This window comes from Prosopis cineraria, unplaced genomic scaffold (genome assembly GCF_029017545.1).
Source record: "Prosopis cineraria cultivar Desert tree isolate PC_DT_omini unplaced genomic scaffold, ASM2901754v1 PC8, whole genome shotgun sequence".
Lineage (NCBI taxonomy): Eukaryota > Viridiplantae > Streptophyta > Magnoliopsida > Fabales > Fabaceae > Prosopis > Prosopis cineraria.
Genome location: NW_026555339.1, coordinates 17,619,956 through 17,682,683, shown reverse-complemented (window position 1 = coordinate 17,682,683; position 62,728 = coordinate 17,619,956). Strand labels below are relative to the sequence as shown.

The window sequence follows — 62,728 nt, the reverse complement described above, 5'->3', positions numbered from 1 at the left end:
ATAACTGTCCAAAATATATTTTTTCCTTATTACCTCAAACCTTTGAAAGGTCAAAGGTTTACTCCTCAATTAACTAGCCTCCAAGCTTGAATTTCTACTCCAAAAGGTGACTAAGAGCTAAAGTTACAAACAACCAATTTGAATTCCATCAACATAGCAAACTCAACAATTAAACCCTCAATTTCTACTTCTAAATTGCCCAACCTTCACCTTACAAGAGGTGGAGTCTAACTATTGGATTTAATAATTACCTTTAGCTCTCAATAACATTAATAAGCCATTAAATTCCCATTAATGGTATCACAAACTTTCAACCGCCCATAATAAATGGGATTTTCAAACATTTATGGTGTCCAACAATCCAAGACACCAAAACTCATCATACCTAAGTTTAAATACTCTAATCTACTCCCATTAACTCCATTTGAGTCAACAAATTTAGACCCATAACCTATATGAACCAAAATCTTACTTTCACTATCAAACCCTAACCATAAACTCATAAATATGGAAGAAAAGGGGAGATTCATGAGTATGATACTTATCTTGGGTGTTTGTAGCCTTCAAAATACTCTTAAAGTAGTCCCCAAGTAAACCCTAGTAGAGTATTAGCACACCTCTCCTTTCTCTCCTTTCTTTTTCTATCTCATTTCACATCTGATAAAGTACAAAAAATGGCCATGTACCGCAGCGAACACACAATGCACCACAGTGCATGACATAAAGAAGTCCTCCCTCGCTTAAAGATGGCTGTGTGCCACGGCGGACGATCTACGCACTGCAGCATGTGGCACAGCAACTTCAACTCTTCTTTTTCCTCTCCTTTTGATGCCGAGGTGGTCCACCTCGATACCAGACTCACAACTAGGGCTAAAATAGTATCAAACAAGATTATTAGACCTCTCTAGCCACACATCACTTCAATTTACTTAATTACCCTAATTAGATTTAATTAATGAGGGAATTAAAACTTGGGATGTTACAATATTATATTTTCAATTTTATAGTCTCATAATTTGATATCATTTTTAAACATGTCTTTAAAAATAAGAAAAGGGAAAATGATAATTTAAAACTCCATAAAAATATTAATGATAATTGTAGGCACTAAATTATTAAAATTTTAATAGCAAATCATGATCATTATTTGTAATTAAAAATGTAAATAATTAGTTGAAAAATTAATAACAGATACTTGGGATGTTTTATTTTACAAGAGTCAGTTATAAATTTTTTTGTATTTATCTTTATTGAAATATTTTATTTTAAAATAAATATAAAATAATTTATTTATGATGGGCACTTTTGAAAAAATGCCTTAAAATCTTAAAAATACTTTATATTTTTTTAAAAATTTAAACCCTTAAACAACGTCTTTAACAGAGAGAGTATTATAAAACAATATTTAAAACTATTATCTTCAAAAAAATATAAAATATTTTAAATATTTTAAGGTATAATTAATAATATTTTTAAAAATATTCTTAATTAAGAGACATAATTAATAATTTTTTTAATTGCAACATTGTATTAAATAAAAATAAATGTAAAAAGAATGTTTAGTTTTAGAGACAACTGGCACATTTACTTCAGCTAAAAAGGCACCTATATAGACTAGTGATAAATTAAAGTAGAAGCGGGGCAAAGCCATTAAGAGTGGTGGGTTTCTCCACTATTACTATTTCAATACAAGTCTAAATTGTTTAAATCAAATATGTACTTTTTAAAAATTATCAAATCTAAATCATTAACTTAAAATTATGTTTAGATGAGTGAATTTAGGTTAAAAAATTAAATTTAAAATCTTATATTTAAAATTTATATAGTATAAATTCTTTATCTGGATGATATAAAAAATTTTAAATTATAATATTAAAACTCAGATCTTAAGTAAAATTATTTGAATTTAAAGCAACTTGAACAATTTCAGGAGTTCAGTCAAGCCCAACTTTACCCAAATAATAAATTAAATTCAAATTCAAACTTAAATTCAAATCTCTATGCATTCAAACATAGCATATATTTAAAAAAGAATGACAAAGAGGTTTCAAAAGAATCAATTAATTCAAGTTAGATCTCAAATGTTAAATTTTAAAAATTTATAACTCAATCTCTAAATTTTACAACTTTGTTGTGATAAATTTATAACTTATATTTTAAATTTTAATAGAAAAAATAAATTTTTTCATTCTTCAATCATGTTAAAATTTAAAAAAATAAATTATAAATTCATTACAACGCAATTATAACATTAAAAGATTGAATTATAAATTTTTAAAGTTTGATATTTAAAATCTAATTTAAATTAATTAATTCTTTTAAAATTTCTTTATCATTCTCCCTAAATTTAATGATCTAGATATGCAGCAATTCCTATTTCGTGAAGAAAGAAAGCGAACTCCCATTAAGAGGAGCAAGTTGCTTCTAGGGCCGTGTGGGAGGAATGAATGTCCGCATACAATCACAGAGCACTCAATTCGTTGAGGCCTCTTTATGACCAATTAATTGTCGCCAACTGTCTCTTTGTTTTAGATCCAACCCATTTTTGTTCATTCAGCTTCAGCCTCATTCGGTTTCTCCCTGCAATTTATTTCGTCTACACAAAAATGAAAACGTGTTCATCAAAATAATACTCCATCCAAATCGTAATAGAAATCATCTTTCAAAAGTATCTTTTGATTCAAAAATAAAGTACCAGATAAATTTTATATTTTTCTCTCATGTATACCCTTATTTTTTTATTCATTATATTTAAATATTATACATGTGTTATTAGGAAAACTCAAACGTATAAATGAAAAGATGTAAACATTTTTTTTTTAAAAATAAGGTCATGTTTGATACGTAGTATTGGAAGGATGAGATTAGGATTGGGTTAAAGTAATAACACTTTTTACATGTTTGGTATGAGGCAGTCACTAATATTTAAGATTGTTCAAATCCATGTAAGTGGGAATATTGAAACCCACCACTCCCTAGTATTACTCAATTCCACCAAAGTTAATCCCAAAATTGATTATTTTCATATTAAAATGCCCCTATCCTCTCTTCCTCGTCTCTCTCTCTTTGCTTTCCACTCAGTCGAGCATCTTCACTGAGCCTCTTACCCTCTACCTTCCACTCTGTCAAGCATTGACCCCGACACCACCAGAAAAGTTAGAGAGATTGAATATGAGATCTAGAGGAGATTTCGATGGTCTCTCAATTGGAGATCAAGGATTTCATAATGCCACCTGAAAAGTCTTTGCCGTCCATTTTTGCATTTTTTTTGTTTTCTTCCTCTGATTTGTTTTCGCCCCACCCGCTAATTGCCATACTTTCACTCCTCTTATCAACTATTTTGAGATGTGGTTCCCATTGGTTCAAGTTTGAATTTGCTCACCTTTAGATCTGGTTCGAAATTGAGTTTGAGATATGGTTCTTAGATCTAGTTCAAGTTGTTATACATATGAGATTGAGAGTGCTTGGATTTGAACTCATGGTTGGACTTGTGAAAACAAAACACTTTCTTAGATCTGGTTCATGTTAAAGATGGAGTTCTAAATCTTTCGAGACTTCATATTTTCTTTTTCAATGATAAGAGTCATTTTTGTCTTTTGATAATTTTTTTATTGATTATAAAATAACATTATTGCAAGTATTCAAATATTACTCCAAACCAAATATATTTTTAAAAGCCTCAATCTCAACTCCAATCCCAATCTCAATGCCAATTTCAATCTTAATCCCAATCCCTTCAATTTGAGGCATATGTACCAAACAAGGACTTAGGTTTCAACTATTGGAGCACAATATAAAACACTTTCTAAAAGCATCCATTGGTCTAAAATATAAGATATTGGATAAATTCTATCTCTTTTACTTATACGCTTACTTTTTTATTCCTTATCTTTAAATGCTCCATATTTAAAGATCAAGCACATATTATTATGAACTCTTACAGTGGCATAAATAAAAATATGTGAACATTTTTGAAAAATTAAAGTTTCAACTAACATTTTTTCATAAATCATGAATTAGTTAATAATAACATATATTGTATTTTGGAGAGAGCAACATTTTTTTTTATAATCGATGAATTAGTTAACAATGATAAATATGTTCCGATTAGTTGGTAAAGGTCACTTGGTCAGTCATCTGGTTGAAAAATATTAAAAGAAATGAAGAAAATATTACAGTTGCAATATCTGACGAGGAAAGCAGGTATTAAGATCTTGTAAGTCATCATGAGCTAAACATAAATGAACAAAATTACATCAACAATGGTTTGTTAGTATCGAAGTCGATGAAGAAGAGCTTTGAGTGATGAAGGACGCTCCAATTGCAGCAACAGATCCAGTTGAGCGCTCGTCTGAGGCAATCATCAGCAAAATCCGGTAGATTTCCATTATTGTTCTTATTCTTTTTAATTTCCATGTCAGAGTTATCATAGAAAAAAAAACGTAATTTGTACAGTTAATCCATCCCTATTTTCCTGTTTCCGACATAACGCCTCGTTTAATATGATGAAAGAGTTTTTAATATAATCAGAATTAGAACTAAAGTTGGAATTGAAATCAGAATAAAAATGAGTTATAGATGTATGTTTGGTATGAAAATATAATCTAAATATAATTTTAATAAATATATGTGTTTAAAATATATAAAGGCTAAAATGCCCTTATAAAAAGTAAAATCAAAAACAAAAAAATCATTGCTAATGGCAATTCCATGGTCATGATATGAAGGAAATTGAATTATGGGTATTTTGGTAGAATTAAAATCTATTAAGAATTTGGATTCATTAATACCAAACTAATGAAAGTATGATTCCAATTTTAATTTCATTTCTCCTTGACCAAATTCAATGCATCAAACATGGCTTAAGAGCATATATGTCTGAGAGTAGATGATGATATATAAAAAAGAATGATTATTAATGGAATAGAATGAACAGAGTGGGATGAAATGGAATAGAACAGAATAAAATATTTCATTCTTTGAAAGTTTTATTAGAGGAATGAAAGAATGTATTCAATCATTGTTTAAAAATTATTATAAAATTAATAAATTTAACATAGATGTAATTATAATTTTCAGTTTTATGATGAGGGGGAGTGAAAGCATGAGAGTGAGTGAGAAGAACAATAATTTTTACAATAATATTATTTATATTATGTCATTGTACCCCGACCCTCCAAATTATATTTCATTTGGTTAATCCTCTGGGAACTTGGGATCTTCATACATCTATTAGGTAATGTAATTGATGATTAATTTCTGAAATTATTTTTTCCAGCTTGAACTGCGCCCTTATGTAATGTTTGATTCCTTTACTCCCAAATCATATTCATGGTTATGACAAGGAGTAGAAGCAAGTTTTTGACCTTCCTCAGGTTCCAACCACCTAGCAGTTGAGGAGACTGTATTGAGAGTGCTCCAAACCAAATTGATTTAATTTTTATCAATTTGATCCATAAGGTTTAGCTTCTGAATTTATTATCAATTATTAATTTAATTTCTCAAATTTAATTTTTATTTATTTGATTCTTTATGTTTTTAAATTATAATGTTATATTTTTTTAAAAAAATAAAACACAAATTAACTCTCGAATTAATTTAATTTGTAAAATATATTGATGGCTTGAGATGCATATACAGTTAAATGAGAATAAATTAATTTTTAAATTAGTTTAATTTTGTATCAATTTAGTTTCTTATGTTGTATTTTGTTCTTTTATTTTTAAAAATTTTGGAGTCAACTTGTTTTCCTTCCTAAATAATCATATTTCTTTTTTATTAATCTACATAGCAACCACCAATATTTTGGTATCCATGTGCGCGGTTTTAACAATGTTACTTCCTATTTAAATAATAAAAATCAAATTGATAATTAAATCAAATTTAAGGGACCAAATTAATTAAAATTAAAATTGAGGAACCAAATCAATACTTAAGATAAACTTAATGGTCTAAAAATGTTACACCCTAATATTAAGGGTATGATCGGCATGAAATATGAGGTAAACTCATATTCTATAAGCCTTGATTAACCAAGAATTAAGATAAAATATTGATATATATAAATTATATATAACAATAAAGTTTGTAAAATTTTGAATATTTTGTAAAAATTTTAGTAGAGTCACTCCTATAATTTAAACCTCTAAAATTTTTCACAGCAACAACAGAACTTACCAACTAGACTAGTAAGGATATTAGCTCCATTTCAGCAATTTACATAACAACTAAATAAGACTAGGACATGCATGTGGAGTAGTAAGCTATGATTACAAAATAAAATACATAGTTTTATCAAAACAATAATCACAATATGCTTCCTTTTTTCTAAAAAAGCAAAAAGGCCCCTAAATATTTGCTAGAGGCATAGGGTTAGTTACAATATTTAAGATCAAAAAACTTATCGGTGAGTAGCGTTCCAATCAAAATTACAATAAAGAAAAGAAGAAGATAATAATTAATAAATTTTACTCAAAATAACTTAATAAAATAATGAATCATATACTTAAGCTAGAAATAAATAATGATTTTTCTCAATAATATAGTCATAAAATTAAACAATGCTAATGGAATCACACAAATGTATTAAAAATGTTGACTACTCATAAAATAAAAAAATTTCAATAATAGAGCAGTTCAATAAAGTACCTTTCAAAAATTGTTAGAAAAATGATAAGTTTTAACTTAAATTTAGGAGGGCTTTATCAAAACAAATAACAAGCGTGAACACATAGTTCACGAGACTAAATAACCAATCAAGTGTGGACACACAATCAATGAGAGTAAATAACTAACAAGCATGGCTTAAAGCCACGAAATAATCAAGCACAATTAGAAGCCATGAAAAAAGCACAAGCGTAAAGCCCATGAACAAGTTTGAGTGCGATATTCGTGAATATCCATCCTTCCATTCAACGTGTGTTGGCTTGCATATAGGGCTAATACCTCCTATAAACATCCTACTAGTTAGGTGTACCATGACGCACCTAGGGCTAACGAGATTGCCATTAGTATTTGACATTTTGAACTCAGTCCTCCTCAAAGAAAATCAAGTATGTATGGAATAAGAAAACAATTTCAAAATTTTCTCTTTCAAACACCATTCAACCATCATTTTTTATTGTCCAAATTTATCATTATTTCCTCCATACATGAATCATTACATTAAAAATTTTATATTAACATAAAATTCAGTAATTAAACTACTTTAAAAAATATATGTTATTTATCATATATACGTTTCAACCATTACTTATCAACAACATAGATTACCAGTAAAATCAAGACATTTTTATTAATAAGATAATTATTAAAAAAAATAGGATTAACAATGATATTTGTACAATTTATAAAAGAATAATAGTAAAATTTAAATAAAGAATTTCATATATTTGAAAAGCTACCCACTTATCTAATAGTTTCTCAAAGTTCTAAAGCGTGCTTTTCTTAATCTTTCACTTTAACTTCAATGGTATTCTTAATTTTCTAACAAATAAATTATAATTCTAAAATCATTTATCAAGAAAGTTTTCGATCACTTATTGAACATTTGAATTCAATCCAACCAATATTAAAAATAATACTCTAACCAAGTATGTTTCAAATATATTTGAGTTAATTAAATCATTTGACAACTTTCTATTTATTCTTACACTCCCTTATAACCCATACTCATTTGTAAATCATAATAAACTATATCAATTATTCTTAAACTTCCTCCAAACTTAAAAAAAAAAGTGAAACAGGTTTCCTTTGCAATCCTTTCTCCCACTTTAGTATTTTAAAATTTTTAATTAATAACTTAAATCATAATTACATATACTTCTCTCAGCTATAATATAGAAGTTTTAACAACTCATAATTCATCAAATTGTTCTCTCAAATATTTTTACAAATACCTTCAAAGCATATATTTATCATTGACAAAAATTATAAGATGAACAATCAAAAAATTCCAACAACTCACCAGCTTTTACTTTTATTAACCAAATTTAGTTTAGTCACCACAACAGCACAGGATCTAATATTGACTTAAACTAAACCTTAATTCTTTTAAAATTTTATGACAGCAACAATAAAGAATTAGTGTGTCATAACTCAGCTAGAGGAGCGAAAGAATCACTTGGTGCTGCTATAGAAACTGAAAAGGAAGAGAAAAACCCAGCAACTTACACCCAAACGAAATTTAGTGGCAACATCTATGAACAAATACATGCTTTGCGTCTGAGAAGAAAAGGAGAAAATTTTTGGTCTCCTACACGAACCAGAAGCAGACCAAAATTTCAGCCAACAAATTAACATATAAATTTTCCAGAAATTTCGATAGCAAGAGAGAGGAACAGGGGCTGTCAACCAAAAATAAAATAAAAATAAGTTAGGCTTACCACTACACTCAACAGCTAGCAAAAGAGGAAGGGAAGATGAAGTTCATATACCCGCTGACCCAGAGGAAGGAAGAAGCATAAAACAGTGACAGAGGAAGAGAATTCAGCGACCCAAACACCCTATCGCAGCTGAATCTTAACAGAGAGAAGAGTAGCAGATAAACCAACAGTAGCGACGAGATACAGGTTGACGGAGAGCAAGGAAAAGGACTAGAAGAGCTGGAGAAGTGGACCAACGTTGAAGAGCCAGAGGAGTGCTATGGCAGTGAAGAGAAGGGAAGAATACGATGCTCTGTTTTCAGCCACAGCAATTCGAATAAAAAGCGACAGATTCTGAATAAAAAACTAATTTGGGACAATTACTTACAACGCCCATAATACCTTTCTTTTATCACCAAAAGACATGGGTACTTTGAAAATTTTTCATAATTAAAACAATACAAACCCAACCTTTTTCAATAGGGTTCGAACTCTAAACCTTCAAGCTATTAGTATAAATTTTATTAGGTTACTATTTCTCATTTGTCAAAAATAAAATAAATAAGTTAAATATTAATTAAGGAGAATTTATTTAATTTAAAATTTAAGATCACTATAAAAAATTGGGTTAAATATCATTTTTGTCTTTTAACTATTCACATAGGAGCTCTAATATCTTAAACCTTTTTGTGGTATAATTTTTACTTTAACTTTTGAAAATGTTACATTGTACATGCTGGAATTAAAAAAATAATCTTTAGTTGACTTCAAAATTGTAGAAAAAGGACCTCAAAAATTACATAAAATGACCTATAAAATTATACATAAATACTCTATAAGAAAATTAATATCAATTAAATTTTATAAATTGCATATAAGTAACAGGATACAATATTATTTTTTAATACTCATGTAAAAGGCTAAAATATGATTTTGACTAATCATTGTTCTAAGAACTTAATCGATATTAATTTCTTATTGGGTACTTATTTGCAATTTTAAGGGTCATTTTTTATAATTTGTAAGGTCATTTTTTTGTAATTTTTGAGATAATTAATTGTTAAAGTTAATTTTTTAAAATAACATGGTGCTCAATGCACTTTTTTCAAAAGTTGAAAAAAAAAATTACACTATATGAAAGTTAAAGATATTAATTATTCTTGAGTAAATAGTTGAGAGATAAAATTACTCTTTAACTGTCTAAAAATTTCATTTTCCCTAAAATAATACTATAATTCAACAGGAATTGACAATTCATGAGGAATTGGGATCCCAAAATCATTCAACAAGTGTTTTGTTTTTTTTGGGCTAATAAATCATCCAACAAAAATTGGGTCAAGCACACATTTGAAATCCAAACCATTTTAACATAATAAGCCCAACAAGCTACCAAACCAGCGACAAAGAAGACAAGAAATGATACTGAGAGGAAGTTCCTGTCTTTCCTTTTTTTTTCCCCCCCTTTTAGGTCTTGGCTTCCCATAAAATTTGAGATTTATATTGATATTGATATTTAACATTGAAATAAATATTAATTATTGTTAGTCCCACACGTTTGTGTATAATTTACAAAAAACGTCAAATTATTTAAGACCCATAATAATGTGACTTTTAAATATTTTAAATAATATATTTTAATAAGTTATTAATAGTGAATAATATACTTTTATGGTTATATCAACATAAAATAATTGCCTTTTGAATACGGTTTGGCCCAGTGAAATTGACAGTTAGCTCGGAGGGCATGATGTTCCTACTTATTTACAATATTGCCATCGTCCCCACAAAGCTCTCAAAAGCTGCCAACCCACGGTCTGCGCTTTCCACTTGGTCAGCACATATTCCTTCTCCCTCCCTCACCAAATAAAGTTGAGACTATAATCAAAGGCCTAGTGTTTATGATCTTTTGAAATAAACATGTTCATATCAGTCAATGGATGGCACTACTTTAACAACATATTTATCAAGTAATCGCTCATTCTCAATTTCTAATGCTTTGAAAAAGCTTGAAAACATTCACACTCCCTCAAATATCTTAAGATGAGATCTTACAATTTCTTTCACCATTGCCTAATCAAGCAATTGAAGCAACTGTCTTTTCCTTGCCTAAAGACTCATCATCGAGATTAGATGGTTTTCATGCTAGTTTTTTTCAAAAGAATTGGAAAATTGTGGGTTAAGATTGCTATGGTAAACTACACTTGGGATTTTGAGTTCATCCTTAGGACATTAAACAAAAGTCATATTACCTTGATTCCTAAAGGTGGATAGGTTAAAAGTTTCAAGGATCTTCAACTGATAAGTATGTGTAATATTGCATATAAGATTTTCTCCAGGACTCTATAATCATCTTCAAGGTATTCTCAAATCCATCATCCTTCCAAATTAGAGTGCTTTCTTGAAAGATAGACTCACATCTAATATTCTCAAATCCATCATCCTTCCAAATTAGAGTGCTTTCTTGAAAGATAGACTCACATCTAATAACATCCTTCTAGCCTCTGACCTCATGCATTAACTTCACCATGCTTACTTAAGAAAGACAAAATTGGGAGATGTCAAAATTGACTTCTCAAAGGGTTTTGATAGAGTCTCATGGCCTTTCATTTCTTGATTTTAATTAAAATGAACTTTTCTCAAAAAATGGATTAATCTAATTCATTAATGCATCTCCACAATTGAATACCACATTCTTTTCGATGTTAAACTCTCACGTTTAATTAAGTCTTCTAGAGGAATTAGACAAGGAGATTCATTATCTCCTTATCTTTTTACCAATGCTACAAATGTCTTATTATATTTGATTCAGAATAAAAAAACAAAGAGGTTTGTGGAAAGATATTAAGGCATGTCAATTTGTAAGGCCTATTTCTCATCTTCAGCATGCAAATGATTCCTTATTATTCTTCAAATGTACAAGGACAAACTTGGAATCCCCTAAGACTACTTTGGAGAAATTTTGTGTCATTTTTGGTCAAGAGATTAATCATGATAAATCTTCTCTTATCGTGATCCCTAATACTTGTCATATCCTTAAAGAAGAATAGGCAAATTATCTTGGTTTTCCTTTGGCTAACAATCATGGAAAATATCTTAGGACGTGGGTTAATTTGGGCATAGATAAATCTACTTTGTATAATTAAATCAAGGAAGCTATTGATAAAAGACTGACATCATGAAAGATTTCTACTCTATCACAAGCTTCTAGGCTCACGCTTATCAAATCTATTTTGTCCACCACTAATCTTTTCCAACTTTTTTGTGTTAAATTACCCATGCCTATTTGTAACAAGATGGCAAGAAAAGGATGCATTTAACAAACAAAGATATCTTCTTCTTACCCAAACATTAGGGTGATATGGGACTCAAACCCATTCATTTGGTCAATAAACGTCTTTTAACTAAGCAAATTTAGAGGCTGATTTGATCACATGGGATTCTCTTATGGTTTCTTCATTAAAAAAGAAAGTATGTGGATTTTAACTCGCATGATCTTATCAAGAATTCCTATACTACTTCATGGATCTAAAAGGTATTTTCAATTGTTATGACATCATCATTAGACAATTAAAGTGGAATATTGGTAATAGGAGGAATGTTAAGCTTATTAATGAATTTTTGGAAAGACCTTTTCCAATAAATTTGATTTTTTCCCATCTCAATATCTTTGATCTTATCTCTCCCACTAACTCCCCCTAGTTTCCACTATAACGAAATGTCAATGTCTTACAACAAATTTACCTCGCTCAGTCAAAGCTATTACTTATATCCGTATTTCGTTCTTGGGACAACATGATAAGTTGGTGTGGAAAGGGCGCACCTCTAGCTCTTACAGTTCTAGATTAGGTTTCAGGTCTCTTGCCACCAATTGGGAAAGTAACAATCTAGATAATTTCCCTTGGTCTTGCTTTTGAAAGCTTAAGCTTCCTTCAAAGTATCTTGTCTTTTGTTGGAAGCTTCTTCGTGATGCAATTTCCTCTAATGACATTATCCAAAGGCACCACTTGTCTATTAATAACAAGTGCACTTTTGGATTCCAAGACGAGGAATACATTCCTTATCTTTTTTGGGTTTCCCTTTTTCAAGGGCTCTTTGGTTTGGTGCTTTCTCCTTGAAATCTAATTTTTTGGATTGCTCATGTTATTTGCAATCTTAGAAGGATTTCATCAAACATCTTATTCTGGATAGGAAATTTGATCTTTTAGAGAGATTCATAATTTTAACCCATAGTATTTGGAGGCTCAGAAACTTAATCATTTGTGATGGTCACAAGCTTGATATTTGCAAAGCCATTCAAGATTATCATCATTTGTACTACTTTCTAAAGCCTATATGTATATGGGATGAAATTGATTTGCATGCATCAGGAACCAAACCTATCAATAACTCATCGGGATTGCAAAATCAGGTTGTGATGGTTATTAAAAGAAGCCTTCCAAATTTTCAAGGAGACGGATGGAGCTTTATTTACTCCAAGGAAAAACAGAGGTTATTCAATATGTTAGATTCTATAATTTATGAATGGAAATATTCATAAGTTCACCTTTTTTGCATTTCTTTTCTTTATAACATCTTTTTTTTATTGCATTATAAGGGGAATCGCATTACAAGCCTTAAAAGAGCCAAAAATTGCATTGTAAGTCCAATAGATTTTGTTATTGCACTATAGGCCTAAGGGCTCTTATTACAATTTTTTAGGACAAAAGTACAATTTTGCCCTTATATGATTTGAAAACTCAGATCATGCACAATATAATGTCCATTAATGCACAACATAATGTTCATCAATGCATAACATAATGTTCATACGTGTTTAATTGATTATTAGGTTTAATAAAATGTACAAGTGATGCGCACAATATACAACACAATGTTCATGAGTTTTCAACTAAATGTCCATGCGTGGACACACATGGACAATATTTTGTGCATCCATGGACATTGTATTGTACATTCATGGATATTGTAAAATCTCACCTGACTAAACACTGGTAAGACTATCTATCATGATAATCAAGAGTATGGCTCATAATAGATTATCAAATTGTGAATTAAGAAAAGTAAGGATCCTAAGTTTTCACAATTTGAAATGAATCAAAACCATTCATTAACTCTTAAATTAGAGTAAAAATAAGTTACGAAAGCATGAGATACCTCAAAGGAGTGAAAGAAGTTGAAAACAATTGAAAAATATCAAGTTTGCTTAAAAAACAAAGAAATGCGCTATGGCTTGTGTACATCACACTACGGTTGTTGCTCTTTGTGCCACGTGCCACAGCTCAGGCACTAATGCACCGTTGCGTGTTGCACGTTTTGATAGTAGATTTTGTTGTCATTTGATAGCAAAATTGAAAAAATTTTAAAGTGCCCTATATCTTTATCTGATATTCGAATGATGTGATCTAGGTATTTATGAAAAGCTTTTTTCATGAACTAGCTAATGGCATGGGTTTTACTCTTAAAACAAGTCACACCAGGAGGTTGGATACCCAAACCCATTTTTATCCCTTTTAACAACTTTTCAAAATAAAAGGGTGTCTAAAACCAAAAACAAGTTCCAAAAGCCTTTCTTAACACCCAAACCATACTTATTGGACCTAAAACTACTAGTACAATACATCATATGTATTCATTCACTAATATAACACAAACTCGCTCCTCAACTCCTTACATACTAAAAATAGAGGGAGAGGTAATTTCAATTGCATCGCATCAAATATCAATTCCACTATGTTTAAAACAACAATTCTACACTTGCACTAGTATCTTGGCCATATCAACATATATAACTTATCATACACAATTTCTTAAGACCCAAAATACAATTTGAATAATTAAAACACCCATACAGTGTAAGTGTGAACAAAATGCAACCTAGAACTAGTAATAATATTCTATTACACAAAATAAGCATATACTAGAGGCATACAAGAAGGAATACACAGATTCTTAATCCTCACGAGCTTTGTTCCTCTCAATACTAAAGCTAAAGCTAGTAAAATGTTAAAGAAGACGGGTGAGTGTAGCCACTCAATAACCAAGATAAAACCCACCCTATGTAGTTATATATCAATTGTTATTAAACACAAGTATATGAAACAAAGTTCTTAAAACATGCTTACCACATACCATAACTTATTATTCTAATTAACACATTTTCATCACACACATGCTAGGTACATTGTCACAAGACACTCAGACATATGACCATGACTCGATATATCAATATGACTTGCCACAACTCAAACATATGTCACGTCATAGATTTACATAGGCCATGATCAACCAATCGTATACCCTCTTGTTTTCTTCCAACTGAAACAGTGGGCTATATCACTAAATAGGGTTCCATCTGTGTGATTGGACTACCCAAGCTCATTAATTATGAGGTTTAACCCTGCCAAAGATTACATGACTCACTCTCAGGCCATAATTTCCCCCATTCTCGAATCTTTGCGGTGTTGTATGTCCTAAGCCAATCTCCTCGATAAACTGGTGGAGATAACTAGGTTCTAGTCCCTCGACAAACTATAAGACAGTCTCTTAACAAATTGTGGGCCAATGCTATACTCTCGTGCACTGGAGGGTAGTCGAAATACCATATGAATTTTCTCGACTCCCAATCCTTAGGCAAACTCCTACCTACTGATCATGTCATGTACAATGCTCACACATTTTCACATTCTCATTTATTCATTATTATAATTCAACACATTGGGCTCATGATCATGCGCTACCCAAGTGAGCATCAATACTCATTTCACATTAACATGTAAATCTATCCATACACATTTATCCCATCATGCCCATCACATTTCCTCATCTCAAATCATATACATGTTCATAGTTTGAAAACTCATTTTGGCTTTCAATCCACATTTCAGATCAATTATAACATTATACACCTTCATATTTCAAACATTATCAAAACTAATAACATGCTTTCACATTGAAAATCAACTTGTGCATGTATCTTTTACAATTCACAATTCAAAATCAATTAACATACAACTGCTCAAAGTAAGGTTTTCCCGGTTACCTCAAATATTTAAAAGATTAAAGGTTTATCCCTCAATATTATAGCTTCCAAGCTTGAAGTTCCAAGCTAAATTAGTGTTCAAGAGCTTAATCTACAATTTACCAAGTTAACCTTCATTAACATTATCAAGAGCACACTACCAACTCACATTTTCACTCTTCCATTTCCCAATAACATCAATTTCACCATTTGGGCTTATCCATTAGGTTTACTAACTCTCTTTAGCCTCCAATAACATTAATGAGTCATTAAACTCTCATTAATGGCATTTTAACTCTTCCCACAACCCTCATTAATACTAAATTTGCATAATAATGAGGCCCAACAACCAAAAATGTCAAAATTCAATATATTTAGGTTTAGGTACTCTAATACACTCTCATTAACTCCATTTGAATTAATAGATTCAGACCATAATTTATATGGACCGAAAACATTTCCCATTATCAAACCCTAACTATAAAATTCATAAATGTGGAAGAAAATGAGAGATTAAAGGGTATGATACTTACCTTTGGTGTTTCTAGCTTCCAAAATGTCATAAATACTTTCTCAATATGAACCCTAGCAGAGCTAGATTACTTGTTCTCGCCCTCTCCTTCTTTCTCTCTATTTTCTATCTTAGTTCACAACTTAAACTATAGAAATGGCTGTGCGCGCGTTGCATGGCACAGAAAGGCTCCCTTTTAGCTTTTGTTGTATTTATGCACTGCAGCGTGTGGCACATAAACACTGTATCTTTGTTTTCTCCTCTTTTCGATGCCTGGTTGGCCCGACTCCATACTGGACCCATAATTAGGGCCAGAACACAACCCAAAATCAGTCATTAGACCTCCTTAATTACACACCATGTCAATTTACTTAATTCTCATAATTAAACTTAGTTAACTGAGGATTAAAATTCAAGATGTTACAAACATTGTGTTGTACATGCAAATAAATATAATCAATATTGTGTTGTGTATCCATGGACATTTTGTTATATATCCATGGACATTGTGTTATATATAATCTGGGTTTTCAAATCACAAAGAGGTAAAATTGTACTTTCGTTCTTGAAAAAATTTAGAACAAAGGCTCTTGGGCCTGCAGTGCAATATCATAATATATTAGGCCTAAAGTAACATTTTGTGTTGTTTTAGGGCTTGTAGTGCGATTCTCCTTACATTATAACATCTTTTCATGTCATGTTATATGTGTTTTTAGTATTTCTCATTGCATGTGTAATATTTCTTGTAGCATTTTTATTTTCTTATTTTTATACATCTCAGTCTTGGTTACAGAGCAATAATATCATAATTTTGAAAATACGATACATTTTATAAATATTAAACGTTATTTCAAATATTAATAATTACGAGAAACCCCTTTGATTCTTATAGAAATAAGAAACATAATAAATAATTTTAATGCAATATAATAAGGGGGAACAACTATTTTATATTTAACCATATTAAATAAGAAATGTGTTATATATAAAGCTAGACAATGGTTAGCATAATGGCTGAGTTTATAATAATATAATCAATTACAAAGGATTAATGAATCAAAGTTGTCTATGACTTTATTCATTTATATTTATGAAATATTAAACCCGAATGTTATGTTTGATTTGTTTTGCTTTGTTACAATGAATTAAATTTGGCAGATTCATACTGTTTGACTTGGTATTAAAACATTCACTACAAAAAAAAGAAGAAGGAAAACTTAGTATCAAACAATTTGAATTTCAAATGACTGAATTTGCCTTGGATTTGATTTGTTTATAACGGTCAAGAAAAAATCACAAAAATTTAGTGTTAATAACTGATTTTAGATTCTCATACCTCAACAACTTACTGTTGCTCCATAATTCATAATGAAAATATTTATATTAACCTATATGCAAATGTTTACCATATAGAAAAGTATTTTTTTTAAAATGAAAAAGTATTTAGAAAGAAAATGGAATAAGTGCATTTGTTATTTTCTTTCTAATTTTTTTACTTACCAAACTTTATATTATAATTTTTTGACATTATTATGAAACATTTAATATTAAATATTTTAAAATAATTATAATTTAGGTCCCAAATCAAAATTTTCAATTTTAAATATTCCATATAAATATTTTCAAATTAGATATTCTTTCCTTTATCTCCTAGGGTAAAGTAGTCATTCCATTCATTATCCAAAAGTTCATTAAAAGGGAATGCTTCCCTCCTTTATCCCAAAAAAAAAAAAAAAAAAAGCAATGCTTCCCTCCTTTTCTAGGTTCTCCCAAAAAGCCTTGAAATGAAGCTCCGCAGCTTCCTTCCAAGTTCCACTGGCCCCACTTAAGAACTTCTAAATTGTGGCCCACATGGCGCTTATATGAGCTCAGAGAATAGCATTAAAATTCAAGTCAATTTGCTTAGTTATCAGTTTGATAAAATATTTTCATTTATAATCAATATGATTTAACTATAATTTTGACCATTCATTATTAAATCAGTAAATTGATCAATTTAATTATCAGGTTTTCAGTATGTTGTTGAGGGTCAGTAATACTCAATTAGGAGAAAGAAATGGAAGATTTATGGGTGGATTTGCCATTCTACAATCTGATTCAAAAAAACAAGCTTATCGACCACACAACACAATAGGCCAGAGGGCGTTTCACAGGAGTTGTGACTTACTTCCCATTGCCCATGTATATATATATATATATATTGATTTCCTTATTCATTCGGTCTCATGCTTTTGTTTGTTCACTTTATATCTGCACTTTACTTTGTTCTGAATTCCTTTCCTTCCACCTTTCCTTCCTCCTTTCTTCTCTGCTATTAATTTTTTTTTTTTTGCCTCTCTGTTTTCTTCTTCTTCGTGTGTGTGAGCTTTGTCAGAAGCTTCAACAATGGCGGACAGTATCCATACACCTATGGATCAGCTTCCGGACCTTGAGTACTGCATAGACTCAAATCCTCCGTGGGGTACGCCTCGCTCTTTCTCTTTCTATAATCTCATTGGGTTTTGTCTGTTTCTGTTTTTAACGCTTAAAGAAATGTGCTTTGTGGGTTTCTCTATATATTTCTTGTTTTGTTGTCTCTTACCTTACTCATTATTACTTCCATTTTCTATTGCTTCTTGTTCTTGTCTTCCTCTCTTAATCATGTGCCCAAAAAAAAAAAAAGGAGCTTTTTAAATATTGATTTGACTGTAAGCTTGCAGTCATTTTTTTTCCCCTTTCACAAAACAGAGGGCGGAAAGCTGGTCATTTTCTGAAGTATTATGACTATTAACTTTTTATTTTCATTACAAACATTTCTAAATTGAAGGGAAAATGCCTCTATTTATTTTGAGTTTCATGAGTAACTAAACAAGTGGGGAAATGTGCTATCACTTTCTTTCTGGGTGTGTCGATTAAAAGTTCAAATTTTTATGTTTCTCTTTTGTTTGTTCACTGAGGGTAATTTTCTTTGTACTTTTGGAAACAAATGTACACTGTGCATTCTGGGCTTCTGGCTTTACAATTAGCATCTTGAGCTTCCCAATACTTCATTATCATGTTTACTTGTCCTTCGCTACGAAAGAGTAATAACCATGCGTCGCGAAAGAGTACTATAAATAATGGCATTATGTCATGCGAACTTGTCCTTCTACCTGTCAAGGTTAAGCAATTTTCTCCTTCTGGTTTGTTCTGGTTAATGAATCGTTAATTACTGAAGAGATTAAAGTGGCCCCACATATTTATTTTATTTTATTGGATTTTTTTTTATTCTGTTTATCCTTTGGTATTACCACCTCCTAGCTAGCCAACGCCTCATTGTGTGGGACCGTTATTATTAACAACAGCCTCATTGATATTTTGGGATGCCTTTGGCATATTTATTTAACCAAGCTCACCTTGGTCCCACATATTTATTTAAAGCTAACCCTTTATTTATTTAATTTATTATGTTGGCAGCCCCTGCATGAGTTAATGTTCCATCGACAATAACCGAGTTATATATCATTTATTTATTTTTTGCTGTAGCTTACATACGTTGAAACTATTAGGAAATTAAATCAGTTTGTATGGTTAATTGGTTTAAGCTACTCGGATATCTGGAACTAAGAGATGTAGTCATAGCGATGAAACTGAGAAAGCTAGTGATATATTGCTTGTGCAAGTCAGATGATAAAAGAAAGCTATTCTCATATTCTGCTGCTTAGTTTCTTCTAGCTTGGTAGATATTGCTTACAATGTTAACCATGTTTCAACTAAACCATAATGTGTTGTGTTTGTGCACGCGTGTGCGCGTGTAAGTGGGGGGGAAGAGAGAGGTGGAGGATTCTTTAACACCCCATATATCTTGACGTGAGAAAAGCTCTTGCTTTCTCAAATTTGAACAAATGTATGATCTAAGTTACAGTATAAAACCTTCAATATTTAGAGAGTGAATAGTTGCATATTTTGGTCTAGTTAGATGTTTCTTTGCATTCTATTCTTTTTTTAATTCAATTTGCCCCTTTTCCTGCTCATAGTGAATGCCTTATGTTGCAGTGGAAACTATAATACTAGGATTTCAAAATTACATATTGGTGCTGGGTACAAGTGTGATGATCCCTTCAGTGCTCGTTCCAGCTATGGGAGGAAATGATGTAAGCTGAATTTCTTCTGCCTAGTCTTCTTTCATCTTTTCAACTTCCTTCACTATTGGCTTACATGTGCATGCCTATTCTTGATTCACTAAAGAGCATATAGGAATGGTATATCAGTTTTTTTTAACCAATAATAGTTGGTCTAATTGGTAAGGATTTGACCCATAACCACAATATTGTGGGATCAATTTCCGTTACTGATGTGAGGATTTTGTTGGTGAATAATTTGTAAGTACCTTTGTAAGCACTCTTTGAGCTTTGAAGCTTGTCTTGGTCCTAGTGAGCTTCTAAGATCTAGCTCACTTAAACTTTTGTCAATTAAAAAAAAAAATCAATTTGTTTATGCTTCGTATCCTCATGTGTCTACCTTTAGTTATATTATGCTTGCTGATCTCATGTGCCAATTCCCATTCTAATTTGTAACTTAACAAAACTTCACAGAAGTATTTTTAACTATATAGGTTAAATTTTGGCCAAGATAGTCTTGTCAGGTTCTGTTAATATGGTGTACAAAGCATTTAGTTTTGCTTGCTCATACAACCAGGGTGACAAAGCAAGAGTAATACAGACTTTACTCTGTGTAGCTGGCATCAACACACTTCTCCAATCACTTTTTGGAACCAGATTGCCTGCTGTTGTTGGAGGATCTTATGCCTATTTAATTCCAATTGGTTATATCATCAGCGACTCCTCATTGCAGCGAATGAGTGATCATGAAGTAAGTTTCCTCCATCCATCACTTCACTGGGGTCAATTACTTTGGTAGTGCATTGGCTTTAACATTGATTTTCTTTTCTTTCTTGCGGTCTGATTATTGATCGAGGTTCTTACCTTGTCATTGGCAGAGATTTATCCAGTCAATGCGAGCTATACAAGGAGCTTTGATTGTAGCCTCAAGTATTCAGATAATCCTGGGATACAGCCAAGTGTGGGGACTACTTTCAAAGTACACAAGTTGCATTTGATGATATTGATGAAATATAAATTACATAATCAAAATGTCCAAGCATTTGCTAAAATATGGTTTATGGATCTTCTCTCCAGATTTTTCAGTCCTCTTAACATGGCACCTGTAGTTGGATTGCTTGGATTAGGATTATTTCAACGAGGATTTCCTGCGGTATGTGTTGCCATGAGCAGCTTTACATGTTATACATTTGGACAACCTTAGGATTTTTTATGGAAAACATAAAATGATGTGGCAAATTATTTGACCGTACCGTTTTATCATAAAAGGACTCTTAACCTGAATGATGCTTAACCGTAGCATCTAAAAGATTTTCATTGAGTGCAACCTCTGAATTTGATACCTGTTTTAAGTGCCTCTATTTTTTATGCAGAAGATTAGAGTTAGACCTCTGCTTCAAGTTCTACTTCTTTGAAGGCTTAGTCTAATTTCTATCATATTGGATTTCTGAATGGTTCTTGATTTTACCTCTAAACTTAAGTGTATTGATGAAGTTTCTTTCAAAAGGATACATTAATTAATTAGCTCACTGAGCTCTCTAATCCATGATTGAAACCTTATTCCCATCCTATCTAAGTTTAATGCCTCATTTTGTACGCAGATTGTAGAGTAATGATACGACTGACACAATAGTTATTGCTTATTTCTTTCTTTTCTTTTCTTTTATTTGTTTTTGAATTGGAAAGGGAACGTTTTTTCCTTATGATATCACATGGACCCAAGTTTACTCAATTATTTGATTCTTTATTTCAGTTGGGAAACTGTGTAGAAATTGGTCTACCAATGCTGTTGTTGGTGATTGGATTGTCTCAAGTGAGTGGAAAATTACAGATAAAACATACTATTATTTCTTCCTTCAGACAAAACTAATTCTGTAAAATTTGCAGTATTTGAAGCAGGCGAGACCATTTAGAGATACCCCTATATTTGAACGATTTCCAGTGTTGATTTGCATTGCAATTATTTGGATATATGCTATTATATTGACTGCAAGCGGGGCTTACCGGCATAAACCTTCTAGAACACAGCATCATTGTCGTACAGACAAAGCAAATCTGATATCTACAGCCCCATGGTACACTATTTTTTGTTCAATTAATTCTTATGTGCACACTTTTTTGCTGTGGTCTTGAGGTTCTTTCCATGCTAATAGGTTCATGTTCCCATACCCTCTCCAATGGGGTCCACCAACCTTCTCTGCTGGCCATGCATTTGCTACAATGTCTGCAGTTATTGTCTCAATGGTTGAGGTGAACATTCATTCACTGATATAAGCTGTTTGAATAAAACCACCATGGGCTTTTAAATATTTCTGTTACATGTATTCTATGTAATATTTATGATTTTTTTTTCTGTTATATGTCTTGTTTAAATATTTTATAAATAACTTTCCAAAGGTCTTGAAAAGTTAGAATACCCACATGCCAACTGCTACCTTTGTGTTCAATTATATCTCTTGACTGTTTCTGTAACTAAAGTATTTCACATTCTAAAAATTGTTTGAGTAGCTGAAGATATTTTCCCCAACACTACAAACAAAGGCCTTGTTTGGTGGCAATTAAACAAAGGGATTTTTTCTACCTTGTTTTGCAATGCTACAATACCATTATAATCATTATTCAAATTGTTTGGTGGCAATTAAACAAAGGGATTTTTCTTCCTTGTTTTGCAATGTGTACAATACCATTATAATCATTATTCAAATTGTTTCTATCTCTTTTTAGTACTTCCTCAAAGTGGGAGGATGATGCTCAATTTTTACCTTAATTTTTTTTCCCCATTCCATCCATTTACAATGTGTGTACCAATTGATTAGAATTTAGAATAATCATAGTGTAAATGTTGCTGGATATACAGTCAACCGCTGGATACAAGGCAGCATCTCGGTTGGCAATCGCAACTCCACCTCCTGCTTATGTTCTGAGTAGAGGCATCGGTTGGCAGGTAAATCACTACTTAGCACAAATCAGCTATTATTAAAGTACTGTCCATGATCATACTGATTGTTAATCTTGGATTATGTTGATTTGTTAGTCATGTTACTTGAATTGCAAGAAATGCATCGCAGCATTATTATAGGTAAGAAACTTGATGTGTCTGACAGCTAATCCTTTTAATCCTGCTCAGGGCATCGGTGTCTTGCTCAGCGGACTTTATGGAACAGGAACAGGTTCTACTGTTTCTGTGTAAGTGACACTTTTTTTTGAGATATTTACTGGAAGTGTCTTCTTGTATTTGATCTTTTTAATATTGGAATATTAGATTGATGACCATCTTTATTGGGTGTTCTAGAGAAAATGTAGGGCTTCTTGGACTAACCCGAGTTGGAAGTCGAAGGGTTGTCCAGATTTCTGCTGGTTTCATGATATTCTTCTCTATGCTAGGTTGGTATAGTTCTTTCAAAACATTAATCTGCACCCCTGATATAACAGAAATGAGGTTCTGATGTTTTATTTCTTTCCCATGTACTAGTTTCTTCTTTTGGAAATGAAAGTACACCTCTTCAAGTTTACATAATTATGAACGCCTTCAACTTTGAAATGAGGATTAGCCTTTATCCTGCCACACGGCCTGCCCCAATTGGTTTAAAATGGCAGCAGTAAAAATATTATAATTGTCCAAGAATGAATGCCTCAACCTCAAGGCCTTGTTTGATATACAGACTAGAAAGAATGGAGAAGAAAAGAAGTGATTAGTGCCCCTACTTTGAAAAAGTATTAAAGAAGAGAGAGACATTGCTGTGTAATGATAACAAAGATATAGTAGATCGCAAAATGCATTACTCCAGTTTTGTCCTTCCTTTATAGTGCAAATAGGATGAAACTTTTGGGATAATTTTGAGTTTATTTCCAAATGACAAAGTGAAAGGATTGCATTTTACATTTTTCAATCTTTTCTGATGTTCTGAGCTTAACAATTCAAACTTGTTTTCTGTTATGATGACAAAATAGACATCAGAGTAACAAGACAGGTTCGTTTACACAAGCTTTTGTGGATTTTTCTGTTCGTTTCTGCAGGAAAGTTTGGAGCTGTTTTCGCATCTATACCATTCCCGATATTCACTGCACTGTACTGCATTCTCTTTGGCCTCGTAGGTAAGCAAGAAACTAGCTCAGTTGAATTTCCATTGCCATAGTTGATTTTGGTTCCTCTATTCACAGCTACTTCTTCTTGTTCCTTCATTCAGCTTCAGTTGGAATATCATTTCTTCAGTTCACAAACATGAACTCCATGAGGAACCTAATCATCACTGGGCTATCATTGTTCCTTGGAATTTCTATTCCTCAATTTTTCAATGATTACTGGAATCCTCCACATCATGGCCTTGTTCATACTAATGCTGGATGGGTGAGTTTTCCTTTTGTTGCATAATTAGCTGTTTAGTACACAGAATCAAGATTTGATCGAAAAGACTAAATGGAAAAAAAAAGTAGTTTTGTGGATGTAAACAGATGCTTGTGATTTATGGATAGGATCTCAAATTTATGGACTCATGAGTAGTTTGCGTACCTAAAAAGGAACTTATAGTTGCTTACTTGATCTCCTAGTAAAGAGAAAAAGATGTAGATCTCCTTTAGCCTTATGAAGAATAGAGAAGGATCGTAAGAGCTATCAGGGAGAGATTCCATTTTCTTTATTATTGTCAGATAATGATAGGGTATCACTGATGACTAAAGGGATATAGGCTGAAGCCTCTACCCAAATGGGCTTATGTGTGATCCAACCTATCATAGAACACTCATAGAAATGGGTTAGAATGTAAATTAAAGATTCTCATTAATTAATTAATGTGAATTAAATGAAATTTAATCTAACATTGTGCCCATGGATGAGAAAGTAATAAAAAGAAAATGCCCAAACAACTCTCTTCTTCTGAAATGTTGGGCCAAACATGTTTGTGTTAATTTAAGTTACATTTTACTTCTTCATGGTTTGATTCAAAATCAAATAATTTAGAATATTTTTACTTAAGTTAGAATATTTCAGTGTTTCTAGGCTTTTGATTGGATTAAGTGGAAAGTAGTCTTAAGAAAACTGAGATTGTTTAAGATACAAGTAAACCATCCATCCACTTATTTCTTGCAGAAATTTTTCAACATCAAGAGCTCATCTTATGTCTGATAATGTGTCATCTTTGCAGTTCAATGCACTCATGAACACCATATTCACGTCACCGGCAACGGTGGGTTTGATCGTGGCAGTGTTCCTTGACAACACGCTCGAGGTTGACAGGTCGAAGAAAGATCGAGGGATGACATGGTGGGCAAAGTTCAGAAAGTTCAAAGGAGATAGCAGAAATGAAGAATTCTATTCTTTGCCATTCAATCTCAACAGGTTCTTCCCACCTACTTGATGTTGATGATGAGAATGAGAAGAAGCTTAGATTAGATCATCTTTTATCAAGTTTGTGCACATTCCAGAACTCATGATTAATATGACAAGTGATATTCTTTCTTCATAATCATCCCTCATTTTTTTTTTTTGGGTTGTTGACCAAAGTCAAGCTTGGGTCCCACTTAGGATTATAAAGCATTTGGATTCATCCTCTCTCTGTAGATTCAATAAAGAGAACATTTATGCTTCTAGCTGTACCATCTCAGAAACTGAAGTTAATTTTCTTGTTTGTAATTGTTATATTGGGTCACATTCTTTTATGGAACTTTCTTCAAATGTATCAATGCATGAATGTAAAGAATCCAAAAATTCCTTATAGATTACCTAAAGTTTATTTTATTAGATGAATAAAAAGGGATAAAGAAGAGGCAGATGTGGGACCCACATATTGGGTGTGTCTGTGTGTGTTATGGGTGATATTCTTATTTTTAAATTTATGATAAACAAATGAATAAGTGGAAATGTTTGGAAGTTTTGTGATATTGTTTCTATAGTTATCACTATTTTTCATGATGGCCAGATATGATTTAATTCATTTGATGATGGATTAATATCTGTAAATTGTGCAATGGTAAATATAAAATTGAAAAATAAATATAAAATTAGAAATTGAAAATTAAGAAAGGAATAAATATAAAATGTCAAGTTCAAAATTTAAAAGGCATTATCATATATTTTTATGTTGATCTTGGAATTTCTCTACAAACAATAGCCCACGGAAAACAAGATCCACTGATGACTCGAGCAATCAAGAAAAGGGATGCGAAAACTCTCCATTTTCTTATTATTCATTCTCTTTCATTTTCCTAATGGCTATTAACATCAATACATTGGGGTGGCTTTGTCTCTTTTATTTTTCTTTCCACTGCAAATCTGAACCGCTTAAATTAAATCTATATTTTTAAAAATTATCAAATTTAAATTTTTAAATTTAATTTAACGATTTAGATTTGCCTTGGTCTCTCTTCTGCTCTTCTTTATGAAGGAGAAAATCTGAATTTCAATGTATTGAGTGAGTTTGTTTTAACAATAGATTTGATAAATGGTTATGATTTGTAAAGTGGAGGGAAAATGATGATAAATAAATGAAAAGATTTTATGTCCCCAAAGAAGTATATCCATGTGTATGTCTTTTCATTGAAACTCTTCCAATTTTTTAATATAAAGATCAAATTTTATTAAAAAAAATAAAAAGATTACATTAAAAGCTCAAGCTAGCTAGATGATTAGAACAATAACATGGGCTAACAATATTAGAAGACATTGGAAAAGAAAATAACAAGTAGCAAGGAATATGAAGAACTCCCTGAAGTCTAATGTGCCACTAGGTTGTGCCTTAAAAAAGTAACTATGAATGATTTTTGAATTAACTGGTAAGAATTGTTTCAATTTAATCAGAGGTTTCAAGTTTAAGTCTTGAATCAAGTGGTTAGGGTGTGCCCACTCTTATAATGTTTTTCATGTTTTGATCTAAATTAGTTTGAGCCTTATTAAGTTCTTACAGCTCAAATGAGACAGGCTCAAGATATTGGGTACTTATGCAAAAATAAAGATAAAATAACCTTTGTTGAACTTCATCTAAATGTAGGGACAACCAAAAAAAACTTGCAATATATGGAATGAACCTCTTGGATCTTACTATAGCATCGGTGTTACCTTGAACGCTCAAACTAGGAGCAAGGAACTTGAAACCCTAGGAACATAAGCACAAATTCAAGGACCCAACATAAAGACATGAGCAAGTAATACATCTTTCAAAAACTCCTCGTATTGTGACGTCACATAGTTAAAAAAAACAGAAAACAAAAAAGGGATCGACATAATGATGAAGATGAAGCTTATTCCACTAACTTCACTCTCTGAAGAGGAAAAACAAGCATAAATCTAACTCGTGATTGGGGATCCCATAATGGTAGCAAGAATGATTACAATATATAGTATAGAATTCCTTCCAACTATTTTTTTATTATTATACAAGTTTTTAAATTAAATCATCTAAATAAATTTTAATTTATTTAATTGACTTTAAAAAAAGTATTCAAACACAAATGACGTTGTATTTATAGATTTTTTTTTTTAATTTTAGTTTGCTAACTTCAATTAATTTCTAACATTAGTTGTAGAATTTTTTAATTCAAATACACACAACATTATGGTGCTGGAATTGAGACCCAGAGGCTTTGCAGAAAATAGAAAATGAGGACAAGAAAAGCTCGTGATTGTACTATTCTTGGCAGGGCGTGTGAAAAAGACGAGGCTCTTGGATGTGAGATTATTAATAATTCATACTTACCTCTATTTAAATTAGGGAGACTTTCATTAAAAGCTATTGAATGTGACATAATTTTAATTGAGGTTCAAAAAATTTTAAAAGTTCACTGCAGACCTGGAGGATTAAAATGAAATAAATGCTTTTGATTAAATGATCAAAATGTTCTTGAATTATAATTAATATTACTGAAACAATAAGCTAAGTTATGGTTTTTATAAGTAACATTACAAAAATACAATTCAAGTTACGGTTTTTACAAGTAATATAACTAAAATAACAAGTTAATTAGGTTTGGTTTTTACAAATAATATAACTGAAATAACAATTTAAATTATAATTTTTACACATAACATTAGTAAAATAATAAGTTAAGTTAAAGTTTTTACAAGTAACATTACCATAATAACATGTTAGGTTATGATTTTAACAAGTAATATTATTAAAATAACAAGTTAAATTATGATTTTTACAAGTAATATTAAAAGCATAAAAAGAAGCGATGTTTATTTTAATATCACCTGTAAAATCTGTAACTTGACTAGTTAGTTTAGTAATGTTAATTATAATTAAAGAGTATTTTGATAATTTAATTAAGAGAATTTATTTTATTTCAATCCTTGAAACCTGTGTAAAATTTCAAAATTTTTTGGGCCTCAATTGAAATTATTTCACATTCAAAGGCCTTTAATGAAATTTTTCCTTTAAATTATGAACAATGAACCTTCTCCTTAATTTTTTTTTTTGGGATAATGAAACTTTAAGTTTCTTAAATTATCTCAATTATCAATTTATTCTCTTAAATTTAATTTTTATTGATCTATACTTTTTTTTTGGCTGACTTTAGCTATACTTATTGTTTAAAAAAAAAAGGTAATACTATTAAAACTTGCCAACATGAGTAATAAAACATTGATGATAGTCATGTTGATTAATAAAAAAGATATGCAATCATTTAGGTAGGGGAAAACAAACTCAAAAATTGAAAAAAAAAAAAAAAAATACATAATAATTGAGAAAAATTAAATTGATTTAAGAGTTAATTTAACAACATTAGATTAATTTGAAATTTGATTTGTGTTTTAAAACTAAAATGACTGACATGATAATTTAAATTAAAAAGTAAGCAACTAAATCAATAAAAATTAAAAATTAAAGGATTAAATTGGTAGTTAAGATAAACTTAAGAAACTAAAAGTTTCATTATCCAAAATTTTTATAACTTTATATTTTAACTTTTTTTTGGCCAAAAAATTTTATATTTCAACTGGCATTAACCTTCATGCATTTTTTTTTCCTGATAGCAATACTATTACACACACACACACATATATATATATATATATATATAATTTCTCTATTTTATACTATTCGAATTTTACTTTTTTGTATTATTCTTTTTATTTTATCTAATGTTTCACTATTTACATTATTTCTTTAATTGTATAAAATTTTATTTAAATCAATATATTCTTCAGTCAAAAAGTTTCATAATATATGTTCTAAGAAATGAACAATACATTCATATTTTACTACGAATATATGCTATTTCTTTTTTCTCCTTTGGACCAACCACCTTTGCTTGATTGGCAGCCAGCTATATGTATTGATTGCTTTTTTTTTTTTTTTTTTCCTTTTTTCCTTTTTTCCTTTTTTTTTTTTTTTTTTTTTATGTGCGCTGATTCTTCATCTCTGCTGTAAAGCAACGTACATCATGGGCTGAACCAGAGGAGGAGCAAAGAGTATTACGGTCCATATTTTAGTCATGAAAGGCTAAAACGAAAATTATGAGGGGAAGCAGATAAACATGAGAAGAAAAACATTGCTGTTTCATAGTCCCTCTATTTTATTTATAGATACCTTCTAAAAATAATTTTTCATCCAAAATATTATAGAATATCTTGTAATAATTAAATTATTTTTTTAATTTAATACTTTTTTGATTAACATAAAAGTATTATCATCTTGTAATTATATCATTATTTAGAGTTAAGAGCAAAAAAATAAAAGTATGTCTCATTTTTTTATATAAAAAAGAGACTGCTCCCTCCATTAGACATTTTTTGAATGATTTGATGTTTAAAAATGCACCTTATTTGTAATATTTTGATGTGTAATTATTGTATTTCTTTAAAAGTGTTCTTATTGAATAATCACTTTATATTTATTTTAAAGTGAAGCACCCTATTAAATAGATATAAATATAAAAAGATAATGTTAGTTTGAAGACACGTAATTATTTTATTGAAGGTAAAATTTAATTAAAAATATCTTATATTTTTTAACAAAAGGAAAAACTTATTGCAAAATAAATAAAATGGTTAAAAATATTTTACAATAAAGACTCGAGAGTAAGTCTTAAAGGCAAGGTTAAGATACAAGTTTTATTAGTATAAATTGATTTATACTTTTAACACGTATCAGAAAAAAGAAATGAAAAGGAGGAAATAAAGACAGCGAACTCTACTTCCAATGTGAGCTCCACGAAAGAATCCTTCATATCAAATTTTATCAGTATAAATTAATTAATTAATACTTTTAAAAAGCATGAAATTTCAATCATCATATTCAATAAAATGGCTTACAATTATAGTGGTCTTTCTAAACTAAATGGAGAGATGCCATGCACAATTTCTATAGGGAGCATTTTGTACAAGGACTATATGGGAGGGTGTGAACTAGTTGCAAATAAGAAATCCGATCAAACCTAGACGCCAAGTGGTTCCATTAAAAGTCCATTTACTTCAGCTTATTTTATAAAAAAAAAAATTACTTATTTTTTTAAAAATTTATTTTATGAGTTTTAATGATATTTGTTTAAATTTAAAAAAACAATTAAAATTAAAAAATAATTTTTGATTGTTTTAAAAATTTACTTCAAAGAACTTTTTAAAAATAATATAATGTGATAGATATAGATGAAATAAAATATTTAAAAAATGTGGGAACTAAAAGTTATTATAAAATTTTAAAATATTTAAATAATAAATAATTTTTATATAACAAAAATTATAGAAGATTTAATAAAATTTTGAAATAAGTAACTAATAATTATTTTTTATTATTATAACTAACCATAAAATAACGTTTGTTTTTATAAAATATCTAAACCATTTAAAAATTATTTATTTTTTAATCTTAATCAAGTACTAGGATCAAATCCCCACGTGGTTAAAAAGGGAAAAAAAATTGCATGTAAATTGTTCTGTGACATATGTTGGACATGTGTGACTCGGCCTAACCCAAGAGAAATGATTAAATGATTGACATTTTTTTTGGGGTCAGAATTAAATGATTAATTTTGTTTCAAAGTAAAATGAAATTACAATTTTATCTCCATTTCAGTGAGAATTTTATAAATTTACATTATATTTTCTCTCATAATTAATAAATTTAAATAGATATAATATTAAAAAATATAATTAATATCACATTAAATGCTTTAGATTATTTTTTTTTTAGAAATTGCCCTACAACAAAAAAGGGTATATTTATTATTGGTTTTTTCCATCAACCATTGATATCTCCTCCTTTGGAGGTGGACCAAAATGCTTAGAGGTGGCTTGTTATGAGAAATCAATGCACGAGATTACTGAACGTGAGTACGAGTGCTCAATCTTTTCCCTTCACTTTGCCATTTTGAATCCCCCAATATGACATAAGAACATAGCAGTAAACTTTTTATCTAAGATTAGTGCGGACCGGGTCTGTTAGTGGTGAGTTCGATGGCCGTTTAACACAGGACTTGGCGAAGAAACCGAAAACAACCAGGCCGGTCATAGACAATTAACAAAGTGAAAAATCCAAATATAAGTTTTAAGAAAACTGCCAATGAAAATTTTCATTCGAAGAAAATGGCCGTTCATTCGATGAAAATGTGAACTTAGATCTGAAGAGAAGGAAGTCTCAGTCAATCTGCATTTGACATCAATCAACAATTTCAGACGGCACTTGCAACATATAATTGCAATCATCATCGACTTCAGTATCTCAAACCCGTAAAAATAAATAAATGAATGAATAAAATAACGACAATTCTGAAAATATAATCGCACAAATCGGCACCGAAGGATCATTAGAGGAGAGATCCACGGATTCCTATCAAAATGCGAAACATAGAGCTCACTCTGGGTCCGATCATAGCATCGCCGGTCACTGCTTTTTAGCTACCGGCGACGTGGCGTCGGACCTGATTAACACAGCGCATGAGAAGAACAATAACAAGCCAGAAAAGAGAAAATCAAAACAGAGACAGAGATGGATCGTTTTTGACTCGCTCACCCTCTCCTGTTGTATTCGGCAACCTCATCAAGGCCCAGATCTACAATGAAAATGGCCTCGCAGAACAGTTCTCAGTCACAAGCAAGAGAAACCGTGGAAGCGGCTATTAATGAAGATGGAATGAAGAGATAAAAATGATAGAGATACTGTTTATATAGGAGCGAACCCAGACCTAGTGAGTACCGCACCTCATCTATCCTTCCCTTGAATCTTGACCAGACTAACCCTATCTCTTTTTCATTTATTACTATTTTTTTTTAAATGAAACTTTTTTCTTTTTGGGCCAGCAAAATACCTTTTAGCTCTTGGATTTTTTTTAATGGGATAATCACACTCAAGATTCATTAACAAACTTATTCGGGAAATGACTAATATAAAATTATTACCAAAAAAGAAGACTAATATAAAACAAATTATTGTTAAAGTAAAAATATTAATTTATTTTTTTGAATCAGACTTGGTATTAGTTATTGTTTGTGAAAAATAAAATTGTCATATTTTTAGACATGATTCTTTATTTTTTTTAATTAATTATCTATTATGTGAACTTTTTTTTGTCAAATTCTTAGTTGTGATTCTCCCTTTTTTAATTAATTATTGATTTAATTTTATTAAAAAAATTAACGCACTTGTCCTTCGTTACGTGGGCTTTCAAGCGTAAAAAGTAGGTTGGATGGCCATGGAGATCAAAGACCTTACCGTATGAGAGACAAGATGATTACATTTGAACCTTCTTTTCAGAGTAATTGTGCATATTAGCTTGCACATCAAACTCGATAATATAGATATTAAGATTTTAAATGAGTTACCTTTAATCATAATTCCAGCACCCATTATCTTGGAGAGTGTGAGTATTTTAGATTCATTGTCTACCTACCCCATTCCAGACTAATTTGAATCTTTGTGTAAGTTGGCTCCTTAATGTGGTGATTTTGCCGGTACTACTAGTGAGACACACTTTGTGTGCTCAGTTGCACATTTGCCTATCTTGAGACTCAAACACAAGACTCCAAATTAAACTGTCTAAGCTTCAAACCGCTCAGATAAGCACCCATTGGTTATATGATCATGACTTAAATATGAAGGATTATTCTTAAACGGCTATAGCAAATGTCACTAGGACAATTACGGGTTAGTTTACTTTTTTTCCCCCTTGCCCAACTCATGGTTTTAACAATCTCTAATAAAAATTTTATATTTTGTACGATATAATTAATATATCATCAATATATAATGTAAATTTTAATTAAAGAACTATGAAGATTGTATTTTAATAATTTAATTGTCAGATCCTAACAATATGTAACCTCTCTCTAATTTTATATAGGAAAATATTAGAAAAATAATTTCTTCTATGTAAAAACTAAAAAAAACATGCTACGAATGTCTCTCCCTTTCCAATTTTCTCTTCTTTTTTTCTTTTGTCTCCTCAAAAAATATGTTTCTTTCTTTATCCATAAGGATAAAACGATGACGATATTGGCGGGAAGCGTAAGATCCGCACTCTCTAGTTTACCATTCTACCCTCACCACCCCTTCCGCCTTCAAAACTCAGAACATTAACGGTTGATACAATAGACACAAACTTTCCACTTTCTGTAATTTGATTCTGAGATTCGAATACGTATTCGTCAATCTAACTATTCAATTCCTGTCTCGAATACCAATCATTTGAAAAATTAAATTGCTACCATATTGACTTTGATCATTTATGCAACCTGGGAATTCTGTTATGAAGTTCCTCGTTGATAGCTTCTTCGTTCAAATTTTATGGAATTCCGATCTGTCAGGTCCTTTTTCCCAATCTCCTATGCATTTATGTTTCTTTAGAATTGTCTTGTTTTTTTTTTTCATGGAAGCTGATCGGTTTTCTGTGTTGTGGCTTTTGAAGCAGAAATTAGAAGCTTGGCTGGAAAATATTTGGGTAAGAAGGAGGTCGTACGGGTTGGTCTTCATGGGAAAAGAGGACGATGGGATCTGCATTTTTCCTCTTTCCAGTTTGCAAATTGGGTAATCTCTCTTTGTTTTTTTTTTTTTTTGGTTATGAACTGATTGAAGATGTTTCGCATGTACGATGAAATTGTTCTGTAAATTAATATGAGCTTGCTATTATGAAATAATTAGGGAAACCTTGAATTTATTCATAATGCATTGTGATTTATCTTTTTTAAATTATTATGTTTCTTAGAATTGTTTCACGCAACATTAATTCAGTAAAATGCATTTTATTTTTATTTTTAATTTTGACATAATTGCATATGACCTTTTTATTTTCAAATATTTAAAATTAACTCTTATAACTTTTAATTTTATTTTCCTTTTAAAATATCCTATTGTTAGTTAACTCTGTTATATTATTAATAAAATTTGTCATGTCAAATTAATGAAATATGCATGGTGTGTAATATGAGAAAAATTTTTTTATTGATTTTTAAGACAATTTAAAGAGTAATAAAACTATAATTTTTCCCTTTAACTCACTTGATAATACTCTTATTTTTTTAGTTGAGTGATTTTATTATTGTTAACACAATTTTTAAGAGAAAAAAACTATAATTTTATTATTCTTTATCAATTAAAATAGCTTTTTATATTAAATAAATGAAAAGAAAAATATCTAAAAAGTATCATTGATAAAAATTATATAAATAAAAATATATCCTTTAACATAGAAACTATGCACCATTGATAAGAAAAAAACATGCATGAAACTAATACGAAAGTAAATGTTTAAAACTAATACAAAAATAAATATTTAAAGTACAATATAATTTTTATACATTTATTATTTGCTTATATAAAATATCATATAAACTTCTATGTAACTTTTTTAACTTGATACGATAAACTCCATTAATAACATAATAAAGTTAATTAACAGTAGAGAGCTTTGAAAAATAAAATTAAATATTAGGAGATTAATTTTAAATATTTGGAGATGATAAGGACATATGCAACTATCTTACTGTTTATGGAGTTTCTATGTATTTTAGTTATATTAATTAGCTCATATCAGTAGCGGATTTAGGATTTTAAATCCATGAGGGCAATGTTTTTGTTGAAGTTTTTTCCTCTCAAAAAATTAATAATATTTAAAGTTATAAATATGAATGATATTCCATTATATTAAATTTATCATAGTTAAAATTTGTAAAAATTAATCCTCTACATTTATAAAAATTAGTATTATCATATTTTTTACTTTTATTTTTAAATTTAATTTTATTTGATTTTATTTAAGTTAATATAGATTTAATAGAACTTAATTAATAAGTATCAATATAAAATATAAACTTCTATTAAGTCTTTTTAATAATTGTTGTGTTAGTACACCGGTATAGGATCACATGCTTAATGTATCCATATATTATGTAAATATTTGCAAAACAATATATGGTATTTTCATTATTTCAAAGGCCCCTTATTGGTTCTTTATCCCTTTAAGTTAAAGGTATTTTTATATGATGCTCTTAACGCTTCCAAGTTTTGAGCAGCATAGAACTTATTTAATCCAAAGATGATGAATTTAAAAACAATTATGTGGCATGTGATTAAGATTTTCAAATTGGAATTGACAAGATTTCTGGTTTCTTAAGATACAATAACAATGATAGCATTGTACACCTTGATCCTATTTTAGTTGTTGCGTTATAGTTTCTGTCAACTATTCAACTTGTTAGTCACATTGGTCAATTTTTTTTTCAAAATAAAAATCATAGATTTATAAAGATTCCTTTTACAGAAGTCAGAGAACTTTGATGAAGACAAATCATGAATGATTTTATAAGGTGTTATTATCCAATATTGTTACATTATTCGATGACTATGGATATATGGTGTATGTGGTATTATTTTCTCTAAATTTCTTTATGTTTCATAATATTTTAAGCATCATTTTGTGATGTATTTTTCAGAGACTTGCAGTCTTACCTCTCAGATATTAGCCTTTTTCTTGCCAATGATAGTAAAATGGTATATATTTTGGTTGACAACCGACCTTGGGTGAGAGACCTAGGCTACCAAAGTGCACACTTATGGCAATTGATGGTTACCAAGGTGACTAAGCACATGATTTTACATTAATGTTACTTCGTCCTTGAAATAAACCTACATAACTTTGTAAATTCCAGTCAAGGTTATCACCTTTTGCCATTTCCAAAGCTCGAGGAGAAAGAAAGGACGTTTGTGGATCAAACACAAGTAAACAAAACAAGTTTCTGAGCTGGTCCTCATTAGTTCAAGAATTGACATTATCGAGAAAGAAGGCTATGCTTCCTGTAAAAAATCTAAGGAATTCCCTGCCATTCTGCTTTGAATTGCATAGGACCTTGTATGGGTTTATTGTATTTGAAGTTGCATGGAACAATGTTTGTGGTATTAGCTATTTAAATGAGCTTCAGGTAAGTTTCTCTTACACTCTTTATAATGTGTTTGATGTTTACCTTCTATCCTATCATGTTGTGTGTGTGTGTGGGTGCGTGATCATTGTGTTATTATTTGCAGACTGATACCTTAATGTACATTCAAGCTAAATTCATGCAAAGATGGGAATTTGACAGCATAGCTCAAGCAGCAAGGTGTATGTCTTTGTGGTTTTCAGGAAAACTATCTGAGCAAATGCAGTTGAAAGAGCACCTGGATTCTATTGCAGGTAACAAGAGGAAGTTCCTTGATGTTTTTGATTGTGCATCTCATGCGTTTGAACTTTGAACTTCACATAGTTTTAATAACAAATGTCTAATTACTCCTCCTCCTCCTCCCTCCATTATATAAGGCACAATGCAGAGTTCTATGAATATTTGATAATATCTTTCTAAAAATACCCCCTAGAAATACTCAAAACTACTGAACCAATCATGAATCTCCATTTTCCTATTCATATGGAGTAATACTCCTAATGTACTTTAACTGTGGGAAAAATAAGAAAGAAGAAGTATTTTTCAGACACCAACTACCTCTAGTTGTGTTTATTAATCTGTATGCATCAATTGACTTGTGCCTTATATATGATGACAGAGGGATCATCATCATTAAAGGTTTGATTAATATGCAAGACCGCAGGTTTGAGTATGTGATGGTAAACTTATTAGACATAAGTTCAACAGCCATGAGAATACATAATACCTTAGGGCCTTGTTTGGACTGCCAGAACATAAAGTGGAAAATCGGAAGTTTGTTATTTTCTTGATTTGTACCCATTTTTCTTGATGATTAAATATGGTTTTCACGAGGAAGGTATCTGGTTTCAGAATCTTGCTGAGTGCAACAGTCCAAAATTCAGGAGACCTTATTAGTGTTGCTACTTTGTGTTTTCACAAGATTTACTTCACCTTTTGACTGGTCCTTTTTATGTAAATTATTACTATTCAATGACAAGGGAATATGATTTCTTGCTGGAACTTTTTGCATTTGTAATTATTGTGTCTTACCTATATTCTTTTACAGTAACTCATATGATGTCAGCAAAAAGGCTGCGTAGACTTCTTAACTTATGGAATGAAATGAAGTTCTGATAAATTTGTTTGATATCTGAAATCTTCTTTCAGAGGATCATTTTTATGATGCTTGTGAAGATCTTTCTGGAACTGGACATCTTGGTAGGGATGATAACAATATTCTGGACACAAACATTGAAGGGTCTTCTGAGAACATTGAACAGAAAACAGGCATGGAACTCGCAAATCCTCCTTCTTCTTTTGGACATTGTAAGAGACGAAAAGTAATTAATTCTTTCAGTGATGGTGCTGAGGTAGAGAGTTGTTGCGAGGAAATGCAGTCTGGGACAAATTCTGAGACATATACTAATGTTTCTGAGGATGCAGTTGAAGCCACTCGATATGAGGATGTTCTAATATCATTTAGTTTTAATGACCATGACCTCCCTTTTAAATTAAGACAAGTTATAATATTTGATCTTCGATTACTTACTTTGTTAGAGGCTGGCCTCCCATCTTGGGTCATCTTCCTTCAATCATACCCAGTAATCTGCAATCTATATCGCCCATGGATGTGTCCACTGGCTCGGTTTTTATATGTGATAATCTCACTTGTCACTGTCCTCATAGGATTATATGACTTGTATAAAAATGTTCCAATCCTTAAAGCCACTGCATCTCATTTATTTGGGCCTTTTTTTGATTGGATAGAAACTTGGGACATGGTTTCAAGGATTAGGTACTTAGGAACAATGCTGTTTCTGCACAATTTTCGAAAGGCTTTTGGCTGGTTTTTGTCCTTGGCAAATGTGGTACGATCCTTTTTCTCAGTTCTTGTTCAGCCCATTACAAAACCAGTGGTGATGTTCTTTGAATTTCTTCTTCCCATCTGGAACATATTGTTTGAAGTAGTAGAAAGCATCGTTTATGTTGTTTGGGATGTGATAGAAACTCTTGGCGACATGGTAGGACTTTTACTAGAGCTTCTCTTCACACCATTGTGGTTCATTGTCACTGTTGTTTGGAGAGTTGGTAAGTCATTATATATTTTGGACTTCTGGTTTTGTCCTTTGTTTTTCTAAAATCGTTATTTGGTGTACAAGTTCTACTGTTAATTGCTTGTATGTTGTTGTTTGCAATGCACTACAGCTTTTTCAATCTTGTATCCTATATTCTGGATTTCTCGTGAAGTCCTATATGCTCCTCTACGGCTACTGCTAGCAATATCCAGTTTTATGGCTTCTATATTTAGCTGCATGCTTAATGTACTTGGAGCTGCTTGGAAGTTTGTTAGTAGCATCTTCCAGCTTGCATCTTCTTCTGAGGCAACAGTCAACACCTGTGAAGTTTCCATGTGGCGTGCTCTTTGGAACGACCTTTTTTCTCAGGTTGTTAGATGGCACATTGATGAATTTGGTGGGGATAATGAAACTTTTAGTCCCTCAAATTTGCCTCAATTATTGATGTGATCCATAAAGTTTAATTTTTTATCAATCAAGTCCCTAAAGTTTCATAAATATACATAATTAGTTCTCATGGTTTGATGGGGAAATAAAACTGTTAGAATTAAGCGGTGAAATCATTTTGCCAGGGCATCACCATTGCCACTAATCATTACTAGTTTTCTTCATCATCATGTATCTCCTTCTCTGGTAAGTCTTCTATATGGCACATCCTTTCCTTCAGTGTTCCTTCGTCTTAGAAGTTGAGGCAAACTAAAGAAACCAAATCAATAACTAAAGCAAACTCAAGGGACTTAATTAATAAAGATTAAACTTAAAAGTTTCATTATACCAATTTGAGGTTATAGTTGTTTTATAGAAGACAATTATCCTAATTACTGTGTGTTAATTCATACATATTCCAGATTTTCCGTGCTCTCAGGAGTATACTGCATGGAGTTTCTGAATTCCTTGTGGCTTGTAACAGGCACAGACTGAGGTATACTTATATCAAATGTTACTTGAACAGAGCAAAACCATATCTGGTGGTTTGTGATAGTTGACTCTACATACTATGGCTTTTAGAACATAAAGATTTTGAGCGGAAATTTATTTGGTCCTTATGTAATTTTGGTTAGATGGTTTCATTTAGATTAGGCCTTGATAGTGAATTATAAGTGGTGTAATAGCAACTGCTAATAAGTTTAGTGGTTTAAATGAAGAGAATAGTAAATACTGGTTTAAGAGCTGTGTTATTGTCAGTTTTTCTTATAATATATAAACTTACGAAGATATAACTAGTGAAATTACCATTTTAATCTTTCATAATATGCTGTACAATTTGATTTTATATAGTTTCGTTTTGGTTTTTACTACCTTTTTTTATTAGTTTAGGTAACAGTTAGTAGTACTAAGTCACTGATGTGATTTTTTACTTTCATATCAAATGATTTCCCAATTGGTTAATTTCTATTAAAGAGCTATCTATGATTGTCACTTATAATCGATAACTTAGCCTAAATGCTGTATAATTTTAGGATACTTCATGTTTCCATTGTGAAATAATGCTATTTTGTCCATATAATTACAAATAAAATTTGTGTTTTGTGAAGCTAAAGCTCTGTTGGTTCCTTATAGAACAGAAACTTGGAGACATGATATTAGAGAATTTAAGCTTTTGGTTACATATAAGAGGAAATAAAGAAAGTTAATAAAATTTTGTGCAGTTTTACATAGTGGAATTGTTTCTGATTGATGAATAGCATCAGCTTCCTTCTCTTCTGTCTGCTATCTGTCAAATTCCTTGTGTTTTTTTTTTTTGGCCAAAAATATCAGTTTCATTATAAACACACTATTTTATATTATTCAAAAGAACTAGCTTGTACTGAATAATAGGCTTGTTCAAAGATATTTCAGTAAACATTAAGTAATTTATTGAGAAGCTCTGGCCAAAAAAAAAAAAAAAAAATTCTTGAGAAGCATTTGATTTTGCTTTGCAAACTGTAGAGAGTATTCTAGCCTTGATCCCTCCTCGTCCTCAGTTCCTATTTTCAAATAATATGCACCACAAGGTACAATCTTAGATTAATTCTTTCGATACAAGCAGTCTTATCTCACTAAGTGAGTCCAGTACATGGATTGCATTGCACTTAGAGGAATTCCATCAATAATTAAAAATAATAAGGGAAAATACAAGTCCTTCTACCTTGATTGTGTTTTACTTTTAGTTCCTATAATTTTATTTGATTATTCTTAGTCTTTTTAGTATGATTCATTTGTAATGTTAGTCTCTATAATTTTAAAAATGCATATAAAGACTATGAGCAAGTACAGATAGAGTTAATTTTGCTGACATGTACTTAACTCTATTAACTCTTTTGCTAATGTGTATTTAATCCTACCTTCACCTACCATAAGGGGTTAGCAGAATTACAACAAAATTAACTTTGTTAGTGCCAACTCATGATCTTTATGTGAATTTTTAAAATTATATAAAGTTGCAAATTAATTAAACTAAAGGGACTAGAAACAATGAAATAAAATTATAAGGACTAAGAACAAAATACAATTGAAGTACATGGACCTTGTTGCATTTTCCCAAATAATAATATACAAGAGAGATCAAAGCCTATCCTCATTTTTGAGACTCATGTAACTTACAGAATGCTCAAGCTTTCTCGTTGTTGGCTATAAATTTCAAAATCATTCATCTCATATACGAGTCCACTCCTATGATCCTTAGATTTTTAGACTGAACTAGCTAGTTCTTGCCGCTTGGTGTGCTTCATACTCAATTAATTATTTCTCATATCTTCAAATAGTCTAAACTGCTTGATGGTTGTCGATTGAGCAATATTATGGACACTAATCTTAAAATGACATGATGGAATGCAGCATTTATCATCATATACAGGAGTTTGTCCGAACATTATGTCGCAAGTGTCAAGCATCAAAACAAGTACATTTAACAGATGGTAGAGCTACTTGGGTGAAACAAAATCTGGTGAGAACCTTCAAATGTCTTGAATTTCTGAATTTGGCTTCTCATGAACTTGACTAAATTGCTGTTTATGATGGAGAACCTGACACTCTTTCATGGAAAACGGTGTTTGGGGATCCCGGAAGTTTGTTATTTCATCCTATCAGATGTTTAGTTTTGAAAGGAAAGGTAATGAAAACAAAGAACTACTTTTGAATTTAGATTTAAACCAAATTCATTATTTAAATACGCAAAATTTTATGAATTTGGATTTGATCAACATCTAAGCAAATTTTTTTTATTACAATTCCTTTAGAATTTCAAAATGCCTAATCTACTTTAGCTCTTTCAAATCCCAAGCTATCATCTTTCAATACTACCCAAATATGTGAACAAGTCACACAAGTAAGACGATTCATTATTATTGGTATAAACTTTGTAAACTATCCAAATAAATAATTTAAATATATCAATTTTAAAATGAGATTTAAAATCTAAAATTCAAATTCAAATTCAAATTCATCTATCTATATGCCCACCTATAAATCAAGGAAAAAGGAAAGAAAAAAGTTGTGTAATGGATGAGTGTTTTTACTGTTGTTTTTAATAAATTATGAAAAAAGTTTTGGAGTATCCGGCTTGCTTCTTGGAGGCAGATAAGGATGAGAATATTAGTTCGACTGAGTAGGAGTAGAAACTTTGTTTCTGGATTTGGAGTTGCCTTTAACTATGGGCCCAACTACTTTGATGGTGAGGGTGTCTATGTTGAAATGCTTTTAAGTATAAACTCAAATACTTTACTGATGCATCAAAGAACTATATGATAGAGACTGTAATATAAGAAGCTAAGTTATACACTGAGGAGTATGGAGTGCTTTGTGGAATACTTAAGTTAGTTGGCTCTCTCGACTCAATAGTTAGCTTCTAAGAGATAGTGTCCCCTTACACGAGTATCCATCAACTGGTATGAGATTCTGGTTATCGTCAACAGTTCTAGAAAAGGCTACTCGTGGAAAGTTCTGACCATAAAGAAAGTTGAGTGAAGTGTCATAAAGTATAGCCGTAGATGGCATTGATGGATTTGGAGGATCTCACCCAATCACTATATAAATGAGAGGAAGTATGACCTACTGCCTGTGTTGAGAGGAGAATAAATGAAGCAGCAGCTGAGATACATGTACGCTTCCACTTTGACCTGGTTACAATTAATCAATTGTTTTCTTTAATTAATATTTAATCAGTTATATGATATTAGAGTACAGAGTCAAGAAGAGTGATAGACTTAAAGGAGTAGGAAGCTGATAAGATTCTAGATAACGTGCCCATAAAGACTTATTCAAGAAGGAAGCATCAAAAGATAAAATAGGATAAATTAAGATAATTAAGATAGATTATTTGATCCAGTCTTTTATTTAGTATTTTATTTAGTATTTTCCTCTATTTAGTTTTTATTTAGATTTCCCTAAATTTTATTTAGTTGTTTAGATTTGATTCAGCATTTTAGATATTTGGATTTTTTTAGTATTTTGGATTTTAGGAGAATCTATTTAGTTATCTAGTTATCTAGATTTTATTTAATATTTTATTGTATTTAGCTTTATAAATATGACTAGCAACTTAGAAGCTAGCATATGAGGAATTAATAAAACAGTCTTTCAAACCCTTTGAAAATTCTCCTAAGCATGGCTATTAAGAGAAGTATAGAATGAGATTCTTGTTTTATACCCTCCTAATAGATTTATTTCTCTTATTCCATTTTACTACTGTGAGCACCTACCAATTTGGCATCAGAGCCATGGTCACTACACATACTGGTCAAGAGACCAACCCTATCGATAACCCATCCAACGTTGCCTCAGAAAATCCTAACTTGCTTGCACACGATCTGGCTCTTATCTCCTCCAAATTAGAGAAACTCAACATATTACAAGAAAAGATAGAAGCCTTAGAAGCATCAGCAACACAAAGAAGTAGAAGGACTCCAGAAAGTCGATATAGACGCCGTAACTGGGGTGAGGAAAGTGAAGAAGAATTTGATTATTACAAGAGGAGGTCATGTCCACCTCAACCCAAAATTGATTTTCCCAAATTCAGCGGGGGTGATCCTCGGGGATGGATTCTTAAAGCTGAAAATTATTTTTAGTATTATCATACCCCAGAAGAATCAAAGATGGATATAGCATCTATGTCATTAGAAGGAAATACTTTGGATTTATTCTCATGGTTAAATTTAGAGCGTACCTTACTATATTGGGATGAGTTAGTAAAGGCGCTGTAGGAGAACTACGGACCATTTGAATACCAGAACCCGAACGAATATTTGTGCAGAATTAGGCAAGACGGCTCTGTACAAGAATATTGACAGTAATTTGCAAGACGCGTCATTAGAGTAAAAAACTGGCTTGAACACTGCCTTCTTGGTGTGTTTCTCAGTGGGCTAAAGGAGGAGCTCCGATCTGACGTTCAAATTCACAAGCCCAGGAGTGTATATCGTGCGCTTAGCCTTGCTTTGGAATTCGAAGGGAAGATGACTTCAAACAGACCCAAACTGAATTCGGGTCAAAACCCAACCTGACCTTATTATGGGTCCTCAACCACCGCATGCGACTCGAATCAATCACCAAGGAGGTCAGCTGGATTCTCACCTACGAACATGAGCCCGAATGCGTACAGGGCCCTGATGCATACTGCGTCACCCTCGGCCTCCCTCACTCCAGCAAACACGCATCCTTCTAAGCTTTCTCTAGGCGAGATTGAACATCAAAGAAGGAGAGATAAAGGACTGTGCTTCCGCTGTGGAGAGCAGTTTCGGCCTAGGCATCGATGTAGGGGTTCCTTCTCTCTAATAGAGATCATCGAGGAAGGAGAGGAGATTTTTCCTCCTCTTGATGACGTCGCACTTGAAGAAACAAAACCTGAGGGAGTCGAAATTTCACTAAATGCCATCCTGGGAAATAATTCTGGCTCGGCAATGAAATTAAGTGGCAGATTAGGCTCTAGATAGGTGTTATTATTGATGGATAGTGGATCCACACATAATTTTGTTTCTGATGCATTAGTTCAGGAGCTTCATCTACCTACCCAATATATTTCTACTTTTGAGGTCCAAATAGGCGATAGTAGCATTGTGCAGTGCAACTGAGTCTGTAAAAATATTAAAGTAGAATTGATGGGGTTAACGATTAAAGAAGATTTTTTCCCTTTCACTCTAGGCGGTGCTGATCTAGTTCTCGATATTAAGTGGCTAGCATCTTTTAATACAGTGTAAGCTAATTGGAATCAACTCTTCATATTTTCTGAGTGAATGGCAAGAGGTATAAGTTACAAGGAGTTCCTAATGCTGCTAAAGGTGCTCAATTTAATTCAATGCAAGCTTTAGCTGACTCTAAACCTTCCCAATATTTCAACCCAAAACCTTTATTTGCCACATTTCCCGCCGTTTTTGAAGAACCCATAAATTTGCCACCATTTAGAAATCACTCCCATACCATTACCTTACAACCAGGAGCCAACTCGCCCAATTTATGACCCTATCAGTATCCTCATTATCAAAAAATTGAGATTGAGAAACAAGTTGAAGAATTACTACAAAGGGATTTATTCGACCTAGTTCCAGTCCATTTGCTAGCCCAGTCTTACTGGTTGCAAAGAAAGACGAGACATGGCGTTTCTGCATAGATTACCGAAAATTGAATAGCATCACCATTCCAGACAAGTACCCAATCCCCAACATTGATGAGTTATTAGATGAGTTACATGGGGCAACTTATTTCTCCAAATTGGATTTACGATCGGGATACCACCAAATTCAGATGTCACTTGATGATATTTACAAAACAACATTTTGAACTCACTCCGGGCACTATGAGTTCATAGTCATGCCTTTCGGCTTAACTAATGCACCAGCCACCTTTCAAGCAATCATGAACGATTTATTTCATCCCTATTTATGAAAATTTATACTAGTTTTTTTTATGACATCTTGATCTATAGTTCATCTCTTCAACAACACCAAGAGCATCTACACACCGTATTCCAGACTCTATAGGAAAATGTATTCTGTGTAAATTTAAAAAAATGCTTCATTGGTCGACCAAGAGTTCCCTTTTTAGGGCACAACATTTCTGCCCAAAGGGTTGAAGTTGAGGCTGAAAAAGTAGAGGCAGTACGAGAATGGCTTGTCCCTAAGAATGTAAAGGAGTTACGTGGATTCTTAGGCCTTGTAGGATATTACAGACATTTTGTGAAGAATTTTAGGATTATTGCACGACCACTCATTGAGTTGACTAAGAAAGATGCCTTCTTATGGTCTGAACTAGCTCAGCAGGCTTTTAATCACCTTAAACTTGCATTAATGATGGCACCAGTCTTACAGTTACCGAATTTTGAGGAGGAATTTGTAGTTGAATGCGATGCGTCCACAGAAGATACTGGAGCTATACTCCTATAAAACAACCATCCCATTGCTTACTTTAGTAAAGGATTTTCATTCTTTAATCACTTCAAATCCACTTATGATCGTGAACTCCTAGTGTTAGTTCTTGTAGTACAAAAATGGCGCAATTACCTTCTCGGGAGGCATTTTTTTATCAGAACAGATCATACTAGTCTGTAATATTTTCTACAACAACGTGTCACCACCAACACCCAACAAAGGTTAATCATCAAGCTTTTACCAATTAATTTTACTATTATACACAAGGCAGGAGCAGAAAATAAGGGAGCTAATGCATTATCACGATGACCTCAACATGCAGATTTTTTTCAGTTGGCAGTCCCTTTCGCTACAAAGCTTCATGACCTCACCTCTGAATTAGCATTAGATCCCTTCACTAAGGAAATAATGCAGGACTTACAGAAAGATCCGTCGTCTCAACATAGATTTCACTTGGTTGATCAAAAACTCTTTTATGACCACAAAGTAGTCATTCCCTACTCATCCCAACTACAACTGAAGTTACTAGCAGAAGCCCACTCGACTGCAGTTGGTGGACACGGTGGTTTTCTTAAAATATTCAAGCAACTATCAGAGAACTTTTATTGGCTTACCATGAAGGCCGATATAAAGACATATGTGAGGCATTGTGCCACTTGTCAGCAAAATAAGTATCAAACTTTAGCACCAGCAGGACTTTTGCAACAATTACCCGTACCCTTTTAGATTTGGGAGGATATCTCACTGGATTTTATCACTAGTCTCTCTAAGTTAGGAGGTTTTGAGGTCATCTTGGTAGTAGTGGATCCTTTGAGTAAGTATGTCCATTTCCTTGCTCTTGTGCATCCATATACCGCTAAAAAAGTGGCCATCATCTTTTGTGAGGAAATTGTCAGGTTACATGGGGTGCCTTGCTCAATAGTATCTGATAGGGACCCTATCTTCATAAGCTCTTTTTGGCAAGAATTATTCAGATTAAGCTAGACCAAATTAAAAATGAGTACTGCCTACCATCCCCAAACTGATAGTCAGACAGAGGTGGTCAACCGCTATCTTGAAGCCTATCTCCAATGTTTTGTACATGAGCAACCTAAGTTATGGCACAAGTTTCTTTGCTGGGCTGAATATTCCTATAACGCAGGTCATCATACATCAACCAAACAGTCTCTTTTTAAGCTAGTATATGGAAGAGATCCTTCGCCCTTGTGTCCTTATGTCAAGGGTGAAACCACTGTAGCTGAATTGGAAGATCAATTAGAAACTAGAGATGCAATGCTCAAACTCTTGAAGGACAATTTATGTAAGGTTCAAGACCGGATGAAGGCTTATGCTGACAAACGTCGAAGAGAAGTTGAGCATGCCATGGGTGATGTAGTATGGCTATGAGTACAAACCTTTCACCAACAATCACTGACCAAGAGAAAGTTTGAAAAATTATCACCTTGCTTTTTTGGTCCTTACAAGATTATTCGAAGGATTGGAAAGGTGGCCTATGAGTTGGAACTTCCTACAGATGCTTGTATTCATCCTATTTTTCATGTATCTCTCTCACGCCCGGCGTATGGGATGGAGGTGCCAACTACACTAGCTTCTTTACCACTATTGGCTGATTTTGAGTTACATGTAAGGGCCCCATCAAGTCTTAAATCATCGTTGGACACGTCATCATTTACTGGAGCTATTGGTGGAATGGTATGGGCGACCTATGGAGGAAGCAAGTTGGGAGGACTACGACCTCCTGTGTGTTCAATTCCCCTCTTTTCAACTTGAGGACAAGTTGAGTTTTCAAGGGCGGGGTAATGATAAGATTCCAGATAACGTGCCCATAAAGACTTATTCAAAAAGGAAGCATCAAAAGATAAAATAGGATAAATTAAGATAATTAAGATAGATTATTTGATTCAGTCTTTTATTTAGTATTTTATTTGGTATTTTTCTCTATTTAGTTTTTATTTAGATTTTCCTAGACTTTATTTAGTTGTTTAGATTTGATTCAGCATTTTAGATATTTGGATTTTTTTAGTATTTTGGATTTTAGGAAAATCTATTTAGTTATCCAGTTATCTAAATTTTATTTAATATTTTATTGTATTTAGCTTTATAAATATGACTAGCAACTTAGAAGCTAGCATATGAGGAATTAATAAAGCAGTCTTTCAAACTCTTTGGAGATTCTCCTAAGCGTGGCTATTAAGAGAAGTATAGAACGAGATTCTTGTTTTATACCCTCCTAATAGATTTATTTCTCTTATTCCATTTTACTACCGTGAGCGCCTACTAGAAGCAGTAGTTGCTTCTATTCTTTTTTGCTTGAATTTCAGAGACAAAAAGTCTAAATAATCAGGGCTATGAGAGAGCATTGTCTAGTCTAGTCTTAAGAGGATTTACAGTCATGTTTGGTCATTCATACAATGATTCTCTATGAATTATAAAGAGTTGTAACCTTATAAGTGCTGCCAAGGAAATTATAGCATCAAAATAAGTAATAAACAAGGACTACCCCATTAATTATCATGTTCCATACATTATGAACTTATTGATATTTTCTTGTCCTTTCAATGAGTATCCTAAAATTTGATCTAGGGCTCAAACGCTATATGTAGACATTTTGACCTGTAACAAATTTGTTATGAGATCATAGTTCAGCTGCCTTAAATTAAACAAAAATAGAATATAATGATAACAGAGCATTTGAGTTGCAGCATTGTTCCAGATTAGTTTCTAGTCTATCATATAAACCTATCAAAATGAGACAATTGTGTATGGCTCAAAATCATTTTCAATTCAAGGTATGAAAAATAATTCATTTTGAGAAAATGTTTCTTTTCAATCAATATGGAGATTTCTTCTTTGGTTGATGATAAAAAATAGTTCTTACCAGATGTATATTGCCCAAATTAATTAGGAAAATTTTCTCAAAGGTCCCCATTCACCAATGTAAAAGTGCACAAGGACCTTTTATAATTAATGTCCTTTATTAGAAACAAGATCAGGTACTTGTGCACCATTAAATTAGTGAATGGGGACTTTTGAACAATTTTCTCAATTAATTATGAACAGTATAATTGCTCAAAATATTATCCTTTTCTCACCCAAAATTAGAAAAAAGAATAAAAAACTGGGACAATATATGGATTTGTTTAATGTTCCTAGGTTTTTTTTTTTTTAATGTGTTGCCAGAATAAGCTATCATCCAAGGCATTTCTGAATCCTTTACGCAATTCTTGACTTCCATTTGTAGGAAGAGGAAAAGAGTAAAGTTGAATGAAATGAAAGCTGCATCATTCTGTGGGATTGTACACTAATTTTTGAAGAACTTGACATCAAGCAGAGCAATCTGGTATGTCACTGGAGAATCATCTTACTCAATGAAATTTACCTATAAGAGTATTAAGGTTCTTTTGTTGGGACACAATTTTGTTTTTCATTCCTTGGGATATTATTATTATTTCCACGGTTTTGTTTTCTTTCCAGTTTTTCTATTTTCTTATGATTTTCATACTTGAAAGTCATCAATTGCATATAAAATGTACAGGGAACTTGTAATTATGACAGTTCCAATAGTCATTATCTTGTAAATTGGAAATTCAATAATGTTAAAATAAATTTCCGTTTGTACACTTCACTATCTCAAGAAATTTTGTTAAATCTTTCTTTCCGTTCTACTTAAATAGAAAGTTGTTCATGTTTTCTCAAGACTCTTGAGTCCTACTTTCTTATATGAATTAGAGCTTGCTCTGGAGACATTCTTGATTTATGAAAGAGTAAAATATGAATAGAAATTCAAAATGGCTGTTTAGTACCTGCCAACAGTCAATGATAAAATATGATTTGCTTCAAACTAGAAGGATTAGTAGAGCTATATGAATCCACATATTTTCTGTGATGTATTTTTGGGATTTCATAATAAGAATTTTGCTTTTGCAGTGTGAAGTGGAATAGCATATTGGGAAAATTTCAGTGTGCACTCCTTAGTCCAACTTAATTTCAGTTAAAACTTATAAAATTCTAAAATTTCACTACACTTGTGAGGGACTAAAAAGAAATTAAAGAGCTAATTGAGATGACATGATTGCCCCTGATGAAATGAACAATTGATGTACAGAAAATGAACAAACGACATAGAAAATGAATAACTGATATAGATAAAATCTGCAACTTTAATTAATAGCATAACACTACTGTGAATATAAACAAGTGAAATTAAGTGTATGATAACTCGTGTAGGGAAAATGAACAATTGACACACGTAGAATGAGAGCTACAAATTCATATAGTGTTATGCTATTAATGATAGTTGTAAATTTCACTTATATCAATTATTCATTTTCTATACATCAGTTGTTTATTTTTCCTATATGAATTGTTCATACACTTAACTTCATCGGGGATAATAAGGTTATTTCAATCAATTTTCCAATTTCATTCTAGTCTCTCACATGAGTAGTGAAATTTCATAATTTCAACAGTTTTAACTGAAATTAAGTTGAGTTAAAGAATCCTCACTGAAATTTTCTGAAATATATTTGGAATATGCTAATTAGGTATTTTTAAGGAGCAATGAGAGTCCAACATAATGGACTTTCTTGTCATTGAGTTTCTTGGTTTGGTGGGGAAAGAAGGATTCTTTTTTTCCCAAGCCACGGTTCGATCTTAGCTAGTTTTAGTGGCCGATGAACCCAGTCAGACTAGAATTTGGCCAAATCCAATAACACAATGTTAGAGTTTTTAATTAGTGAAATCTCTAAGTAATAAGTGACAAATCAAAATTGGAACTCCAAGAAGTATCGAGGCACTCTGCGTGAGGCGCATTTTTTTTCGAGTTTTTTTCCCCCCTGTTACTGCTAATGGTTGAATATTACTGGCAAAATTTAAGTCCGAGCGCTGAAATATTAATAAAAGTTTCTTCTCAGTTTTTCGAAAATTGTCAACACCAAGTTTAAATACCAATAAAACAGATAAATAATTTTTGGAGCATCCACAATTGGTCTGGACAACCTAATTTATTACTTCAGCAACGATATTAGCAGCCACCACATTGCAAAATGCCTCTGGCATGTTTTCATTGGTTAGTTTACAAATAACATGGCACACGTACAAATTTCCCACCCTTTAATACAGTTTTTGCAGTCTGGACGTCCTTTCAGAAAGGAAATTTTGCTCCATCTCACTAATTGTGAGCTTCTTTCTTATCATCCTGGGCTAATTAATCATTGATCAACAGAATATATGCAGCCATTTTACATGCACTTGTACCTCCAAAAAAAAAAAAAAAAAGTTTCGCATGCAGACTTTGATCAAATTACCAATACCCTCGCTAGAAGTATATGATATTGTCAATTACAGATCTCAAAACAAGATAAAACAAGGGGCAAAAAAAAAAAAAAAAACCTATTACAAGGTCAGAAGAGAAACTAAAAACAGAAAAATAAAAGAGAGAGGGAGGGAGAGAAGGATACAAGAGACTGAGACAAAACATGATGGGGAGGGAGGGGGGGGAGAGAGAGAATATAAGAGACTCAGACAAAACATGATACAAGTCTTTTAATGAGCAGAGTGGCTTGAGGATGTTTTCTTAAAATCAATCTTGTCAACCTTTACCTCTCCATCAATGAGTTCATACACATAAACCACAACACGTAGGCCATCAATGTCCATGAGGACAAAACTTGGGTTAACATCGTAAGTGATGCTGCTGTAAGCACCTGTTGCAGAACCTGGATTTATAACGACACCACCCTCATGTTTGTAAGCAGTAAACTGATGGGTGTGACCTGTGACAAGGATGTCTACATCAAGCTGCCTCTGAAGCATTGCTAGTGAGTCTAGGTCACCCCATGGAATAACCTTCATAAACAATAAGAGCAAAAGATAATCATCATGTAGCAGTGCATAAGATGGCACTATTTTTTTTTTTTTAATCTTAGACATCCCTTTGATATGTAATAGTACCAATTAATCTATATTCAATACTAACAGTATTGTTGGGCCAAACTAGGGTAGCTTAAGCTCTCCCAGTATATTTGTTTTCCATATCTACTAGGCTCAAACCTGAGACTTTACAAGTCTTTTAAACTTTGACCCAACCACATCTGGCAAACTTTTAGGGTGCATTTGGATTAATGAGGATTTAGATTTAAATTTGCATTTGAATCAAATCTGCCATTTGGATATATAAAAGTTTTATAAATTTGGATTTGATCCAAATCTAAATCCATGTTTTACAATAACTCCTTTATAATTTTTAATTACTTCTACACTCTAGTTTTTTAAAATTTCAGTTACTTCAACCCTCTTATTTTTTTGACATTGTCACTATAGTTGCCTCTGTAATTCTCATTTCTTCTCTCATTTATTGTTCTTGTCTCTCACTAATTGAAAAATAGAGATAAGCCCAACACTCTCAATCTTTTGCTTTTTCTTCCAGACTCATCTCGTCTCTCTTCTTTCTTTAACATTTTTTCACACCATCCAAACAAAAAGATTTTAAATACATGTGAATAAAATTTGAGATTTTAAACCTAAAATTTAAATTCAAATCCATCAATCCAAATACTACCTTAGTTTCTACTTGACTGGGCCAACTACAATTCCATAAAAATCCTATAAACTGTGGGGGACAGTTGAATGGGAAATAAGAAGCAGATGCAACTGGCGCAATCAAACAAATGGATATTGATTGCAACCTTTAATGCCCATGTGAAACAGTATGAAAAGAATACCAAAGTGAAACACCTTCAAATGGAGACAAAATGTAATAATAATTGCCCGTATGTGCAAAATGTAGTGGAACTATGGATAAATGGCCTAGCTTAGGTTGAAGCAGCTTCATGGTATGGTACAGAAAGGGCTTCAAAATAATGCCTCAATACCAAAACATTTTCCCTTGTCTCAAAGTATAGAACTTTTGAACTAGAAGTGGGGCTCTCTTACTGCCACAGACATCCTAAACTGTACAATTTCTGGTAGCTCGATATGCAGAGAAAAGAAATGGCAGGAGTAACAGCAGAGTTGAAAGAAAAATCAAGACCTGATGGCCATGGCATAGTCCGAGCTTAAATTGACCAATGGTTAGTGTTTTGGTCTCTGGATATCTTGTATCTTCATCATATTCTCCACGAGCTATATGCAAATCAGGACAAAGAGTCTTCAAATAGTCATGCACTTCCTGAACATAATGGACAAAAATGTTTAGCTCAGGAATCCAAGGCAACGCTAATCTAATTGAACACCATACTAGCTAAAAATCGCAATTCTTAGCATTATCAGATAATTTTTGTTTTGGAAACCAATTCCCAATGCCTCAAAGTTTGTTCATAACTTAGTCTGACTATTTACAACAGAAACCACATCTGGAAATGAAAGTCAAATTGGATGAGAAACTAGAATACCTGAAAAGAACAGGTAAAGAAGAGCCAAATAATCCATAGTTTAACCATATGGTTTCCTTGGTTCTTTGAAGTGATATCAGAGTTGGGTTGATAGAGAAGCAGACTTACATCCTCTTTCCATCCATAGTCTTATTATTAAAATCATTATTTAAGATCTCAGTATCTGTAGAAATTAATTAATATAAAGTTTAGAAACCTCCATACAAGGTAATTGTGAATTTATACTCCACCCAACTTTCAAGACAACGTAATTTCTTGTGAGCATGTTGTTCTAGAGGTATAAAAGCTGCTACTGTGTTCCTTCAAATAGTTTAAACTTTTAGTTTGAGTGACGAGTGAGTAGTGGTATAAATCAACACAAGATGAAACTGGAATCCTATCCTAACGTTAGAATTATACGGGTTTTAAAAAGATATTAACTACTATTGGAGATTTAAAATCCAGAACCAGAACTTAAACAAGTCAAAGGATCATATGGTTGGGGTAACTAAATCCAGACCGAAACCTCTGAACCAAATGTTTCGAAACACAAACAGCTAGCCCACTTGCAAAGCTTCTACGTAAGCCCAGGAAAACAAAACAGAAAATGTATAACAGTAAGAGTTGAACTCAAAATAAAGTTAGATCTCACTCTTAGAAGAACTCTAACTGTTATACTTGGAAAAAAAAAAAAAAAAACTAACGGTAATGAAATCAGGCTCTAGCCCTTGTGTGATATATAGTCAAACAATCTCATTTCATAGTCATCACAGAACATTTTGGACTAAAGAAGCAGCAGTATTTCAGGACCTAAAATGAATAAAAACAAAGGCTGAGAATGTGCAGCTTATTTAATATGAGTTTAAGAATTATAAGCATCTGAGAGTACATTTGAATGTTTTTAGTACGAAATTACCAACTATCTCATTTGCTTTTAGAAAACCTATGAGAAGTCAATCAAATCAAAAAGTTAGAGTGCTAGACACCCTTATTCAGAAAGAAAAAGGCATGTCTTTACTAACTATGATTGTAAGTTTGTAACTGCCAGTACTTTGTGTATGCAGCTTTAATAAAAGAACTGGTGAGGAATAACCAAAGTATTTGAAGAGAGACGTGAAAACTGAAGAAAGGAAAGCCCAAAATTTAAAAAAAGAAAAAAATTGTCTGATATATCTACGAATACTTCAGCATGCCAGACAATAGAAAATGGGCAAAAGGAGCACTTCACTGAAATTGATTTTCTTCCTTTTTTACCCAAATGGAATGTACTTTCATTTACTGACAAAATTGAGGGCTAAGTGACCACCAGCAGTGTTATTGTCAACATTTCAATTTAAGATGACAGCAAAACAACATTATTCAACACCTAGTACAAATAATGAAGAGGTTAAGTGTTTACACTTTAAGAGCAAATAGGGAGCAATAAAGGGATTAATTAGATCAACAAGTGGGACAATTACGTAATTGAGAACTACAAGATTGTCAAAGAAAGTCCTATAGCTTCATATACAATTGGGATGCATGAAGATATTTTAAAGATATACTTTATCTAGCGATTGAGATTGTCTATGGCAATTAAGAGGAGGACATTGTTGTGGTCACAAGCAGATGTCACGAAGGACCTCCATTAAAAAGGGCAAAAAGTTGAAACCACACAGGCACACATAAGCTAAGTCTAATATGGATAAGGTCAATAACATAGACATGCTTTGTTTTAGAAAAAAGACAGAGAGGCATACTTTGATACACAAATTTCCTGTGCAAATGATGTGCTGGATTTTGCCAGGGACAAGCATGGATTTGAACTTCGCTGGCAGATCAGGGGCCCTGTGTGGTATGTGCAAATCTCCCAAAGCCAAGACCAGTACCATTCTCAACAATCAAAAACTGAAAGCCCACTTAGGTAACCTGCAGAAACAGCATAGCTTGAAAACAGAAGCAATGACTTATTTCTAATAGTGTTTATCCAGACCAATGACTATTCGGAATACAGATAATAAACAGAATATAGACCCGTGTGATATCATTAGACAAAACATGTTCATTGACAATTATTAGCTAATGAACAAAAATCTTTGGTTTCTATACACAAGTTATTTAACTAAACTTGTGATAGAACCTCCACCAAAACATTATTGAATCAACAGAAATAAGAAGAGCATTGCTGTTTAGGGTAACTGATACAAAGAAAGTAGTACCAGCCAAAAAACATAGAAAAGGAAAATAACAGAAGACTACAGTAGCAGATAAAGCAGCAGAAATAAAGAACCAAAACACTCCCTGTCTTTCTAGAGGCAAAAGTCACTCCCACGAGTCCTGGTTTTATCCTCACTGATCACCCCTCCAAAGATCAACCTTGAAGATTCCTCTGATAACCAACTTCTTCTCACTCATGTCCCATTCAGCTCATACATACAAAGTTAGTTATTCCCCTTGAAATTCCCCACCTTCCCCTCTAACACTTCCTTCGTCTTTACTCTACAAGATATTAGTTTTGAAACTAGTGACTCCACTTTCTAATTCACTTCCTGCAAACCTCTTTCATTTCTCCTTTTTTCTTCCTTCTAATTATTAGGCATGTTAAGCATTGGATTATGAGCTTTCAGAAAAAGATTTTGTAATAGAATTTTCTTACTTACCCTGAGCCTTAACGTTCAGTTTTCTGCAGATACCCATTTTACTGTTAGCAAAAAAAAGACCCCATTCTGTTCAAATCTGTAAATTTCAGCTCATCAGAGTGTACAACGTCATCATGCTGATGTTGGAAAAGGTTTTGCATTACAATCCAATTTTCTGTAATATCATATTTGGGCACAAGTGAGACCCAGGGAAATACTTCTTATTTAATTTCCTTTTTGCTATATTTTTCAAGCATCAGTTGTTTCCATTTAAATTGAAAAAGAGGAAGTGCCTAATTGAGTTGACTAAAGTTAAAAGCTATAAAATTCAATAACAAATTAAGAAATTAAACTTTAAAAAGAGGAAATCACAGGCAGTGTTTGGAAAATGAAAAATATGGGGTTAGAATGACACCCATGAATGGAGGCAAAAGATCTCTACCAGTGCGAGGCGTCAATCAGGACAATGAAAAAGATGGAAATACCGAGAGTAGAATTCTAATTTTCAAAGTGTTAGAAATGGGCAGATCTAGCACAAACCATATACGACAATTCCAGGAAGCCACGTATTGCCATTTGGCAATTCATACTCTTAAAACATTCAAAATCCACAAATCTTATACTCAAAATTCTCGATCAACTAATACCGATTAAAGCCCAGAAGTACTCCAGACAAGGCTTTCATTTTAATCCTTCATATAATCACAGGAATCATAATGGAATATCTAAATGCTATATCAGACTGATAATAAAAATATCCAGATCAAAAGAAGAATTATTGCACAAGTTTATGTTATCCAAGAAAAAGAGTGTAGGGTGAAGAGTCATGGGATGATCGTACCAGAGGAAAGCTGCGAGAATCTAGGTCAGAGGATCAGGCACCACCGTCTTGATCGGTGGTGGCAGTGGCGGTGAAATAGGCGGCAGGGCACTGGAGTGGACTTGCGATGAGGTTAAGAGAGGCCTCGATCGGAGCTGATGGGGAAACCAGGAAGATGAAGGACAATTTAATCGTTTCAGTAGTTGACTGTCAACAATAATAAACAAGAGTTAAAACAAAATTTTGCCCACAATTATTATTAGGAACATATGATTTTTTTTTTCATTTAACATTTTGAAAGCAATCCTATAAAAAAATATTAATATTTTGAAAAAAATATTAAATCTTATAAAAAAAAATGACAATAAAATTTCTTTAAAATATATAAATAATAATTTGGCTTCTCAAAATGTTATAATTCTCCTGAATTCTTTAAAGATTTTTCTATTATTAATGAATTTATATAAATTATCAAATTATTCTTATTGAAAATAAATGATTCATAATTTTTTTTATATTTACAACTTTCTTTTTTATATTCACAATAATGCAACAATAAATTACAACTTTGCATGTTAAATTTCTTATTTATTGTTGCATTGTTGCGAATATAAGAAGAAAAGTTGTAAATATAAGAAGAAAAATTATGAATAATTTATTTTTAATAAGGATAATTTGATAATTTATATAAATTTATTAATGACAGAAAAACCTTTAAAAATTTTAAGAAAATTACAACATTTCGAGAGATTAAATTATCATTTATATATTTCAAACGAATTTTATTATCATTTTCCCATCTTATAACTAGTTAACTAGAAAATGCAAAGAAAAAAATCTTAAAAATGTAAAAAATAATTTTATGAAAATATTAATCTCAATTAATTTCTTTAAATAATAAAAAATACTATAAAACAAATATTATTTTTATATGAAGTATCAAAATATTATTTTAATTAACTGACTATCAAGTAATTATCGAATAAAAAAGAGAGTTTTTTTTTATTTTTACCAAAAGTAAAAGAAAGAGTTGAAAAAAATAAGAATTAAATAACTACTATCTACAATGGCATCTAGATTTTCAAATTCTAAATAATTAAATACACTTTTTTCAGTTGAAACTAACATAAACTCACAAAGTGGTAATAAAACTAATACAAAAAGTCAATCATAAAAAACTAAATATATAACTTAAGTGAACACAACACCACATTTATCAAATTATATAATTTCTTAAGATTTAGACTCTTTGAAATTATGTTTAGTGAATTTAGATGTTTTTTTTTAATAAAGAGAGATAATATTTTATATTGTTTAAAAAATAATAAAATGAGCAAAAATATTTTAAAAAAATTTCACCTAAATTCACAACTTCAAATGATTTAAATCCAAAGTATCATAAATAGACAATCATAAATTAAAAGTACACAATTTAGATTTTTTTTAATCAAGTACCGGGCTTTTTTTTTTTCAATACCTGAAATATGATTTCAATAAAAGAAAGCAAAATTCAAAATCCGGTACAAAAATAAAACGAACCTGACCAAAACAAAAGCCACAAAGACCAATAGGACAAGACAGCACCCAACCATAAGGCATAACTATAATAATCCTGATAAAATAAAACAAATATATATATATATATATATATTATAATTTACTTAAAACGTGTTTATATTAATTCTTGGGACAATAATAATAAGGAAGGGGATTTTTTTTTGGTTTTGCTCCTCTAAAATTACTAAAATACCCCTCCCTCGTTAGATTTATTTTTCTTTCTTCTCTCTCATTTTAGTCGGTTCTACAGAGTGAGAGAGGGAAATAGAGAAATCTGGAATTCTGGAGTGAGTCATCTCTCCGTCCTTCTGTATCTTCGTTTCTCTTCTCGTTCCAGTGGTCGCCGGTGAGAATGGAGGATCATCGCAGCTTTGGAACGTCCAGGACGTTCACCTTCGTAGCTCCCATCTCTGTTCTTACTCTCCGTCTTCTGCTCTGTCTGTGTTGTCGTGCTCGAGTTGCTACTGGAGTGATAAACCAAGTCACCGAAACTGCTGCTAGTGCTATCGCGGTTTGGTCTGTTGTTGCTGATACAGTTTTTCTCCTTTCTGGCGTGCTGTATTCGGTTCTCCCTCTCCTCTGTTCAGCGTTCAAGAACCTCCTTTCTCCTCTCTGTTGTCCGCCACTGTTCAGGCTTGCTAAGTTGAGGTGAGAATTCTTGAGCCTTCTTTCTTCATGAGCTTGTGCGAGTGGGAGTGTGAGTGGGTGACTGGAGTTATTAAAAAAAAAAATTGTTCTCCCCTGTGCTGCCGTTCGAGATTGTATGTGTTGTTTGTGGAGGGAAAAACTTGAATTAAGTTGAAATATACAACAGGAAAAGGAAGATGATGATAGTGTGGATTTAAGTTTTTAATTGAAAATAATTGGATATTAATATTGTAAGGTATATCGAAGCTGAAATCTAAAAGGAAGATTAGTCTTATCTTGAAAAAAAATATGTCCATAAAGTGTTGGATGTCTAGGAGGAGAGGTATGAGTGTGGAAGCTTATAAATGAGCTTGTACACTTTAAAGGAATGTAACTGTAAATTGTAGGTAATTATTTAAATTTTTTTACATTTATATGAATAATGATAAATTATTAGATATTTTAAATTGAATGATTAAAAATAATACACTTAAGGTATTTGGTGAAAATAACAGGAGAAATTTTACCTCAAGTAAATAGAGAGGTATGACTAAAACAAGTTGGAGGAGATTAATTATATGAATAATAATCTTTGAGCCAATTTTCTAAAGTATGAATGTTAGTTTTAAAATTTTAGACGATGGTTGGTTGAGATTGTGTAATAAATTAAAAAACTATTAAAATTGTATTTATTTATATTCTTATAGAGTGTGTGGAAAAAGAAGACCCTGATAAGAATTAAATGAAGAATATTTTCAAAAAGTTGGAACTCCAATGAGTAAGTGAGTAGTATCTATTTAATTATTCATTAATAGTCTTGTACTAAATTATTTTATTTTTATGAATTATTTTAGTTTTGAAAATTATGAAATAATTATGAAGGATAGTTAAATTATGTTATGTGCATTTATTTTTTTTTAAAAATATATTTCTAATATCGATGAAAGTCTCTTTGTTTATTGAACTTCAGAATTTCTTGACTACACAATTAATGCAAAATTACACATTGGCTCTTAAGTATTAATTTGGCAAGTTTTGATAAGCAATTCATGCGAGTTTGGTATTGAGAATGAAAATTTTATTTTAAAAATAATTATTTCTCTCACATGTTTGAAACGTAATTTCTAATAAAACTTTATACAAACATTGATTGTTAATGATAATTTTGTTAGCTTTCGACATTGTGATTAATAACTAGCTAGTTTGAATTTTGTGAGCCTTGTTTTCACGTTTGTTGTTCATGGATATTGTACCTGCATTTGGTTTTGTGGCTTCGAGCCGCGTTTGGTTAGCATTACTCCCATAGAATATGTGTCCACATTTATTATCTATTCTGTTAAGCCCTCATCATTCTAAATTTAGATTAATTTATATAATTGAAATTTAATGGTTTCAATTATTATTGTGTTATTTTGATTCATATATATAAATCACTCTTCTACTACCATGATGGAATAAAGTGTTTAGTTACTCTCATTTTTATGGTTATAATCAAGATTTATACATTTACTAAGTACATCATATTGAATTCTCATCTTTTCAACTAGTTTACACAATTGTCTGAATTTATTATTTATTTTTTTAAAAAAATTATTTTTGGGGACACTATTCATTGAAAAATTTATTTTAGTCTTAGATTCATTAGCTAACTTGAGTGGTATTGTTACCTTTGATGTAAATAGTTTTAAGACTCATGTATTTTAAATTTGGAAAAAAGATTAGTTGCTCCACATAGATTATTGTTAGGATTTCATTATGATTTATATACAGTTTGCTGGCCGGAAGGAGCTAAGCTCCAAACTGATACTGTATTTTGTGAAAATTGTTATGTTGTAAAATTTTCGAGAAATCCTATTTATGAATAAGGTTTTGCCAAATTTCTACAAAAAACATTAAAGTGTTGGTATGACAATTAGTATAAAAAATATTAGAGTTTTCATATAATCTGATTATTTAAAAAAAACAAAATAAATTTTTATTTTAAGGCTTACGAGAATATGTGATATGGTTTGCACCCGTGCTGGTCACTATTTATTTTTATGGTGTGACACAAATATCGGCCAAAAAATTAAAGCCAATCCCTTGTAAGTTGAAGGGCAAGACTAGACTTTTTATCTACTGTGATCAAAAGAGAAGGTAAAATAGAAGGTGGTTGTCCAAGGACATACTCAAACGAGCCCAATTTCTATGGTGTCAATGCTGCATAACAACATATGGCTTTCAAGATCCTCCTTAGAAGGGTGAAAAAGGAACTCTAGAAATTAAAAATAACTTCCAAAAAGGCAATGATCATGATAAAGTTAAGCCAATCAATACCCTAGAGAAAATTAATCTGCAAGGAGTAATAGGAATAGAAGCAACAAGACACAAACAAAGCAAAAGGCAAAACTAAAACACAAAGCAAAAGCCTAAAACCTAATGGGGCGACCAAACAAACCAAAAGTTCAACAAGGAAACCCCCCAACCCCGGTTGCAACAAAGAAGTGTCCTCATGGTGCTTGGGTGGCTGCAATCCAGCCACCAAAATTTCCAAAAAACAAAGTAGACGGACCTTCCACAATGTTCCCTAATCCCCTTCTTAGCTTAACCCCTTGTGGCAGCACATCAAACATCCAATCGAATAAAGTTGCAAACATAGATGACACAAGAATGCTTGAGATCCTTAGCTCCCTTAATATTGTGTCATCAACACCACTGAACTCTAACCTACTCTCCATTCGCTCAAGAATCCCTGCCATCGTACGCGATATCTCTTTATCACATTCAATCGCTTGAATCAAGGGCATATTACTGTCTCTCCCTTCGCTTGAAACAAAGCCAGCCTTCAATCGTCACCTATCAATAGCCATACCCTTTTGAAATGAGATCCCCTTCGATCACTAGTGTCTCCTTCACCAAGCTTCCACCCTGACTCGTACAGTGGCAATCAGATAGAGGAATCGCTTAAACCCTTTGCCGCCATTAAACCCTAAATGAAAAAAAAACCACCTAAAATGGTGGTAGAGACCTCTCCCATATGGAGAGAAACACGTTCAACCCGAAAGTGAGAGAAATTAAATTGATTTATTAAGAGCGTTTTATTTTTATCAAGTACTAGGCTTAAGCCCAAAAACAAAACTACACCGAAACAGTATAGGAGAGAACTACTCCTACCACATCCCGAAACCAGAAACCCCTCACTTCTGTAGGTGGCTGCTCAAAAACACCACCCCATAGGCTAAGTGAATACTCATCTTAGCTTAGCTAAACAATCAACACTCATGTTCTCTTCCCTATACACATCCTTAATCCTCACCTATAAAAAATAACCTAGTAATCTATAAATATCCTTCATTATACTGCCCCCTTCAGCAACTTTAGGCAGAATATTCACCACAAAAGTAAAGTCACTTTCAACAATTAAATTATGTACACTCATGCTCTTTGACATCTGTAAACCTATCAAAGCACCCCACAATTTAGCCTTGACAGATTTCAGCGACCTGAACTCCTACAAAATCCCCTTATCCAATGACCTTCAATAGTCCTTAGTAGTCCACCACATCCAGCTAGCCTTGGTTGACCTTTCATTGCATCATCAAAGTTTAGCTTAAGCCAAACCACCCAAAGGAGCTTCATAGCTGATATTCTTAATCTGTCATTTCAAACCAGTCACAACATACTTCAACAAATTCCATTTTAAAAGGTTTGAAAAACCTTCTTCAAATAGTCATTTGTTTCACCAGGTCCACAAATTCCAATAAGCAAATCCAAAAGCAACCTTCCAATTCTCATCCCTGCATGTCGAGTTGCACTTCAGCTACTCCTTATGCTGTAAAGAATTACCTCATCATCTAAGACATTCTTCAACAAAGTATCCTCCATTCTCCATTAACATCAATTATATTTTTGCCTTTTGCATGCAACCACTCAACAGGTTACTTCGTCTTGCACTTTTGAATCAACCTTAACCTACCATCCACCCAAACATAAGTTCAAAGGTCCACCTCTTCACCATCCTTAACATCCCACGTTATACTACCAACCAAA

General features: G+C 31.8%; 3 protein-coding genes, 1 long non-coding RNA gene and 2 other non-coding genes across 6 annotated transcripts; 2 read left to right on the top strand and 4 right to left on the bottom strand.

The window, feature by feature from the left end:
* Positions 1-4,138: 4,138 nt before the first annotated feature.
* On the bottom strand, positions 4,139-8,635 carry LOC129318820 (uncharacterized). Its single transcript, XR_008595318.1, has 2 exons — positions 8,385-8,635; positions 4,139-8,254 (listed from the first exon to the last, which is right to left on the bottom strand). It is a non-coding gene; the product is annotated as an uncharacterized LOC129318820 (long non-coding RNA).
* Positions 8,636-18,138: 9,503 nt separating this feature from the next.
* Positions 18,139-25,739, top strand: LOC129318917 (nucleobase-ascorbate transporter 1-like). Its single transcript, XM_054963921.1, has 14 exons — positions 18,139-18,353; positions 19,907-20,004; positions 20,549-20,722; positions 20,850-20,950; positions 21,049-21,124; positions 21,725-21,784; positions 21,859-22,046; positions 22,125-22,221; positions 22,829-22,915; positions 23,099-23,157; positions 23,264-23,355; positions 23,989-24,066; positions 24,159-24,319; positions 25,113-25,739. Exons 1-14 carry the CDS (start codon positions 18,278-18,280, stop codon positions 25,323-25,325), a joined length of 1,560 nt encoding a protein of 519 aa, XP_054819896.1. The 5' UTR covers positions 18,139-18,277; the 3' UTR covers positions 25,326-25,739.
* A 5,800-nt stretch (positions 25,740-31,539) lies between these two features.
* LOC129319125 (small nucleolar RNA snoZ7/snoR77) lies at positions 31,540-31,615 on the bottom strand. The gene has a single exon (XR_008595436.1). It is a non-coding gene; the product is annotated as a small nucleolar RNA snoZ7/snoR77 (small nucleolar RNA).
* Positions 31,616-31,676: 61 nt separating this feature from the next.
* On the bottom strand, positions 31,677-31,825 carry LOC129319135 (small nucleolar RNA snoR2/U65). The gene has a single exon (XR_008595445.1). It is a non-coding gene; the product is annotated as a small nucleolar RNA snoR2/U65 (small nucleolar RNA).
* Positions 31,826-33,578: 1,753 nt separating this feature from the next.
* LOC129317116 (uncharacterized) lies at positions 33,579-49,163 on the top strand. Its single transcript, XM_054961471.1, has 10 exons — positions 33,579-33,706; positions 33,811-33,926; positions 35,831-35,972; positions 36,047-36,316; positions 36,420-36,567; positions 37,463-38,383; positions 38,501-38,739; positions 39,219-39,292; positions 41,188-41,296; positions 48,949-49,163. The coding sequence occupies exons 2-10, from the start codon at positions 33,871-33,873 to the stop codon at positions 48,973-48,975; spliced, it is 1,986 nt and encodes a 661-aa protein (XP_054817446.1). The 5' UTR covers positions 33,579-33,706; positions 33,811-33,870; the 3' UTR covers positions 48,976-49,163.
* A 1,813-nt stretch (positions 49,164-50,976) lies between these two features.
* Positions 50,977-56,706, bottom strand: LOC129317861 (vacuolar protein sorting-associated protein 29). The gene is made up of 4 exons (XM_054962266.1): positions 56,537-56,706; positions 54,817-54,985; positions 52,738-52,875; positions 50,977-51,554 (listed from the first exon to the last, which is right to left on the bottom strand). The coding sequence occupies exons 2-4, from the start codon at positions 54,946-54,948 to the stop codon at positions 51,252-51,254; spliced, it is 573 nt and encodes a 190-aa protein (XP_054818241.1). The 5' UTR covers positions 54,949-54,985; positions 56,537-56,706; the 3' UTR covers positions 50,977-51,251.
* Positions 56,707-62,728: the final 6,022 nt, after the last annotated feature.

What these genes read in the sequence shown, in the direction of transcription:
- LOC129318917 (XM_054963921.1), top strand. Translation starts at nt 18,278, where the DNA reads ATGGCGGACAGTATCCATACACCTATGGATCAGCTTCCGGACCTTGAG. An exon ending in GATATTCTTCTCTATGCTAG is followed by an intron (nt 23,356 to 23,988) that starts GTTGGTATAGTT and finishes TCGTTTCTGCAG; the next exon opens with GAAAGTTTGGAGCTGTTTTC. An exon ending in TTCATACTAATGCTGGATGG is followed by an intron (nt 24,320 to 25,112) that starts GTGAGTTTTCCT and finishes TCATCTTTGCAG; the next exon opens with TTCAATGCACTCATGAACAC.
- LOC129317861 (XM_054962266.1), bottom strand. Translation starts at nt 54,948, where the DNA reads ATGGTACTGGTCTTGGCTTTGGGAGATTTGCACATACCACACAGGGCC. An exon ending in CAGGAAATTTGTGTATCAAA is followed by an intron (nt 52,876 to 54,816) that starts GTATGCCTCTCT and finishes CATTATGTTCAG; the next exon opens with GAAGTGCATGACTATTTGAA. An exon ending in GACTATGCCATGGCCATCAG is followed by an intron (nt 51,555 to 52,737) that starts GTCTTGATTTTT and finishes TTGTTTATGAAG; the next exon opens with GTTATTCCATGGGGTGACCT.
- LOC129317116 (XM_054961471.1), top strand. Translation starts at nt 33,871, where the DNA reads ATGGGAAAAGAGGACGATGGGATCTGCATTTTTCCTCTTTCCAGTTTG. An exon ending in CTTTCCAGTTTGCAAATTGG is followed by an intron (nt 33,927 to 35,830) that starts GTAATCTCTCTT and finishes TGTATTTTTCAG; the next exon opens with AGACTTGCAGTCTTACCTCT. An exon ending in GCACCTGGATTCTATTGCAG is followed by an intron (nt 36,568 to 37,462) that starts GTAACAAGAGGA and finishes ATCTTCTTTCAG; the next exon opens with AGGATCATTTTTATGATGCT.